Here is a 69,204-nt window from a genome sequence, read left to right on the forward strand (position 1 = left end):
GTGTGCACACCTCCTTGCCCTTTCCACTCCTTCCACTTTACAGCCCACCCCTGTCTGCCCCTCACATTCCCATGCCCCTTCCCCAGAGAAGAAGAAGCCCCGTGCAGAGCCAAGTCCAACTGGCTCCACCTGCTCGAAACAGCCCCCACCTTCAAAGGACAAACCCACACCCCCTCCACCTTCCAAGCGCAAGACCAAGTCCCACCTCCGTCGCAAGTCCCCACCACCCGCTGCCCCCTTCCGTGAGGTGCCTGGATGCCCCTTTGTTGCCCCATTAGGTGGAGTACTGTGCACTTTTGGGAGTCAGGTTGGGTCCATTGTGGCCCTTGGCACTTCTTGTGCTACGGACTAACCATTGTCCTTGTTGGAAGCAGTTGGCTCTGTGAGCTGTAATCAATATTTCTGTGTGGCCTGTGTTTTGGCAGCACACTGTTGAACCCAGGTTTTTCGTTTCATTGTTTGTGGGTGTGGTTCATTTGTATGTACTATGGTCAAGTTGGATTTGCCTTGTGTCGGGTAAGTACCTCTTGCTGTGGGGTATATGGGTTGTGCTGCTGGGAAGGGTTGGGGGGTGTTGCATGGTGGGTGGAGTGGATGGGTATGTAACTGTGCCCTTTCCTCCCTTGTTTCATAGGTTGTGGTACTTACCCTTGTCTTCTTCGTCGGCAGTCTTGTTAGTGAAGGTATATAGCAAGGAGCAGGGCTGGCATGATCTGCAGCTCTCTATCCATGTCTGATTCAACGCACTGTGTGGGCCTCCAGTGAGTGTTTCATTGGATTTGGTTCATTTCCACCTGGACTTGCGTGGCCGTGGTTCCTGCCCAGGAATTGGCGGGCAGACTAGTGGTTCATTATTTGATTGGCGGGTTGGGCCTTTCCGTCGGCCTGTGGGCGGACTCTGCTGTCGTCGTCGGCACTCCTTTACTGGGGCTGGGTGGTTTCCTGGATGCCTGTGTTTCGATTGGTTCATTATTTGGCGGTCCGGACTGCTCCTCTGTTGCTAGTTTTTACCGCCACCGCCGGAGGCGCGGTAGGGACCGCCGTGTTCATAATGAGGGCCATAATCAGAATTCTTTTCTTGAGGATAGTGGCTGCAGGCAACCCCCTCTCACTACACAACCCCCTAAGCTGGACTAATGTCATTGTGCACCGGCTAGCCAGATCAAGCACCATAGTTCCCTAGTTTTGTGTCAACAAAAACATTTTGCAAAAATTGGAAACAAATGTTTAAAAGTGGATTATCGGTAAGGGCAGGTAAGTACCTACACTTAGCAACATGCCACTAGCCTCCACTTAGGTCCAGTTAGGTCTCAATAAATTAAACCCAGCACAACCATTGGTAGGTTGGCAATGAGCAACACGGCTTAACTTAGGAGACATGTGTCTAAAGCATTTAAAAATCACAAAACAGTAAATAAGTAAAGCACAAAACACAATAAAAATCCAACACTAATTCATAAAAATAAAGTATATTGTTATCTTTAAAATGACATCAAAACAAATGAAATCAGATAAGGGGAACCGGAGACATAAATGTTCTAAAGAATTAGGTCCTCATTACAACAGTGGCTGAAAATGCCGCCTACGGCTGTGCTGACAGCTGGCAACATACCGTGACTGCGGTGGTATACCGCTATAGGTATTATGACTCACACAGAGAAATCTGCCATTATACAGACACCCACACAAGTCTGCCAGCCCAAAGGTCAGTGATAAACTAGGGGTACCAAAACCCACACGGTGACGACAACAGAAATACGCCTATAGTATCAGGACCCATGAATTACCACGGCGGTCTTTCAACCACGGTAAACCATCAGAGGTACACACTGCTGTGCTCAAAATACACACACACTAACAAAACTACACCACATTGGACAATTCAAAATACAAACACCTGACACACATATGCACACCAAACCCACACACCCAAACCAATATAAAATACACACCCACATTACCCACAACCCTTCCAACGAAAAAAAAGATTGCTAACTGAGAGAGAGACAAGCCAGGAGTACCCACTCAATCTGAGCCACAGAACATCATCACCTATACACCATCCATGCACCTCACAGCACACACCCCAACACATCACCCCATACTCCCTCACACACACCACTCACACCACACACATGGCACCCCAAAGACACCCCAGGTTTTCAGAGGAGGAGCTAAGGGTCATGGTGGAGGAAATCATCCAGGTAGAGCCACAGCTATTCGGATCACAGGTGCAGCAGACGTCCATTGCAAGGAAGATGGACCTATGGCGGAGAGTCCTCGACCGGGTCAATGCCGTGGGACAGCACCCCAAAACAAACTCCTACCCCTACCCTCACCCCCATAACTCCACCACCTCACCCACTATCACAACCCACCCATCCCAAAACCAATCCCTGCATGCCACACCAATGCATGGACACCCATCACAGACCTGCATGGACACCCATCACTAAAGCAAGCACATTAGAGATAATCACCTAGCCCACAAAATCACCACTCACACAAGGGAAGCTGACAGGGTAATCACAATCATACAGGGAAACACATCCATGCACAAGATGGCACACGCAGATACAATAACACTGCATTTACATCCCCACAGGTCCCCCACTCAACGTCACCGGAGAGGAGGTGCCAGCCACATCCAGCCCCCCCCCGGAAGAGGCCCACAGTGATGACTGCAGCTCTGCACACCTGGATCACGAGGACCAACCTGGTCCATCAGGGACCTCTGGACAGTCGGTTACCCTGCCACAGTCCCATACCACCACAGAGCCTCCCCCTCAGGAAACACCAGCACAGCACCCACCCAGCGGGCACATACCTCTGTCCCCAGGACAAACAATCAGCAGTGTGCCCACCGCTACATGTGACGGCTGCTGGTCTGGAGACCGAAGTCTCCAGCCCAGCGGCTGTTACCACCCTGGAAGTCGGTGTGTTAAAGGGGCGGTGTTGGATGGCGGTAACCTCCAGGGTCCAAATCCAATTTTCTTTTACCGCTGGCCTGTTGGCGGTATTACCGCCGCTTCAACACCGACCACCAGGGTTGTAATGAGGGCCATAGTCACTTAAAAACAAAGGTTACAGGGATGTTACAGTTAGGCTTCCATTTTAAATGTACAAAACCACAGAAATTCACCTAAAGTTACCTGAAATTACTATAACTCATGCCCTAAGGTAATATAACTTGTGCCAGCGCCATGCAGTCTTCTTGTCAAACATTTTACTGAAAATATTACATTGATATTATGAATGATATTATCAAAGATGTCACGAGTGCCGTAATTTGTGGGCTAATTAGCAGTCCATTGCGAGGGCAGACACTCTCACAAACAGAGAGACACTCTCACACCCAGACATTCTCAAAATCACTCTCAAACCTAGGTAAACACTCTCAAACCCAATCTCACACTCACATACTCACAGAAGTATTCTCACACCCAGGGCAACACTTTCACACCCAGACACTCTCACATCCATGCTCATACCCGGAGAGACACTCTCTCACACACTCTCACACCCACTTTCACACCCAGACAGACATACTCACACTCATTCTCACACCTGGACAGTCACTATAACACCCACTCTCTCACTCACAAGTATTCTCACATCCAGAGGCACTGTGACACCCACTATAACAATCAGACAGATAGTCTCACATCCTCTCGTACACCAAGAGAGACACTCCCACACCCACACTCACACATAGACAGATACTCCTACACCTACTCTCACACCCAGACACTCTCACACACACTCTCACACCCAGAGAGACACTCTCACACTCACATACTCCGATATGCATTCTCTCACCCAAAGAGACCCTATCACACCCAGAAAGACACTGGCTTGCATAAATACATTTCTGTATGACGATAGGTAGTGATTTTTTGAGAAAAGAAAATTGATGTTAGATTGGGGTTTGAGAAAATAGAAAAACTGTTGGTGTTTGTTAGGTGAATAACATGAAAAGTAATCAAGTTTACAAGGTGCTTTGAGAAACCGTTACGAACTTGTGACCTACTGTTGCAACAGAATTTTGTAAAGTACATTTCTATGGCAGCAGAGCTAGAGGAACATTGCGGATGGGGTAAAAAGACTAGACTGTGACTTTGTAGTTGCAGTTTAATTGAAATAAATAGGTAACAACAAATGTTCTATTGTAAATAAATTATTTTATTAAAAGAGAAATGTCTCTGGTAGTATTTTACTATATATTGGGAAAATGAAGTTGGTACTCCTGCGTGAATCCATGGATCCATTGGTGGAGTTACACGGCGGGTCACTGAGTGCCACGGAGAATCCACAGATCCGGCAAAAACTCTATCGGTTTGGGTTATCTTTTGAGGAGTGTTGGAAAGGGTTAAGTGTAAAATTCAATCAGGAGACATATAGCAAAACTTAGACATGAAAGAAGGATTTTATTCACTATGTGATTATGTAACCTTGAAAACAAAGTTGAAAAGGTTGCCGTTCATGGTTCCATTGCAAGAGAGTGGTTTACCATTCTTCTGCTTGATTCTTGCATACTTTCAGTGAGAAGATATTCTAATTGATACTGAGAGACACATTCACAATACCAAAGACACTTAACAGGTATGTGTTGCGGAATGTATTTTAATTTATAATGTGTTAATATGAATGGAAATGAATAAAATGTCCCTAGCAACTAAAAAAGAATATAAATAATAGCTATGTTATATCAATTAGAAAATGTAGAATACTTAGTGAAGAAAGATTGCAGTTCTATTTTAGCACATAAGACTGAACCTTTAGGTAGCTTATGGGTAATCTCTAGAGGAGAGTAGTTTGTCCTTGTAAGTTTCACTGACGGAGATGTGCAGTTACAGACTCTTAAGCTCAAACATATATCAAGTGTCCAGGCCATAATGCAAGTGCTATACCTATTCATACAATGATAAAGTCACTGACACATCTAATCAAAGAGTAATCAAGGCAATTATGTGTACATGTACATACCCAGGCAGCAGTTATATTTCAAATAGTATTGGAGTGAGTTGTGCAGACAGATACATAGCCCTGTACTCACCATATTACTTAGACCTTTGGTTAAAAAAATAATAGAGGTACTAATGCACTCACTCAGGTATGCAGACAATTACTGACACAAACTACTCTCACATGCAGAGAAGCCTGGTTCAAATATGGCTCAGGCCTACTACTATAGAAACTAGTTGTTCAGTTTGATTGTCAACTTGAGTTACCATTAGAAAGGCTACTTGTTAATACTTTAACTATTGTTTTACTAATGAATGTTCAGTACTCAGGTAGACTACCAGTAGACTGCTTTGAAGTTAAAGGGTAAAAATGGCCTTCTCAATTTCACTTGCATATTCTTCCTTCATCTATAGGCAGTTTACAGGCCATTCTACAACTTATATAGCTACTTAGAAAAGGATAGAGCCACTGACACATGCAGACTCAGAAAGCACTTATACATTTGTGTTGACATCCAGGTAGCATTTGTGTTTGCAGCAATATTGTAGCTGCTTGTACACTGAGTTACATAATCTTGCATTCATCTTGTTTACTTAAACATATGTTTGAACATTGATAGATGTACTGCTACACTCTCTCGGATATATAGCGAAATACTGAGACAGGTTTATAAATGAGTACTACTTTAAACATGGATCAGGACTACTAATGCAGAATGTAAAAGGACACTTTTACTGTGAGGTAGAGTGTCCATTAAAACCATGCTTGACAACCCTCAAAGTAACATTTTACTACACAAAATGGAGCCGTCATCTACTATATAGGTAGATGATACACTAAGGTGGTTTCTGTTTGAAACTTTTACATATCCTTCTAAGTCTCACTGACTTACAGATGCACTTGCAAAGTCCTGTGCTCACTTGTAAATGCAGCATTCAGGCTTTTGTAGTAATGATATAGCTATTATCAAAAGGCAGATCCACTGGCACTGCCAATGTGATACAACCTCACACCCACTCTCAAACCCAGACACTGTCACACCCAGACAAAGCTAGTGCCACACCCCGTTTCACACATAGAGAGAGACTGTTACAACCAGTCTTACATTGAAACACTTTCACAGCCACTGTCACACTCAGACATTATGAAACTCACTCTCACAGCCACAACTCATAGTCTCACATCCATGCTTACAGCAACTCACATAGTTTTATAGTGATTTTAGAGAGATAGTGAGATGGTTATTTATACATTCATGCACATACTTACGCAGTAGTTAAGTTGCCAGTAGTATCAGAATGAATTGTACACAGAGTTCCATACCATTGTACTTACCAACACAAAGAGTAAGCTATTCATAGAATCACTTAGAGACACATTTACATATCCATAAAGATTGATAAAAGAGAAAGTGATATAGGGCCAGATGTATGAAGAAATGGCCTTGCGAATCGCAAATCGCGATTTATAAGAAATCGCTATTTCCGAGTCGAAATAGGCCATGTATCATAATTGCGATTCGGAAATAGCGATTTCTTAAAAACCGCTAATTGTGATTTGCGAGGCCGATTTACCGAATCGCAATTTGCATTTTCGCAAATTGTGATTCGGTAACTGAAAATCGCAAATTGAGAGAAATTTCGAGAAAGCACACCTGGAGGAGCCTGATGACATCACAAGCAGGAAGTGAGTCATCCCAGGAAGTTTCAGGTGCCACACCCAAACCAGCACCCAGAGAGAGCAGCACAGCCACACTTAGAAACACACTGAAGGATGCAGCACACCTGAACAAGGATGGACACCTCAGCCCAAGGAAAGGAGAAGGGAGAAAAAAAGAGGAAGCTCAAATTCAGCGAGCATGAACTGGAGGAGCCATGACCACCTTTTTGGTAAAAGCTCACTCCAGGTGCCGGAGAGTGAGAACAGGAGACTCTGGGCAGATATACAAACCAAGATCTGCGCAATTGGAGTGGCACAGCACTCGGTCGACGAAATAAAGAAGAGGTGGCATGACATGCGGTCCCATGCAAAGGAGAGGGTGGCAAGAAGACTGCAGGAGGCCAGGGGCACAGGAGGTGGTCCACCCACAGAGGCCCCATCCACCCCATTAGAGGACCTAGTGGAGTCCACACTCCTCCCTGAAGCAGTGACTGGGGTCACAGAGATAGACACCTCCGGCACACCAAGTACCAGCCAAGGTAAGTGCAATATTGAATTGGAACCCCACATGTGTATGCACAAAAGCCCCTTAGGAATTAGCAAGTAATGTAAAACATTGTGAGAAGTAGTCCATTACACATCTTAGAAGCAGCACAACAATGCATTATGGGAGTGGCAGTCCACAACCCAGAGCAGAAAGTAGCACATACAATCTAATTAAGTAGAGCAACACCCAGAGGAACACAACACCCACAACACAGTGAAGAGAAGTACCTGTACCTTTATTACCATTGTGTGACCTTAATTGTAACAAACATAACTGACATGCTGCATATTGTCGTTGCAGGTGGGCCAGGCCTAGCAGCCACTGCATGTCCCAGCGTAGGGGAGACTGACACCCATCCAGCCTCAGACTCGAACACAAGTGGGTCTCTCACCATTGTGCCACTCCGACGCAGGCCCAGGGCACTGCCACTGCCAGAGCTCAGTCAGAACTCAGATGAGCAGCAGGAAGGGCCACATACACCATCCCCAACTGGCAGGCGCACACAGATGCAGGAGGTCAGTTTTCAGCAGACCACATCACCCCGCAGGATGGCGACAAATGCTGGTGCACAGGCGACTGAGGCAGGTGAGGGTCCCTCCTTCTTTGGTGGGCTTGAAGCAGCTATGTTGCAGCAGCAGCGCCTACAGAACAAAAGGATAACTGGCTTACAAGAACAAATGCAGAAACATAACACCAACATGGGGGGCCTGCATCGCCAGCTTGAGTGCCTGAATGCGAACATAGAACAGCTGCATGGGGGACAGGTGCAGGCTTCCCAGGACACAAGGGACCTCACTTCTGCTGTGCGTGAACTATGCCAGGAGCTGCGCCATGACAGGGTGAGCCACCGCAGACAGGAGCGACGATTTATGAACATGTTCGGGGGCTTCTGTCGCTCTGTCAACAGGCTAGCTACTTCAACCTCACTGATTGCACGTCGTGCAGTGGCTGCACAGGTGGAGGCAGCACACAGCAGCAGGGATGTGGCTAACAGACTTGTCCAAATCACTAATTTGATTGACAACATCATGGGACAGAGGTCAGCCACACCTAGTGAGCTTGGACTGTGGGACACAAAGGACACTTCCAGCCTCAGCAGTCTAGCTGTACCCGCAATGGACACCAGACGGCGCAGTACCAGGCACATCACTGCCACTGAGGCGGACAATCGAGGTGCCAGTGAGGCAACTGGGCACCCGAGTGGTGTGCGTGGCCACGAAAATTAACTGTAGCGGCCAGAGGGTAATGAGTTCACTATGAGGTAATAGTGCATTACTCTGAACTTCTATTGTTTCTAGTTTTTTTCACTCATTTCTTTTGCTATTCGTTGGACTAACATTACCTGACATTAAGGTAATAAATTTAATTCACTACAGGTGCATTTGTATTATTCATACTTACATCTGAAATGGTTGTGTGTGATGTCAGCACGCCTTTGCCTTCCATCTGCTGCATTGGTCCTGTCTGCTGGCTGTAGGGGTGGTGTGGGATCATCATCCTCATCTGATTCAGATTCACATATTTCTACAGGTATGCCCCTGGTGGTAGCTATATTGTGCAAGATTGCACAAGTAGCCACTATTCTACATGTGGTCTCAGGGCTGTACTGTAGTGCCCCTCCACTTTTGTGGAGGTACCGGAAGCGACTCTTCAGCAGTCCAAAGGTGCGCTCCACCACGTTGCGGGTCATCCTGTGTGCTGCATTGTATCGCCGTTCAGCAGGTGTTGCAGGATTGAGGTAGGGCGTCATCATGTAGGTGCGCACTGCGTAGGCACTGTCTCCTGGAAGGGACAGAGGGTATGATGAGTAACTGAGCCATCTGACATCAGCACGCCATCAATGCGCCATTGTATAGAGGGACAATACCTAGTAAATATCCTTCTCCAAACTCCCCAGCTAGCAGTCTTGTGTGAATGCCGCTATGGCGAAAGATGTACGTATTATGGGTGCTCCCTGGGTACCTGGCTACGAGATCAGTAAAGATATAGGAGGCATTGCATATCACCTGTGTATTCATTGAATGTTGGTATTTACGGTTGCGGTACACATACTCTGTGGCTGATGGTGACAGATTGCCACATGTGTCCCATCTATGGCACCTAGGACATGGGGGAACTGTGCTATCTGGTAAAAATCAATTTTTGACTGCTGTATATCCTGTGGGGTGTGGGGGAATCTGATGTACTGGTGTATCCTGCTCAGCATGGCATTAATAAATGCATTGAAAAATCTAGAGAGGGAACTCTGTAATACACTCCAGCTGCTGCTATGACTCCTTGATAGCTCCCTGAGGCGAGTAGGTGGAGGGAGCATAATACCTGCACATGGGTGGGTATGTTGTGAGTCCTTAGTGTTCTGCGCTGCAGTATGGGTTGTAGCTCAGCTATCAGATCAAGTATCATGGCTGAGTTCAACCTATACCTCTCAAATATTTCCTCCTTAGTCTGGTCAAAAATCAAAATGCGCACTCTGAAAATGCGCTCCTGTCTCCTGCTCCCTCTCCTCCAACCTGCCAAGATCCTCATCCTCCTCGCCATGACTTAGAGTGCAGCCATTGTGGAAAAGAGTCTGAGGCATTCTGGGCCTCTTTATATAGGTTGCACCTGGTTTCACTTAGTGGTATTTTGCATGTGCAAAATGCCATTCTGCGTATAATCGCAATTTGCGATTTTTTGATGCATCGAGTTGCGACTTGGATTTTGCGAATCGCAATTTGCGCCTCGCAATTTCCTGCTGGAAATACCGAATCGCAAAATGCGACTCGCAAAACCAGGTCGCAACGCAATAAATCAAAATTTTTGCGATTTCTTATTTTCCATCTGCGAATGCCTTTCATGCATCGCAGACCACGTTTTTTCACTCGCAAACGGACGAATTTTGCGATTCGCACCGTTTGCGAGTGAAAAAAAGTTTCATACATTTGGCCCATACTCTCATATACTCTCAAATACTCTCATATTTACTTAAACATCTGATGGCACACTAATGAAGGACTCATACACTCCCTTATATATCTAGCCAGGTACTGACACAGACTATTTAGCCATACAGACAAACAATTAAACATGACTTCATTCTACTACTGCAAAGGTTGACTGTGCACTTTTAATCCTATCCTGAATTTATATTTTAAATACATTTATACATTTTTTAACTCTACTTTTAGTAAAAATAGTTTATCACGGAATTAGATAATCATTAGGGCACATGTATTTAGTAGTCAACACACTGGCAGAGTTCATTGGTTTTAGTATGCACTTTTATACCATTTTCTAACATTTTCTGAAGAAGTAAATGTATTTTTCATTTGATTTACAGATGTTCATTTGTACTAGAAAATTAATGCCTAATAAGAGAGAAACTAGATGGAAACAGAAGAAACAATACTACCTAAATAAAACGGACGGTAAAAAGACAGATAAAGTGCAGAATGTGGACAAGAAAAAAGAACAGCTGGTAAGAACACTAAGGACTTTCTAAAAAAGTATATTGAAAATTGCAAACTGCATACAGTTTGTCAAATGAAAAACAAGTTGTAAATTGAATGATAAAGAGGGAGGATTACATGCTTGTAAAATTAGAAAATGTAATAAGGAACAAAAGAAGTTGACTTGGAGACAAAAACAGTTTAACCCCTTTGCTGCCAGGCCTTTTCCCCTGGGTTTGTGGTGGTAAACTCACCATCTTCCCAGCTTTCAGGAACAGGCAGACTTGAATTAGAAAACCCAATTTTTCAAAACAATTTTGACATTTTACTGGGACGTACCCTATTTTTACTATTTTGTGTGCTTTCAGGCTCCTTCCAGTTAGTGACAGAAATGGGTAAGAAACCAATGCTGGATCCCAGAAAGCTAAACATTTCTGAAAAGTAGACACAATTCTGAATTCAGCAAGGGGTCATTTGTGTATATCCTACAAGTTTTTCCTACAGAAAATAACAGCTGAAAAGAATATTGAAATTGAGGTGCAAAAACAACAATTTTTCTTTACGTTTTACTCTGTTTTGCTCTGTAACTTTTTCCTGCGATGTCAGATTTTTGAAAACAATATACTGTTACATCTGCTTCACTCTTCTGGTTGCGGGGATATATAGGACTTGCGGGTTCATCAAGAACCCTAGATACCCAGAGCCAATAAATGAGCTGCACCTTGCAATGGGTTTTCATTCCATACCGGGTATACAGCAACTCATTTGCTGGAATATAAAAAGTGAAAAATAGGTATCAAGAAAACCTTTGTATTTCCAAAATGGCCAAAAGATAAGGTATTGAGAAGAAGTGGTTATTTGCACATCTCTGAATTCCTGGGTGCCCATACTAGCATGTGAATTACAGGGCATTTCTCAAACAGACGTCTTTTTCACACACTGTCTTACCCTTGGAAGGAAAAAATGTAGAGAAAGACAAGGGGCAATAAAACTTGTTTTTCTATTCTGTGTTCCCCTAAGTCTCCTGATACAAACGGTGACTCACTTGCATGGGTAGGCCTAATGCTCGCGACACAAAATGGACACATCACATTTTCACAAAGAAAACAGAGCTGTTTTTTGCAAAGTGCCTACCTGTGGATTTTGGCCGCTAGCTCAGCCGGCACCTAGGGAAACCTACCAAACCTGCGCAGTTTTGAAAACTAGACACCTAGGGGAATTCAAGATGGGGTGACTGGTAGGGCTCTGGCCAGGTTCCATTACCCAGAATTCTTTGCAAACCTCAAAATATGGCCAAAAAAACACTTTTTCCTCTCATTTCGGTGACAGAAAGTTCTGGAATCTGAGAGGAGCACACATTTCCTTCCACCCAGCGTTCCCCTAAGTCTCCTAATAAAAATGGTACCTCACTTGTGTGGGTAGGCCTAGCGCGCACAAAAGAAAATGCCCCAAAACACAACATGGATACATCACATTTTCACAAAGAAAACAGAGCTGTTTTTTTGCAAAGTGCCTACCTGTGGATTTTGGCCTCTAGCTCAGCCGGCACATAGGGAAACCTAGCAAACCTGCACATTTTTGAAAACCGTACACCTAGGGGAATCCAGGATGGGGTGACTTGTGGGGCTCTGACCAGGTTCTGTTACACAGAATCCTTTGCAAACCTCTAAATTTGGCCAAAAAAACACCTTTTCCTCTGATTTTGGTGACAGAAAGTAATGGAACGTGAGAGGAGCCACAAACTTCTTTCCACCCAGCGTTCCCCCAAGTCTCTCAATAAAAATGGTACCTCACGTGTGTGGTTAGGCCTACCGCCCACGACAGGAAATGCCCCAAAACACAACGTGGACACATCACATTTTCACAAAGAAAACAGATCTGTTTTTTACAAAGTGCCTAGCTGTGGATTTTGTCCTCTAGCTCAGCCGGCACCTAGGGAAACCTGCAAAACCTGTGATTTTTTAAAACTAGACACCTAGGGGAATCCAAGATGGGTTTACTTGTGGGGCTCGGACCAAGTTCCGTTACCCAGAATCCTTCGCAAACCTCAAAATGTTACAAAAAAAACTTTTTCCTCTTATTTTGGTGACAGAAAGTTCTGGAATCTGAGAGGAGCCACAAGTGTCCTTCCACCCAGCATTCCCCCAAGTCTCCCGATAAAAATTATACCTCACTTGTGTGGGTGGCCCAGGTGCCTGCAACAGAAAAATGCCAACAACCTGTAGAGATAGAACAGCGAGTTGAAAAGCACATATTTTTCTTTTATACATCTTTTAGGCTGACTCTGCTTTGGGGACCCACGCAAGTGAGGTATCATTTTACTTGGGAGACTGAGGGGAACTCTGGGTGGTAGGAAATTTGTGACGCAGATTTTTTAAAGCAAATTCAGAGGTTTGCAGAGGAGTCTGGGTAAGAAAATGTTGAGGGATCCAGGCAAGCCACATCTCCTTGGAAACCTTGGGGTGTCTATTTTTAAAACATGTCTGGGTTTGGTAGGTTTCCCTAGATGAAGGCCGCACCTGGGACCAAAAACATAGGTGCCCTGCCCTCCCCCCCAAACACAGGTAGTTTTGCAATGGATCATTTTGGTGTGTCCACATACTTATGTGATGTTCCAAACACTTTCATTGTGAAAAGAAACACACTTAGGTTATGTTTAAAAAGACCCCTCACCCACCAACCAAGTTGTTGGCATGCTTCGTCACCGGGGTCCCCCCGAGACACCTAGCGTGTCACAGGTGTGCTGCGAAGCCTGATTACAGAGGAGCAGGTTTTGTCATTTTTACCACACATACTGGATTTGGCACAAGGGTGAGTGATGGTTCAGTGAATCAAATTCTATTAGCAAGAGATTTCACAAAAATTAAATGCACTGTTAACAACTGAAAGGCCAAAAAACTGAACCAATGACTCACAGCTCGTGAGCTGTGAAGCCACGACAAGGCACCAACCGCTTTACAGTCCATTCACACATCTTTCATACATGACATGCACAAGACCATTCACACTGCCAGCCACGGGCCAGAACATTACAACACTAACATCGACAGACAGCGCCACTCAAGGGCCCATCAGTTACATACGCCCACATGGCTGCTACAGAAATCACACCAGCTGATGGGAGTGTGTCGACTGGCGTTTGGCTGGCAGTGTGTTGCAGTAGCCAACAGCAAGTCAATATGTACACCGTCAGCCAAGCGCCACTCCACACACAATGGCATCACTTATTTTTGCGTTTTAAAAACAAAGAAACCACTAATTAATTAGAAATAATTACAAAACTACAAACACAAAAGCTCTAACTAATGCAGTTTACACTCATGCTAGTTCCCAGTAATTCTTCTGGGTGTGGTAATTCTTGAAACAACCACCCACACACAGTCAAGGCTTTGAAGGACAATCTGGGCAGTACATTTGAGTCTCCTTCCGGATATCTCTTCGAACACAGACTCTACATCTCTTAGGTAGGAAGTCCTTTTTGGTCATGGGAGGAATGTGCTCAGCAAAGTGGCGATCATTCAATCTAGCCACATCCTCCACCACTGCTTCTCTACGAACTCTTGCATAATAAGGCCCTCTATCACTGACTCCTGAAATTTCACAACTGTCATCTTTGACTCTAGAGACCTATCCTTAAACACAATAAAAGCATTAAAAGTTGCCAAGTGGAAGAGGTGAATTGCTAACTTCTTATACCAAACGTAAGACTTACGAATAGCAGTATAAGGTTCTAACCTCTGATCAATTCTATCTACACCTCCCATGTGCTTATTATAATTTAAAATGCACACAGGTTTGCTCACTTCAGCAACCTGGCCCCAAAACGTCACGGGGGAAGTACTCTCATCATGGATGGTACTTAGCATGAAGACATCCTTCCTGTTTGAAAATTTCAAAGCTAGCAGCTGATCATTCCACAAGGCACTGCACTGTCTCCTCTTAAGGTTTTTACAGACAAGCTCCCTTTGATAGCCTTTCTGATTACAACAAATTGTGCCACAAGCAACAGTGTCCATTCTAAACAATTCCTTGAACAACTGCACTCAAGTTATCTACATACAAATGGTGACCGTTGTTGAACAGTCGTCTACCAAGTTCTCACACAATTTTCTCAGCAACTCCAAAAGTGGGAGGACAGCCAGAGTGGTCAATACTGGAAACCCTAACAGTGTAGACACGGAAACTATACACATATCCTGTACTACTTTCAGACAGCGTCCACGGCTATTTCTTTGCCTGGAACATAGACCTCTGAAAAACGATCTACAAAAGGATCAAAGACAGGCCTAATCTTAAAAAGATGGTCAGAATCAGGGTGATCTCGTGGCAAGGCTAATGCATTGCCAATAAAATGCAGCTTCCGAAGAAGCAAATACCGATTACGACTCATGGTTGCAGGAAATATAGCTGTTGCCATCAAGGGACTAGTAGACCAATAAGAAGCCAGTCACGGCTTCCTTATCAACCCCATCAAAAGAGTCAAACCCAAAAACCTTTTAATCTCCTCAAAATTTGTGGGAATCCACTGGGTAGCTCTAAAGTGTGGCCTAAGTCTGGCAGAGTTGTCCCTCAAATACTGCTCCGCATACAAATTAGTCTGCACAACAATCTCTTCCAAAAACACATCATCCACAAATAACTCAAAGAAATTGACTGGCAAAAAGTTCTCTGTATTGACTCTACACCCCAGGAGACCAGTAAAGGCAGGCAACTCTGGCTGCTCCATGTTTGGGGCAACCCAGAGTTCAGGTCTTCTAACGAGAAACCTTTCAGCCCCAAGTTGCTGCACTAATGACACATCAGTGTCCTCCTCTAAAACAGGCCCTTCATCTGCACGGAGAGTGGTATCCTCATCAGAAGAACCCTCTCTGACAGAAACTTCACTGCCAGAATCTCTCACTTCCTCCTCTGCCTCAGATGCAGAGTCCGTCTCATAATCATGATCAGACAATGACTCAAAAGCATACTAACCACCTGCTGAGCGGTCATCCTGCGGCTAGTCATGATCTTTCCTATGAAAAGTAACTGGACAAATGCACCACCAATAACCAGCACTGTGTAAGATAAGTAATAAAATGTAGCTTTATCAGTAAGAGTTATAAACTCAAAAACTATACCGCTCACTTGCCTGAAGAAGCTTGACTCACCAGCAACTACTCTGTACAGACACAGCAATCACCAATGATATCCCACTAAAAAGAAAGAAAGAAAAGCAAATTAGAAATAAGACAACACAAATATCATTGTGCACAAATCTAAGGACAATTTCACACACAATCCTGCATTTAGTACACCACCTACAAACATCTCATTCATGCATGGCAACAATATTTCTTTGGAGTAAATTGTTTTTACTTACCTAAAACATGCAACTATGCAAACTGCAGGTCAACCACCGCCAAAACCGCAAGCAGCGCAGCAAAGAAAGCAATAGCTTTGAACTAGAACAAAAAGGAAACTTTTTTTAATCACAAATGCAAGTACTTTGCAAGTTGACAAACACCCCACCATCAAGCATTTAGAAGTTGGTGCCTAAGTGGATTCTGCCCCCCCATAGGGGCAGATGGGCCTACTAAAAAATAGGCCTATCTGTCCCAAGGGGGGCAGAAAATACTTTTAGCAGTGTGTCCCCATGGGGAGCGACCCTTGCCCAAGGGGCCACCCCCCATCCACTATACACACACTATCCCTGGTGGCTAAATGACTTCGGCTCCGCTTGGGGGCAGATGGACCTAAAAAAAAAATAGGCCGATCTGCCCCCAAGGGGGACAGAAATGGCCAACAGTTCTATGCCCCCCTTGTTGGGGGGCGACCCTTGCCCAAGGCGGCATCCCCCATAGAAATAAACAAATAAAAAAACATCTTTGGTGTTCCAGTGGTTTCTGCCCCCAAGGGGGGCAGAAATGGCCAGAGTACATATGCCCCCAAAGGGGAGCGACTCTTGCCCAAGGGGCTGCACCCCCCACCACTAAACACACCCTGGTGGCTAAGTGGCTTCTGCCCCCCTTGGGGGCAGATCGGCCTACAACAAATAGGCTGATCTGCCCCCAAGGGGGCAGAAATGGCCAACAGTTCTATGCCCCCCTTGCCCAAGGTGGCACCCCCCACATAAATAAACATAAACAAACATCCCTGGCGTACTAGTGGTTTCTGCCCCCATTGGGGGCAGATCAGCCTAAAAATAATAGGCCGATCTGCCCCCAAGGGGGGCAGAAATGTCCATAGTATACATGCCCCCACAGGGGAGTGACCCTTGCCCAAGGGGCCGCTTCCCAACACAGAAACAATGAAAATAAACATTTAAAAAAATCCCTGGCATCTAGTGGGCATTCCTGCTGCGCGAACTCAATGTGATCGGGCAGTAGGAATACTAAAGAAACATGGGGGAAAGGAAAACCCTTTCCTTTCCCCCCGATGCCTCTTTGTTTCAAACCCCCCCACCCACTGGAAGAGAAACTTACCTGTTTCTCCGATCGGGCATTAGAAGCAAATGGCTTCCAGTGCGACAGACACCCTGTAATGATGTCAGCGCGCGATTGCGTGCTGACATCATTAGGTGGGTGGGAGAGAGGGGGTGGAAGCGGAAGGGCTTCCCCTTGCATCCCTGCCTTTTTATCCCACGAGCTCCATGTCGAGCACTGTGCCGGTGGACGTAACCATTACGTCCCCGGCACAGAAGGGGTTAAGGAGATAAAAGTAAAAATGTTTTGAACTAGAGTAATACAACATTTGCAAAAAAACAAGAAGTAGTATAAGAGGAGAAGGGCTATAGTTAATCAAAAGCAGCATATTGAGATTATAGGGGACAAAGAATTTGTTCTAAAAATGAAACTTTTTGTCTTAATATTGACAGAAAGAAGACACTAGGCAAAGCAGTACTGTACATGAGGAAAAGAACATTAAGGAAAAGGCTGATTAACAAAGGTCATTTTTGTTAAGATTTTAAAGGTGAATGGATGCACACATCTAGCATAGACCTATTTCTTTATGAAAAAGCTACTTGCAAAAGAACACATTTCTGCATGCAGTTGACACAAGTGGTCATTGCTATAAAGTGAAGGATGGTACTCTTATAGAAAAAGAACAGATAGTTCCTACGAATGTAGAACAAGTGATAGATGAAGAAGTACAAACAAGGCGTAAATAATCTTCTGTGTACAAGTGGAAGTGTAGCAGTATTCGTACTGTCCTCTAGGAATCAATACCTAAACTCAAAACTTTCCTAAGAGAATTTTGATGTTGATGGAGGAGTCTGAAACAGAAAATTAAATGCTTCAAGAATTAGACCCAGATTTATAAAAATATGGGACATCAGCTCTAATGTGCCACTTTTATCTGCACCCCTCCTACCGACACCTAGCAACACCATGATTGCTCTGTATTTAATTTACGGTGATTAGAACAATAGTGTGAACATTCTTGACACTATTGTGGTGCTTTGCTACAGTAGCGTCAACATTTTTATGCTAGTGTAGCAAAGTACAGGGTGGCCCAGGCTCTGTTGCATTAAAAATTACAGAAAAAAATCATACAATGAAATCTGTTAAATTTTACTACACATTTTTTGGGCCTCCTTGTGCCAGAACTCCTCCCTTCCATACATTATGCCTGGCGCAGGCATAATTTGGCACAAGGGGTTACAAAGTGGCACATTCATGCATTGCACCACTTTGTAAATATGGTGCGGGTGAAATGCCACCTTAACATCACATTTGCGTAACAAATATGATGTAATGTGGCAGAAGGTGGCGCTTGGGGCTTCTTAAATTTGGACCTCGGTTCGGGTTCTTTGTGCCTGAAGAAGATAATAGAGAAAATGAGGAGGAGCTGTCAAGAGTTGAAGAGAAAGTGGATACAGATATATGAACTGACAAATTTACACAGGAGATAGAAATGTTCAATAATATATTCTGAGAAACCCGAGTATGTTTGTGTTTGTTGTCATCACACTCATTACAAACATCAAACTCAATGTAGTTCTATGTTCTAAAACTGAGCAAAACAGCAATGATGAGTGGAAGGAATTTGGTACAGGAGAACGCTTTAATTTAGACACAAAGGAAACAATATGTAAGTAGTGTTATAACAAATTTGAGAATTATATAATGCAAGCTAGAACAATTCATAATAGATTAGAATTAATATCAATTTCAGAAGAACTTAATAAATTAAATATGTATAAATCAATTTGAATACAAACTGTGCATGCATTTAAAGCAATCATTTGAATGGAGCCAAAAACAGGGAAACTGCCACCAACAGAATTACTGAAAGAACTTAAAGGAATAGGTGTGTATTTACCTCTTGATTTAAAAAGATGTTGATACTAGGGGTGTCATTATTGTAGTAAATGGAGTACCAACCAAAAGTAAAAAAAAAAAAGTCTGGTAAGAATTAGTGGATGTGAATAAAGTTAAAAAAGCTAAAATATATTGGAAAGAAAATGTCTTTTATAAAAGTGTTAATATTACTCGAGATTTAAGTTGTATTGATGAAAAAATAGTACAATCAAGATTCCAGATAGAAAAAGTGGATAAGCAGAAGTGAGAAGAAATATATGAACATCATAGTATTCATCCACTTCATTCTAAAAACGTTGTTGGGGATGTTATTGTTCATTCATATGAAACAAGCTAGAGGCGCTCCAATGAGTGTGTTGGAAAAAGGCTTAGAAGCTCGCAGTTTTCCACAGCTATTTCCCAAAGGAGTAGGGAAGACTCTAGGTTTCAACAATGTATTCTCTGTTTATTTCCTCTGTTATTGGAGAGTGACGTGTCAGGAATTTCATATGCTGTGAACCATATTCTTTAAACAGGAGTCAATCTCCAAAATCTTTCTGCAAGGGAGTTTGTTGATACAATACGAGGTAAGGGTGAAAACCTGGAGTACAACTTAATAACTTTATGGAATGTTGACATAGGACTAATGAATACTGGGATCGTCGTCATGGAGAACATAAATGTATGCTCCAAAACCTAGGTCCATCTACTTGATTTATAATGCTTAGCTGCACAGAGTATTCATGGGGTGAATTACAAAAATTTTTACGACTAGCAAACTCTAATATTAAGGATATCCTTTATAGGCAGCAGGAGAACTTTAAAGGTACAGAGGTAAAGGACAGTTTTATACAAGGTGTTTTGGATTTCTAAGGCCTATAAGTTCAAAAGGAAGAGTGAAAAGCTTTTTATCTGGAGTGAGGCATACACTGAAAAGCAAATCACCAAAAATACTAATAATCTGAAAAGATCGGAGGTCTCCAAATATATTAACAAATATAATCCTGTCATTCTGAAATTATGGAATGCAAATATGGAAATACAGTTTGTTGCTCACAATTCTATTGCTGTAGCTTGCTAAGGGCCAGATGTATCATCCGATTTTGCACTCGCAAACAGCGAAATCAGCCGTTTGCGAGTGCAAAATCGGGCTCTGCAATGCATCAAATGCATTCGCAGACCAAATACCGAAAATCGCAAAAATTTAGATTTTCTGCGTTGCGACCTGGATTTTGACAATCGCAATTTGCGATCTGCAAAATCCAGGTCGCAAAGCAATTCTGCAAAAAAATCAGAAATTGCTATTTTTCGCAGAATGGTATTTTGCAAGTGCAAAATACCATGTCCAGCAACCAGGTGGTAACCTGGTGCAAAATTTTAAAATGCAGTAAAACTGCATTTTAAAATTTGGAATGTAAAGCACACATGCCCTTTTTGGCATGTGTGTCCTTTACATGTCTAAAAAAAAAAAAAAATGGGGTACAGGAGAGGGGGCCTTAGGCCCCCAGCACCCTGGCCCTTTGCTTTTCTCAAATTGCGATTTCTGTTTCAGAAATCGCAATTTGCGAAAATGCAAAATATTCGCAGCTATGGGCCAACAGGCCCATAGCTGCGAATGGGGCCTGTATCGCAATTTGCGATTTGGTAATTGCATTTGCGATTTTTAAGAAATCGCAATTACCGAATCGCAAATGTGATACATGGCCCTTTGCGATTTGGTAATTGCGATTTCTTAAAAATCGAAATTACCGAATCGCACTGGGCCAGATTCATACATCTGGCCCTAAGTCACTTCACACATCACAAAGTTGGAGAAAACAGAGATGAAGGAAATGTGGGAGGAGATTTCTGCAGAAAAATCGCTATCAAAGAAATTATACAGTTTCAGCTTGATAAAGCTCTTGCATAGGGAGATGAGGTAATTTGAGTGCTGTGATAGGTTGAGTTCAGCTAACTTATTCTGAAAGTCTAAAGGAAATGTTTGGGTTAGTCTAGGCCGTGACAAAAAGTGACCTCAAGAAAAAAGTGAGAGAGGGCTCCACTATACCACTGCCTCAAGGGGACAGGGAACCATTTCCAATAATAAGTAAAAATTCCCTTGAGGACAACACACCATACATTCGTTAATTAACCTAACAATCCACAAACACACACAACAAATACTCAATTTTGATAAAGGAAGTCGGGTAAAAACATTTATTCAATAATTATTTCCTTAAAAACCATCAGTATAAAACAAACAAATAAACATTAAAATACCTGTTAAAACCACACACATAAAATCCCATAAAGATTAAGAAAGAGAGGGAAATTCATCTAACAATTATCACAACGACATGGGAGACTCAACACAGACAATTCCCTAGTCTCTTATTTTGTGCTGTCCACACTTCGGTATATCCCTTCCCATAGATTATTGCTCCAAATTTTTATGGGGTGGTTCCAGTGGATTCAGTCATCAAGCAGGTGTCGACGCGTTTCTGTGGTATATCCTATATTTATGACCACCTTCCTCAGGACAACATGATATCCTCCCAGTGTCCCAATGTCATTCACAAAAAATCTTCCAGTTCTTGTTTCAGTTTATAGGGTGGTTTGTCGATTTCACCCCATTTATCAGCTCGTTCCTTTTCGTTATTTTGTTTGTTTTTCTCATTTGGGTCGGATTCGATCTGCTCCTTGTTCTAATTCAGAGTGTTTTTCTCTCCTCTTGTTTATGGGGTGGAGGTTCTGTCCTCTGTGTCGAGTGTTCGTAATTTCGGTGAGGTGAAATATCGACATTTGTGTTTCCCTCACTGTAGTGAATGGCCTCCATAAGCTAGAATGGGTAGACTTTATTCTAATTAATAAAGTCCCCTTAAGTGTCAGATACCTTGAGTTTGGTATCAAATTAATAGTTATAATAAATCTCACAACTTACAATTGTTGGATTTAATGTAACTAGTTCAGGTAAAGAGTTTTGAAACTCTACTTGAAAATGCCAACTTCAGCTCTGTAGTGCCCTTCTCTGATTGGCCAGCCTCTGGCAGAGTGTCCAGGCTGCCTTGATGAAGTGCGAAGTGGCCTGGGTGTGAATAGAAAGGATGGAAGAGAAGTCAAACTTGTCTTCAAATGCAGGGAAGGACATTTGGAGCAGCTCAGGACCTCTCTCATTTCCTGCAACCCCAGACAATTAGGTGTCCTCTTGATTAGATTAGGAGATGGCAGGAGAGGGATGCGTTTAGGATTTTTAGCCACACCAGTGGGTGGGCTCAGCCAGGTCTAACCTCCAAAAATCATTTTCAGTCATGTTGGATTTTTTAAGAATGTTGCTCCCTGGGATTGATTTGTTCCACACTTCCCAGGAAGTGATCATCCGGAGGGGAATTGCCCTGCCTGCAATTGGACAGTATACCCCTGTGTTTCATCCCAGGAGCAGGAATCAATAGGGCAGAGCTGCACCACACCTCAGATTCCTACATGGAAGAACATCAGAAGAAGAAGGACTGCCCTGCTGGACCCGTGACCTGCACCTGGACACTGCATTCTGAAGGACTGCACCAGCTACACACTTGGGTTTCACCACACGAAGGACTTTGCCTGGCTTCAACTGGTTCAAGAAGGGACTCCCTGCTTGCTACAGGCGAAAACTAGCTAACCAGACTGTCCTGCCTCAAATCCTAAAGAAACTGACCAGCTGACCATTGTCCAGTGGTCATTTTGGAGTTTGAGCCAGGTGCATTCCGGACGTTTGAGTGCTAACCCTCAAGGAGCAATACAGAGCTTCTGGAACCTTGGGGTGAGCTGTGTCCTCCTAAAGGACCTTTAATGATCTTTGGAAGAAGATCCAGAAGTTTGGAGAAGTTTGGAGAACTTTCAGAAAAAAGCTCCATAATGGGACCGACACGCTGTCAAGAGACAAGCCGGCTTGCATCGACCACGACCCGACCTGACTTGCAGGTTCGTCCTGCTGGAAAGCTCTAGAGCCCCGGACTTCCAGAATTTCCCCAGGGACTCCTGGAAAGGCAATCCGATGACGTCAAATCAAAATCGGCTTGCTGTGGTGAGTTGTTTGATGTCGGAAAGAAAAAGCTCCAAAAATGTGACTAAGTCCGAAGGCAAAAAGTTGATAGGGACTTCCCAATCAGCGTGTCCGAGGAGGGCTCCAGGGACTTTGGATCAAGAGTCAGCTTCAGCCCGGACAAAGATTTTCATCCCCAAAAAATCATCTAAGCCTGAACTTAGAAATCTTCACCTAGGCCTCCTGCAACGCGAATCCAAAGAGAGCTCCAGGGAGGTCAGATCGAATTGGTGACTTCATCCAGCTGAAGAAAATCTTCAAAAAAACATCTAAGCCTGAAGGCAAAGTTTTGACCGAGGCCTCCCGTGTGTTGTAGCCGAGCAGGGTTCAATCGTGGTCAGCCTGAAACTTTGACTTTGCCCAGCAGAGGTGCAAATTGGCACTTTTAGTTTCTATGCGCTAGAACACTATGGGGGTTATTACAACTTTGGAGGAGGTGTTAATTCGTCCCAAATGTGACAGATATACCACCAGCCGTATTACGAGTTCCATAGGATATAATGGACTCGTAATACGGCTGGTGGTATATCCGTCACTTTACCGTTACTTTTGGGACGGATTAACACCTCCTCCAAAGTTGTAATAACCCCCTATAATTCTTTAAAGATTCATATCTCCGGTTCCCCTTACCTGATTTTATTTGTTTTGGTGTCAAATTAAGGATAAAAATATTTCCTATTTTTATAAATAGGTTTTGGATTTTTAAACTGTTTCCTGTGTTTTATTTTATTACTGTTTTGTGATACTTGATGCTTTACACACTTTGGCCCTCATTATGACATTGGCAGCAAATGGCGCTTACTGCCATTCAGACGGCCGCTGTCATACCGCCGCGGTGACGAATACCCGTTCGCCATATCATGACATACACACCAATCTGATTGCCACATACACATATCCGCCAGCCCAAAGGTCAGTGCAAAAGTGGCAGTCCCATCACCCATGCCGTTACGCTAACAGAACAACGCCCACCACATTATGACCCAAGAATCACCACGGCAGACATTCAACGGTGGTAAACCATTAGCGGTACATACCGCTGCGCTCAGAATGGACCCTCACATACAAAACAACACCACATTGGGCAATACAAAAAACACACACCTGATACCCAAACACACACCACACACACCAACCCACACCACTATAAAACATACACCCACAATACTCAAATCATTGCCACCAGACTGACATCAAGACCACTTAGACAACTAGACACACACCACTGACAAACATACATCCCTCAAGCACCCCACATTACACACCCAACCACATTACTCAACACACACTCACCAAAACACACCACACAACACCCATGTCCCTACAAAGGCACCCCCGTTTCACTGAGGAGGTGTTAAGGGTCATGGTGGAGGAAATTGTCAGTGTAGAGCCACAGATGTTTGGTACACAGGTACAGCAAGTAGCCATTGCAAGGAGGATGGAGCTATGGCGGAGAATCATGGACAGGGTGAGCGCCGTGGGACAGCACTCAAGAACAAGGGATGACATCAGGAAGAGGTGGAACGACCTATGGGGAAGGTATGTTCCATAGCAGCAAGGAGCCAGCTCGCCATACAGAGGACTGGCGGTGGACCACCACCTCCTCCCCCACAGCTCACAGCATGGACAGACCCGTGATACTTAGCATTGACGTGGGAGATGTACTGGTCCTCCAGGCACACCATGTGCACATTCATTGATTGGAAACTCTTACGATTCCTCCACACCTGTTCATTCTGGTAGGGGGGGACAAATGCAACATGTCCCCCCCTACCATCATTCGCCCCGATAATATTGAGGAAATGTCCCATTGCATAGAATCCAGCCTTCACAGGGGCCAAGTCTTCCACCTGGGGGAAAGCAATGTAGCTGCACATGTGTTTTATCAGGGCAGAAAACAGTGTTGCCAGAGTGATTGAGAACATTGGCTGTGACATTCCTGCTGCCTAGCCCACTGTCACTTGGAAAGAACCTGTTGCCAGGAAATGGAGCACTGATAGCACTTGCACAACAGTAATTGTCGATATGCCTGTTTCCCCCCCTGAAATGGCGACCGCCTGTCCTGCATGTAGGGACAGGTGGAAGTGAGGTAACTCCGCCGATGTTGGGCGTCTTGCACCACCATGCAATTCCTCATTGGATATAATGGGGCTCTATGGAGTACAGTGGCCAATGGGGATCTGTGCCGGCAGTGATGGTATACACCGCCATGGACGTGACCACCATTTTCTATCTGATCCCTCACTTGTTTCCTGATGTTCAACAGGAGAACACCTACACTGCGTGTGCTGCTGTGACCTGTGTCTAGAACATACCATGGCCCGTGTGATCGGGGAAAGGGCCCCAGCCTTCACTTTGGAGGAGTTGGAGTGAATGGTGGATGGGGTCCTACCCCAGTACGAATAGCTGTATGGGCCTCCAGACCAACAGGTGAGTAAACTTTGGGCACAACGCATGTGGGAAGGTTGCATGAGATGTGTGTGCAAGCATCGTGTCATCGGGGGTGGGGAAATGTCTTGTGGCGGTGTACATGTTTTGTGCTGGGGTATGTGTGTGCCAATGGTGATGGAAACAGGTATGGCCCCTCAGCAAGTTGCCCTTGCCCGCTCACCCAGGAGTGTAGGCATCTCCTTCAACCCAGGCACCTCAGGCCCAGCCCCAGTGAGCCCTGCTGCCCTGAGTGAGGAGGCTATTGACTTCCTGAGATTCATCTCTGTAGGGCAGTCAACCATTGTGAATGCCATCCAGGGCCTGGTATCCCAGAGCAGCAATGCAATGCATTCCTGGAGGGCATTCACGGTGGATTGGCGGGCGAACAGAGGTCGATTCAGGCTCTGGCCTCCTCTCTGATAGCAGCCATTGTCCCCGTTTCTAGCCTCCCCCTTCAACTTCCTCTCCCCAATCCCATTCCTCTCAACCCCAACCTATCCCAAGCACACAGTCAGACGGGCATGCACCCAGGACAACACACAAGAGTGGACATGGCAAACACAAGCACCACACTTCAGCCCACAGGCACTCACACAAACACCATCCAGAATCAGACATACCAACATCCACTGCCTCCACTGTGGCCCCCTCCTCCTCCTCGTCCACCTCCCTCCCAGTTGTCACCATTCACACCTGCATGCACTACATCCTCATCCACTACACCCATCACCAGCATACCTAACAGCACACGCCCCTCACTGGCAGTCACCACCCCCACTTCAATGCACACGTCCCATTCTCCTGAACCCAACCCATCCCAGGCACACACACAGATGAGCATGCACACAAAACAACACTGAAGAGTGTCACAGACAAACACAAGCACCACACTTCATCCCACAAGCACTCATGCAAACACCATACAGTTGCAGACATGCCAACATCCACTGCCTCCACTGTCTCCCCCTCCTCCTCCTCGTCCACCTCCCTCACAGTCACGTCCACACTCACACCTGCATGCACTACATCAACATCCACCACCAGCATCACCACACCAAGCAGAACACACACCTCACTGGCAGACACATCCACAACAGCCCTTCACGTGTCCCCGCTGTCTACTCCCTCCCTGTTTGTCCCCCCCAAAGGACACAAACGCAAGCACTCACTCACCCAACAGCCATTCACCTCATATCAGCATACAGGCCATGCACCTGCACTCAAATCCAGCAGACATACACCTCCTACAACCACTCCCTCAACATCCACTCCCATTACTCCTCCCACCCCAACGTCCCTAAAAAGCTGTTCCTTTCCCAACTTGACCTCTTCCCTGCCCCTCTCCCCCATCCTGCCCATATGAGCAGGGTACCAATGACCCAGCCCAGCACCTCAGCCAAACAGTGCACTGGGACAGTGGTAGAACCTCCTACTCGTGCTGGTGGTAAGGATACCACACCTCCATGGAAGAAGGGGAATGAGGCTGCACCTACAGGCAAGAAAGGGAAGGAGCCTGCACCACCAGGCAAGACGGGGAAGGAGCCTGCACCACCAGGCAAGAAGAGGAAGGAGCATGTACCTCAATCCAGGAAGGGGAATAGGCCATCCACACCTGCCAGGAAGGGGTCCACACCCCATATAATGGAGGAGACGAAGTCCTCTACTACAGCGGAGGCTGTCAGGGTGACACCTCTACCACCACCAGCTGTCAGAGGGCCCCCACCACCAGCAGATGAATTGCAGCCATCAGCAACTGCAGAGGCTGCCCAGGAGGCTCTTCTATGACACTGCGGCCATCAGCAACTGCAGAGGCTGCCTAGGAGGCTCCTCCATCCACCACGACACTACAGCCATCAGCAACTGCAGAGGCTGCCCAGAGACTGTGGCCCTGCACTCCCCAAGTCAGAGCAATGAGCAAGGTGCCCCATCCGGAACCAGTTGGCAAGTCACCCACTCCAGAGACTGTGGCCTTGCACTCCTCAGGATAGAGCAATGGGCAAGTTGCCCTCTCCAGAACCAATGGGCAAGTCACCCACTCCAGAGACTGTGCCATGCACTCCCTTGGACACAGCAATGGGCAGGTTTCCCCCTCCAGAACCAGTGGGAAAGTCACCCACTCTAGAGACTGTGGCCTTGCACTCTCCAGGACAGAGCAATGGGCAAGATGCCCCTTCCAGAACCAGTGGGAAAGTCACCCACCTGAGAGACTGTGGCCTTGCACTCTCCAGGACACAGCAATGGGCAAGTGGCCCCTTCCAGAACCAGTGGGAAAGTCACCCACCTGAGAGACTGTGGCTTGCACTCCCCAGGAAAGAGCAATGGGCAAGTTGCCCCCATCAGAACCAGTGGGTAAGTCACCCACTCCAGAGACTGTGGCCTTGCACTCCCCAGGACAGGGCAATGGGCAATTTGCCCCATCCAGAACCAATGGGAAAGTCACCCACTCCAGAGACTGTGGCCTTGCACTCCCCAGAGAGAGCTATGGGCAAGGTCCCCCCTTCAGAACCAGTGGGAAAGTCACCCACTCCAGAGACTGTGGCCCTGCACTCCTCAGGCCAAAAGCAATGGGTATAGAGTCCCATCCAGAACCATGGACTTGTTCCTGCATACGGCTGAGGTGCCCCCCCGAGGTGCCTACCCATTTGCAAACTGATGCCCCTGCAGAGTACTATCCGGATGAGGTCAGGATTCGAGTTTGGCCTTAGACTGTGGGCCCTTTGAACATTGGACTGCGCAGTGTCCCTTTCTGTACATGTCTACAATTCTATTTAATTGAAAAATCAAATTATTTATTTTGATGTTGATCAGATTACAATCACTTTCATCCATTCCCGTTGTCCTTGCATTGTTCTGTCATTTTTCGGGGACAAATTGTTTTTCGGGTGCAGCTGGTTGTGTGTATGGTGGGTGTGTGTGAGGATGGTGTGTGTCATGCATGTGTGTGTGTGTCACTCTCGTTTTCCTCCCTCCCTAACTCCCTTGTGCGCTAGGCGGCTGTAGTCACCGTCTTCATCGGCATTGCTGTTCCAGGTGGAGCATAAAGTAGAAGACCATCGGGAAAACTTGCAGTTCGGGTTCCATGGTGGCTTGGTTCTTCCCTATGTCTCCGATGGTGAGTTTTTTCTCATCTGTGATGCGTTTCCGCAAGGCTTTTGATGGCGTTGGTACCCCCTCGGAAAAGGTGGCGGATTGCAGGGTCAAAATATGGTGTGCAGTACTTTGTCTCCCACCTGGCTGTTGCCAGCTAACGCTGTTGTGAGTGTTGTTTCCACCCTGGCGGTTGGTGTTGTACATTGGCTGTCTATAGAAGTTAACACCGCAATGGTCATAATTTGTCAGTACTTACTGCCAGCCTGTTGGCGGTATTACTTTATCACTCACCGCCAGGGTCATGAGAACCTATGTCTACTAAGTTAAGGCTTGTTGCTCGTTGACAAGCTGCCAAGATTAAGCTATTGAGATCTAGCTGATCCTAGTGGGGGTTATTGGCCTATTGCTTAGTGTAGTCACTTACCTGCCCTTAAAAGTAATCCACTTTCCAACAGGCACCAAACTGACCTTACAGGGCAGCCATGAGTGGTTGCAACAGCACAATACATCACACAGGGTAAGCAGGACCACAGTGCAGCAGAACGGACCATGGAAAGCAATAGAGAGGGAACAGGGCCATGCAAATGGATAACAGAGAGCAGAGGGGAAAGAAGCAAGCTGACCATACTGGACCGGCAGGAGGGACATTTGCAACTTAATGAACCATGAAGGGCAGGAGGGAGGCGGCAGGGACATGACAATGAACAAGACGAGGCAGGAGGGAGGAAATAGGGACCCGCACATGGAAAATGGAGGGCAGTGGGCAAGGGGGCAGGGCAGGATCAGGAAGCTGACCATGGAGGGCAGACGGATGAGCACTGGAAGCACAACACTTCATGGAGGGCAACAGTGAGACTATGCACACGGACAATGGAGGAAAGGTGGGAGGGGGTCAGGGGCAGAATGTTGACTACACAGGACAGGTAGGAGGTGCTGTGGCAGCACAGAAGACCACGCTTGGCAAATGGGAGGATTAATGGCAGCACAACAGCTATGGTGGGCAGGAGGAAGGTTGCAGGTGTATGCACAAAGGACCATGGAGGACGGAAGGGAGCAATAGGGGCTGGACACAGACAAGAGAGGACAGGGGAAGGGGCTTCACAATGGACCACACAGGTCAGGCAGGAGGAGCAGTTGCCATACAACAAAGCATGAAGGGCAGGAGGGAGTGGCAGCAAAATGGACCACGGAGGACAGGAAGGAGGAGATAGGGACATGGGGCTCGGACAGGCAGGGTGGAAGTGGTAGGTACTGGTGGCAGCCACCTGACCATGCTAGGAAGGTGGGAGGGGCAGTACCAGATCAACAGAGCGCTCAAAGTAGATAGGAGGGGCAATGGCAGGTCAATGGAACATGGTGGGCAAAAAGGAGGGAGCAAGGCATTAACACAGACATCAGAGGGCAGGGGAAAGGAAAATAGGGGAAGCAAGCGAGGCACAGAGGGAGGGGGCTGGTGCATGGACCCGGACAACAGGGAGGAGGTAGATGGGCAGCAAGTTAACTGTTCAGGGTAGGTGAGAAAGGTGGTGGCAGAACAATGGCCACACTGGGCTGTAATGAGTGAGCAGGGGCATGGACTTGGACAATGGATGACAAGGAGGAGAGGGCAGGAGCAACAAGCTTGGGTGGGGAAGAACAATGTCAGGTCAGGCCCCACATCCAACCACTCCACCATGCATTGGAATGGGCATCTTACTTAACATTTAAAAAAAACTAGAAATTCACTGGAAAAAAAACAAAGGTTACCGTGGCATAATTAGAAAATAGAATTAAAAACACCTTAGGAATTCACAAAAAAAAAACAAGGTTTACAAGGATATTATAATTAGGTTCAGATTTTACATGCACAAAACAAATGAAATTCAGTTGTTATAGTTAGAGTTATTTTAAGTAACTGTAACTCTTGCCCCAAAGTAACTATAACTCACACCCTCGCCATGTACTGCTAATTACCCCAGATATTACATCATTCATGACACCTTCTATGACATTATTGATAATATCACTATAATATTTGCAGTAAAAATATTGTTGAGGAAACTGTGCATGACGCAGGCTTGAGTTATAGTTACCTTAGGGCACAAGTTATAGTTTCTTGAGAGAAGTATAACTACAACTGCTTAATTTCCATGGTTTTCTGTGTACAATGGTATACGCACATTTGGCATAATTATAATTGGCTATGACAACCTATTTCAAGTCCCTAGTATATGGTAGGGCATGTTGGTTTAAAGACACCAGTGAAGTTAGGGCACCATTGGGTGCATTGCTGTGGTTTCTACTGTAGTGTCATTGTGAAAGCTGGCCTGCCATGCTGGCTACTTTTACGTTAAGGTTAACCACAAATTCGACTTTGGAGCTATAGCTGCATTAGGGCATGAGTTATAGGTACTGGTAATAACTCCTATTATAACAGCTAAATTTATATGGTTTTGTGAGTGTAAAATCTGAACCTAACTATAATGTACCTGTAACCTTTATTTCATTTAGTGAATATGCAGTTACCACCAGGAAATAAAGTGGGTCTTTTCCAAGAAATTCTGACTGATGGTCTAAAAACTATTTAATTAACAACAAAAAAGAATCACACCTACACAAAGTAACACGTGACACAAGATTACTGGCAAACACTGAAAGAGTTACAGAATGACAAGGAGCTTGTCATTCAAGCCCCTGACAGTGATTATGGACACATGCACATATTATAATGAATTTAAAAGGCAATTGCAGAATCCAGAACACTATGGAAGGCTGAAGGAAGATCCCATGAAAAAGACCTGTTGGAAAGTGGATTATTGGTATGGGCAGGTAAGTATCTTTGCTTAGCAATAGGCCACTAACCTCCACTAGGTCCAGTCAGGTCTCAGTAAATCAATCCTCGCTCAACCCTTGGTAGCTTGGCAATAAGCGACAAGACTTAACTTAGGAGACAGGTGTGTAACGCATTTAAAAATCACAAAACAATAAATAACTTATACACAAAACAATACAAATCCAACACCAATGTATAAACATAGAGTATATTTTTATCTTTAAAATTACAAAAAAAAACACAAAACTCCAATGCAGGGAACTGAAAGTAATTTTAGTGCTTAGAAGAAAATAGCGCTCAAAGGGATCAATAAAAGGTCACACTCTACAGGGACAATGACTAGAGTTCAGGCCACCCACGAGGTAATACTGTTACACTTACTTTCAGAAGTGTTTCTTGATTCAGGAAAGAGGTCCACAGCTCCAGCAAAGGGTTCAGAGGCTCTGGTTTGCCACTTGGGGTCTGGGACTACAACAGTTTCTCCAAATGTCTCCGAACTTCTGGATCTTCTTCCAGAGGTCCTTTTTGGGCCCTTGACATGCCACAACTTGACCCACGCATCAGAAGCTCTGAGTTGCTCTTTCAGAGTTGGGACTACAGTTCCCAGAATCTATCTGGTCAGAATCCTCAAATGGCCACTGGACACTGGTCAGCTGGGCTGTTCTTGCAGGACTTGATGCAGGGGACTCTGGGCAGCTCCTTTATACCTGTACCTTACAGGGAGTCCCTCCTTGAAGGAGTTGAAGACAGGCAAAGTCATTTTAGTGGTGAAGCCCAAGTGTGCAGCCCTTCAGAGTGCAGTGTCCAGGTGCAGGTAAGGGCTCCAGCAGGGCAGTCCTTCTTCTTCTTTGTCTTGTGCCTTTTAAGGATCTGAGGTGTGGGTGCAACTCTACCACATTTATCCTTGTTCCTGGTGTGAAAAACAGGAGGGGCAACTGTCCAATCAAAGGCAGGCCACTACCCCCCTTGGATGACTACTTCCTGGGCAGTGTGGCAAAATTCAATCCGAGGAAGCAACATTAAAAATCCAAAATGGCAGAAACTGACTTTTGGAGGTTAGGTCTGGCTGATCCCACCCATTTGATGTGCTTAAAAATCCCAAACACACCCCTCTCCTGCCCTCTCGTAATCTAATCAATAGGGCACCTGGTTGTCTGGGTTTGCAGGAAATAAAGGAGGTCCTGAGGTGCTCCAAATGTCCTTCCCTCCTTTGAAGGCCAGTTTGGCTGCTCTCCGCCATCCTGTTTCACTCTGTGTTGAGGAAAATCTTCTCCCCAGGCACTTCCTTTGTCTTCACCCCAGGTCACTTCACACCTCATCAAGGCAGCGTGGCCAGGCGGCCAAGGCTGGCCAATCAGATAAGGGCAGTACTGAGCTGAAACTGGTAACTTTTAGGAAGAACTAGTTATATTAAATCCAACAATGGCAAATTGTTGCAATTATTATTACAATTGGTTTGAGACCAAACTTGCCATATCTAGCTTCTTTGGAGACTTTGTTAATTAAAATAAAGTCTCCCTATTTCAGGAGCCTATTCACTACAGTGAGGGAAAACGAAGTTGGCTATTTTTCCTCACCAGGGCTTATAAAGCATATTTTATAAGGTCCGTGCTTATAGTTACACTGCATCCAATGCGGGGTGACTTATCTGTAAAAAATAATGTAGTTTAAGACTTTTGAAGTACCTTTAATTTTAAAGTTGAATTTGCTTGTAACTTTAATTTAAAAGTAGCCACCATGGCAGACCTGCCTTTAAAATGACCCTGGGCACCTCAGCAGTGCACCTATGTGGGCAGTGCCTATGCTGGGGACCCTAAACCTAAATGCCCTACCATATATGTAGGTTGTTACTGCCAAACACCAGCAAAAAGTGAAAAATTGGGACAAAAAGTTAGAGGTTTTCAGCAATCAGTTCAGTTTTCGTGCAAGACCATGTTGGCCTTTCTTGAAAAGTTAAGAGTCTGGCATGAGAAAGGCTTGATAGATGATGAAGAGCTAGTATAACTTGCGAAAGTATCGTCCACAAACTATGTGCTTCCTAAAGTCCATAAGAGTTTTGAAAATCCTCCAGGACATCCATTAGTCAGTTCTTGTGATTTACTGTTGGAAAATGCTTCAAGATTCGTGGATGTTTTCTGGTTTCCTTATGTTGACAATTTTCCACCTTACAAAAGGGATTCTATGGATTTTTTGAATCACATCAATGGGATACTTTAGAAGAAGGAATATGCTACGACAACAATAGTGTCCTTACATACTTCCATAGCACAAGAAGATGGATTGAAAGCTTGTAGATATTTTCTACGCTCTAGACCGCTCTGTTTATTGGGACACACAGAAATGTTTATGGAGGTCATGGAATTTTATTGAACAAATAATGTGTTTATATCGATGGAAAGCTGTATATCCAAAGACAGAGCACAGTGATTGACATATATTGATGCAAAAAAGTGCCTATCTAACCATGGGATACTTGGAAGCTGAGATCATTTGGACAGAGGCAAACAGTGATAAGCTCAAGTATGTGGTTTCATGCTTTATAGATTACTTACTAATAAAATGATAAGAAGACAAAAAGGAGCTGATATCATTTTTACAATCTCTCAATAATAACTCCCTGAAAATTGCAATTCACTGATGAAACCAGTAATACCAGAATAATCTACTTGGACATCAAAGTGCTTGTAGAAAAAAAAAAACTTTGCACAAGGTTACATAGAAAACCAGCCAGCAGTAACAGCATGATGTTTGCAAATACCTCATATCCAAAAGCACTGAAATGGAGTATGACATATGGCTGATTTCTAAGGGCAAGTAGGAACTGCTTGGAGAAACACACATTTGAGATAAAAGTGCAAGTGATGTTCCAGAGATTTAAAAGATGGGGGTATCCAACTATGGTATTGCAAGATGCATTAAAACGGGCAAGGCCAAGAGATAGCGAGGCATTGTTAATTCCAAAGGTCTCCAGTAAAACAAGATAAGAACCATCATGAGATATATAATGGATTTTAATGTCAGATTAGGAAATTAAAAAAATGCTTAATAACAACCGGAACATTATCGAGAAAGATGGAGATCTGAAAGATTTGGTTCCTGATCACCCCAAAATTACGAATAAGAAAACAGCTTCACTTGGTGACATATTAGTTCATAGTTACTTTTGTGATCAAACAACTGATGTTGAAAACTGGCTAAAGAAACTGGGTTTTTATAAATGTCAGAAATGTAAAGCATGTAAAATTGGATGGAAAAGCACATCAGTTAAACTAAAGAATGGTAGAGTAAGGTAGATCAAAGAATGGATACACTGCTAAACAACAAATGTAGTGTGCATATTGGAATGTGGAAGAAAATATATAGGCAGCAAAGTGAATAAGGTGACTCTGTGTATATTCCAACACCTGAGAGCAATTTCAAATAGGAACTATACCTATGTGACTGCAAAGCATGTGTAGGAGGAAGATGGGGGAGATATGAGTATACTTTATTATTACCGAATCCAGCATGTACCAGCCAACCCGAGAGGAGTAGATCGAGAGTTGACGTTGAGGGGGCTTGAATCGAGATGGATAATCCTGGTTGGAACTGAAATTCCTTGAGGAATTAACACCATGAGGAGCTCCATGCGCATTTATAATGTTATTAATATGGTTAAAGCTGGGTGTGTCTCCTTGTGATTGTGTGGAGCACTGCAATTTATATATATAAGACAGTGTAGCTAATATACACTCCATCAAGTCTTGCTATCCTTAGGATTGTATTGCTAACAAGGGTTCAGACATATTGTTCTGTGAAAATTGTTACAAAACTATAATAGGTGTGTATTCCCCTGACTCCCACCCAGTGGACAATGAGTCTCCACTCTCTTAACATCTGAAAGGGCAGGGAAAATTATAGCTGTGTATATTCCCCTCACTGTCATTCATTGGGAGGTCAGTCTCCATTTCTCTCATCATATGTGTATACTACTGTACGCATTTTTCATCACCTTGGCTAATTTGGTTTTTACTGAACTTTCCTCCCCTTGTTTTTCCCCGCCCCCATTTTGTTCTCGTCCCCAAATCATTGGGGCATATTTAAGAACCCTTAGCACCATTTCTATGCCACATTAGTGTAATTTATTTTACTCTAATGTGGCATTAGAAGGCTGTATTTACAAAGTGATGCAATGCATGAATTGCATTACCTTGTAACCCTTTGTGCTACATTATTTCTGCGCCAGGCATAATGTATGCAAAGGGGGCGTTCACCCATTGGGGGTGGGGGGGAAAAAATGGTGCAAGGAAATTTAAGAGATTTCCTTGCAACATTTCTTTTTTTTGGGGGCACTTTTAACACATGCTCACAGCAGGCGTTAAAGAGGGGTTTCCATTGGTTACAATAGGCCTCTGGGTTCTTTGCAGGATTAGCATCAGAATTTTTAACACTAATCCTGCAAAGCGCCCTACAGAGTCAACTATTCTGATGCTAGTTCCCTAACTATTGTCATGGTATGCCGTACATTAAATAAGGCACACACGGTGACGTTAGGGGTGCGCTAAGGGGAGTAAGAAAGGTGGCGCAGCAGTGTGTGCTGACCCATCTTTCTTAAATATACCCAGTTATTTTTCTCATACTTGAATTTGGTACATGCATTAGACATGGCAGGTCAACTTGAAAAGGAAGGTATGCATTGGTGGGGAGAAATGAAGAAAAGAATAGAGCATGAATTGGGACTCTTCGGGTCAGAGAAGAATGGGGTGTTATTATTATTATTTTTTTAATCAGGGCCTTTAAAAGCATGGGGAGAGGATCATGATTTATGATGTTTTTAAACCTGAGCGTCATTCTGCGGTGCACTTTGAAGGGCATTTCCTGGAATGAGGACACTTAGCTGTCACAATGTGTTTGAATTGCACCTAAGAAGAATCTAAAGTCTTGTATAACTGCAAATGTATATTTATGCTTATTTATATTTATATATATTTATGATGTTGTGAAACCTGGGTGTCATTCTAAGATGCATTTTTAAGGGTGTCTCTGGGAAATGTCAAAAGTGAAATTGAATTGCACCCAAGAAGGTTCCAAAGTCTTGTAAAACTGCGCTTTAGCTTGAGGGCTCTTAGGAATTTGTAAGGGCACCCGTTGGGACTCTTAAACATAGCACATTATGGCTGAGCAGGTTAGATAAAAACACAGCTTTGATAATAAGCATGGCACACTCTGTGATGTGGCTAACACCTGGATCCATCTTGAGCAGCTAAGCCAAGATGAAAATATTGTGCACGGGAAGGACAGCTCAACCTGTGTGAAAAAAGCACAAGAACCAAAGGTATCAAGATTCAACACCTGAATTGTATTGGCAGCAGATAAGTTCACAATGCACTGACCACATGATGACTTCAATCACACTTACAACAAAGTGCTGGCTCTGCCTGCAAAACAGACATCTAGGCCTTAAAAGGTTCAAAGCCACATCCTGCCCAGCCACTTGTTTGCCTGCACTGGTGGCAAGATGTGCATTTATGCCTATCCTCCCAAGTGCTAATGAATGTATACATCCTGCAGCTGGTTGACTGAAATGGAATTATGTTTCACAAATGTTAGGTCACTACAATTTATATCATGTGTACCTGTCACATAAGGGAAACCTGCTAATCCAATGTGTTCACAGCCTTTGCTAAATGTTACTGCCAACCTTTGAAGGTAGATGTCAAATTACAACCTGTAACATTGTATCTCTCACATCAACAGGTCGAGCTGCCACTGGGGACACCAAGACCACTACCTCCATGGATGAAGTCCTCAGTGAGGACAACAATCCTGGATGTTTGGACATTGAGGACAATCCTGGCCCATCAGGACAACCTGGTCAGACAACGCCAGTGAGCCTCATCATGACCACATTAAATTCTCCCAGCCCAGTTGCATCAATATCGCAGGTATCCATTTGCCACCAACCTGTGTCCCGAGAACAGCGGCACCAATATTGTGCTCCCCCCCCCCCCCACAGTACGGGATCCTCAGTCACAGCAACATACCTCTGACAATAATGGTCCTGGAACCAGTGGTAGGGGGAAATATGGGGTGAGGGCGGAGGCATGTAGGGGTAGGGAGCATGGAAGGGATGTTGTCAGTCAGTGGCATGAGGCCACTTGGGTTGGTCCTGTCCAGGACACCATCAGCCAAGTCTTGGAAGCCTATCATGACTCTCAAGGCCTGATGGGCAATTTCAGGGAAAATTAGCAGCTGCAGAGGGACTTTCGTTATGAGCCACTGCAAATGTGGGAGGCCACCAACACCAGCCTGTCCTCTCTATTGGGTTTTCCGGGAGATAAGCAGTACTCTGATCAGGTAGAGTAAGCAAAATCATACTCCTACCTTTGGCCAAGTAACACAAGTCCCTTCGACATCAGTGGCAGGCACTGGAAGGGTGGCCCTTTCAGCAGAATGATCCATCACAGACATCCCTGCCTCTGTAGCAGCAGAACCCTTCTGCAAGGGGGGACGTCCAGCCAAGAATCCAAGGGCATCGGATGTCAAGACACCAACCACTTCCAGCAAGTGACCTCTTCCTGAAGGAAATCCTTTGTGTGTTGACTGTTCTTCAAGCACCTTCCATTTTCATGGTAGTAGGACACTGGACTTTGGAATTCAAATGTTGTGGCATTTACTAAAATGATGACATCCACCATGACTGATCCATTTACTTTTCTCTTGTGTTGCATGGCATTATTATTTCCTGCACCCATGTCAATAAACTCACCTATTAGAAAACCATTGCCTGCTTGCTTCAGTTCCACATTTTGAAAAGTTTCAATTTAAGCCCATGTGATGTACATGAGGAAAACACAAGATGGTAATGGAAGGAGGGATATGTCACAGGTAGTGCCATGCTGAGGATTACTAGCAACACACGGATCTAAGTGTCTGGTCACATCAAAACATTCAATTGCATTGGACAGCAAATAGGCTGAAATGTCATAGCCAAGAATAGATGAACCATAGTGAGTACGGCTAGATATATCAAGGTACAGTCCCCCAGACCACAGAAGAAAGGGCTTTGACAGACCCGGTCACATAAAGTAGGCAAACAGAATTGTGGATGTTGTCACCAGCTTGAGCCGTATCACATACCAAATCAGGTCTACCAACATAACACAAGCCATGGCACAGACAAAGGGCAGTACAACAGTCCCTGATTATAGGTCCATCCCATTATAATGGCCAAGCATCTGGTGGCATGACACAAACCTATGTCAGTGTTGTGACACAGGCACTGTGGCCTGCAATGATAAAACATATCTACAGCGACATACAGTTTATGCAAGATCATTGTCTACATAATGTGAAGGGAGAATGCATGGATTGCACTTGATGACAACAATCTCAAAGCCATGTGATCACACACATGAGACAATTGGCCCAACCCATCACATCAAACCTGTGTATTGTGCACTTCAGACTTCCCCCGAACCACTGTGCAAGCAGGTTTGGTACAGGACGCATACACCCCAAATCTGTGACCAACATTACCTGGATCAACCCATGTCCACTTCCTATTTCAGAATAGCATCAGATACCTGCAATGTCACAAATCTGAAAGGTCCACATGAGGATGTCAGGATGAAGGTACCTTCATAAAACCAATAGAAGGAGTTTAGGTTGGAAATTCACACCTATGACGAACAGCTCATATCAAACATCAGTTGATACACTTACATTGCAATGAGACTGACACAAACCCAGCAGATAATCAAGGTAGTACAATGTTCATGTGTGACTTAGCAAGTAACCCTTGGCTGTATATTGCAGAGCATGATATCCCCCTATCTATGGAAAAAAACACCCTACTCCACACATCCTGACAACTATAGTTCCTCATACAGTCACAGTAATCATACAACATTGCATATTTACACTCAGTCAAAGTAGTGATTGATGAGATCTGCCCACAAGACTTCACCTTCCTCCTCATCACTGTCATCCTCACTTGGCATTTCAGGATTCCCACCAAGTGGCATTGATAGTTCCCCCTCATCTGTGATGTATGGGATATTCCCCCGCAGGGCAATATTGTGGAGCATGCAGCAGGCCACAATGATCTTACACACTTTTTCAGGTGAGTAGAGGAGAGCTCCACCTGTCATGTCCAGACACCTAAATATTGCCTTCAGGAGCCCAACCGCCCAATCCACGACATGCTGTGTACTTCCATGGGCATAGTTGAAGCAGACTTCTCCTGGCATAGTTGGATTCCTCACTGGCATCAACAACCATATACTGTTTCGATATGCAGAGTCCCCTGTGATGGAATGGGACATATGTGCAACTATGAGTCCCTCTCATTCGATTTATTGCAGCAGACATTGCACACACAAATAGGGCAGATGTGACTTACCAACCAGCCAGGTCCTTTCTATGTACAGTTGTGACATCTACTGGGGGGTTGCGCTGTTCCACATAATGAAGGCATCATGTACTGAACCTGCAAAATGGGCACAGACCAGTGAAATGTAGAGATTTCCCCAAACACATAACTTGGACATTGATGGAACGGAAGCTCTTTCTGTTGTTGTACACTTGTTCATTGCCATGCAGTGGAACCAAGGCAACATATGTACTATCAATGACTCCACTACATTGTGGGATGTGTGCCAAACCATAGAAGTCAGCCTTCACATGGAAAAAAAAATCCTCATGTTGAGGAAACCCAATATAGCTCACCAGGTGTTTCAACATTGCTGAGAGTACATCCTTTAAAACCAGACTGAACATAGGCTGGGACATCCCAGCTGATAGGGCCACTGCATTTTGGAAGGATCCTGTGGCCAGGAAATGGAGCACTGCTGTCACTTGTGCAATGGGTGTTATGCTTGATGGATGATGAATGGCAGACATCAGATCTGGCTTCAACTGATGACATAGGTCCAGAGTGGTTTGCCTAGTCAGATGGTAGATATGGTTGATGCCGCATCTTATATGGTCTGACGGTCTGGCAATGGGCGATAGATAGGAGGTTGTTGCATCCTCCCCCTCCCTGTGTACTTATGTATGACAATTAATGGGTATTGCCTTTATCCAATGTGTTCCTTCCAACATCCAGGATGCATGTCAATGATAAAATGTGATAAGTCATGTAGTAAGGTGTGGACATGATACACAGTACACATCACAACTGGATAATCACTCAGAGGTCACGTTACCGCCTTGCTTTGATGTGTACACATCATGTATCTAGTCAGCATCATTTTCTGCATAGAATGTGTTCCTCAGACCTTGACTTGATGTACATAGCTTAGAAATGACCTTTGTCTGGGGGGGCGGGAAGCTGTACCCCAATGCAAATTGAGTAGTAGGAACGGCATCGCAAGACAAGACAAGCACTCATTACTACAAATACAAAAATTTTCAGAGGTGTGACACATAATTCGGAGCCACATAACGCATTTCTGGCCTCTAAAATGGCAGCTGCCTGATCTACTCCACTGGACAATAGGAACCGTCCATGACAGCAGGCAGAAGTACTCCACTGGACAATAGGAACCATCCAGGAACGCCGGCGGACGTCATCATGGCGGTAGTCGATTGCAACTGTGGCGGACACACCTATAGGCTAACATTGTTGCCAGTGGCGGTCCCAGGCCAATGGCTGTCTGCCAGAGGTGACAGCTGTGACCACCATGTTCTGCAAAATCCCTCACTTGACTCCTGAGACTGCTGCCAGCAAGACCTCCACTACCTGAGCTGTGTTCCGCCTCTAGGAGAAATCATGCCACATCCAGCAGATGATAGGGCCCCAGCCTTCTCACCAGAGGAGTTGGAGAAGCTGGTGTCTGAGGTCTTACCCTTTTATTGACAACTCTATGGTGCACCAGAGGAACAGGTTAAGTGCCTCATGTGCACACATTTTCTTGGTACTTCACCATATATTCCCCCCTCACAGGCTAGATTGTGCCCATGTATGCCAGAATGTCAATTCAGCACCATGTAGGTGCAGTAAGTGTGGCATCAATGGAAGAGTCAATGTGTATGTATTTGTGTTCATTGCCAGATGTTGAGTTCTAATACATTGTGATATGTATGCATTGAGTGTTCCCTTATCCACCTTGTGTTGGATTTACATGACTAGTTGAGCTGACATTCCAGCCATCCCAAGACATCTTTTACCTCATGGATGCTGTCAATGTGAGACAAAATGTATTTGCATGACAACATGAACTGTGTAGGTATGTTGCATGTATCTGTTGTGCATTAAGTGAGCAATGTGTATGTTGTCCCAGAGATTCAAACCCACATCTGCCTCTGCTAAACTGTTGTTTGGCTGGCATATTGTGAGTCACTCTGCCCTTCAGGTTGCAACACACACACAACATGCCGAAATGCTGTTGGCTACATGATGTACTGTCAAGCATTGAGGTTCATGTAGGTTCTGTCTGCTCAGCCTGCAGAAACCAGGGTCTGTCAAATGTATCTCATAGTACGGGTCTAGGCTGGTGTCAGATTACTTTTGCTATGCAACTGTGGCACTGTGTCCACTCCCTGTATCCTAGCATATACAATTATGAGGCCATATTTTGGCTATGTGGCAATATGCAGCTTAATGATGTTCTTTTCTCCGATAAGAATGTAAATGATTTTAGGGGAGAGTTAATGATCTGTGACTAAGGTGCACTTGCCATCATTGTCAATGTGTGTCTCAGACCCCTGAGAGGTCCCTTAATCCCACAGCCCTGTTGCCACCTTTACACAGGCCATATATGTCCTGTGCAGCGTCATTGCATTTCTGACATTTCAAAAGTGCAAGCTGTGTGTTGTTTCCTGAGAACCCATGATATGTGATTCAGTAGTCTTGTCAAATAACTGGAATGGACAATGAATGTCTATGTTGTTTTCTCTGCAATCTATGTAATATGGACACTTATGTCCAAACGTGTGTTATGTGTTAATGATAAGACACACAGAAGCCCACCCCCTGAATTGGAATGAGTCTGCCTTTGTATCTGCACATGTCCACACTTGCACAGGCTAGACTCTTTCTGTACCCACCATGCCAGTCTCTTCATTGTTGCCCATGTGTAATGTTTTAGTTGGAACCCTGGAGGTAGCCTGTAGGGACTGTTAGCAGAGAACTATTCTCACAGACTGTGCGTGTTTTTATGCTGATGGGTATATCTTTCAGAAGCCAGAGAGGTGTGATGTATCACATAGTGTATCAGACCTCAGTCAGATTGCTAGATCATGTTCCATTAGATGTCAGTTGACCTACCTAGTTAGTGCAGGACCTGAGCAGGGTGGTGGGTCCCTTTGCAGATTGGGAAGTGTTTATAGACATGTCCCTGTACTCAGTGGCTAGTATGTGCCACACTTGGGCAGCATGAGCAAAACCGAATTTTAACAGCTTGGTGTACTGACATGTATGTGACTCAGACATTTGGATGAGACCTGTGGACTTAAATTTGTGTCTCTTCTGTTGCATCCATGCAGGTCAATGTCCATTAGAAGAAAGGGATATGGAGAGCAATCGCCAAGAAGGTGCAGACCTTTGGGTCCACAGACCTGAGTTCCTGGGCCAGAATATCGTGGAGGCCCAGCTTGGGCTATCCCCCCCAACGTGGGTCGGGTACCTATCGGACCATGATCCCCCTAATGGCCAGCATTCTGGTGGTGGCCTATCCGGAGCTTGATAGACATTTGAGGGTAGCACAGCAGCCACAAGGGGGTGAGTACACAGCAAATGACTGCCTGTCCCATTACCAGGTGTTTGAGTGAGGTACTGACTGCTCCTCCTGATAATGAGGGAAGAGCCATGTGTCACACAGTAGATGGGAGATTGTTTGAGTTGACATGTTAAGTGCATTAAACTGGTGTGCCTCGGGTTTTTGGACCTGGGACCAAGGACAAAACGGGGGTATATCCACAAACTACTTGCTTTGCAGGGAGCACAATTAGCTGTGTACAGTGATCATTTATGCACTGTTTTTTGTTGTGGTGGGTGTAATATGTATTCAAGAGATCAATACTCCTACATTTTACAGGCCCAAATGTAAGTAGGTTATGGATCACTGTACTTTGCCATGTGTCTGTGTATTTGTGTATGTTAACATCTTCTACACAAAAGCTACTTATCTTCAGAGTGTGATGGGTGCTGGTGCTTCATTGCAGTGTTTGATGTGATGGGTGCTATAGAATCCGTTGGGTTTCTATGGAATATTTGATTCTTACACCTTCACTTGACGGACCGTTGTTTCTTTTTTTACATTCTTTGACCCATGGTCCCTAAATACTTATGGGTTTCCCTTGTCTTTCATAGTAGTATGCATCATTTGGTGGCTTGCAGTGATGTTACATAACATGTGTTTGGGTACAATCATTCATCCACAGACAGAGACCAAGGTTTCCATGTCCAGGATGTGGATAGTCAGGCGAAGAAGGTGGCGGATGCCAGAGAGTGCTTGCACATCTGCAAAGCGTATGTCAATAGTGAAATCCGAGCAAAGTCATAAAATTTAAACAATATGGTGTTGGTTGCCAGGCTAGCCCTAACACTTGCCACCACAGGTGTCGGAGGACCACACGCTGAAGAGTGGGTGGGTGCCTAAATATTGAAAGAAGAGTGGCCAGGGCACACCAATAGCATGAATCCAGATCCTGATAATGTTAAGGAATAAATAGAAAGTTCGTTCTTGGAAGATGATGTGTAGATATTTATTATAAGTGCAGGTAGAAAGTAGAAATCTCAATCAAAAGACTGCGTTGTACAAAATGACCATGTGTCCAGAGCAGCCAGATGGTGATAAATGGTCAGAGTTACAATAAGATGTTCGAATGTAACAATAAGTCCATACAGCATAACAGCCAACACGTGTTTCGTCTTCAATAGTATAGGCAAATGATGTTACACTCTGCCAAAACCCTGACGCGCACAGCACAGGTTTATTTGCTCCACAAATACTTGAGGCTTATCATGGCCATCATTTGCCTATACTATTTGATTTCTCCCAAGGACTCATGACTACCAGCAGCTTGATCTACCTTTCGTGTTTACATATAATGTTTTATATACATCTGAAGCCTTGACAAAGTCTTGAAGATGAAACACGTGTTGGCTGTTTTACTATACCTCTGACCATTTATCGCCAGGGTAGGTGGTGGTCTCCGCAGCCAGGGGTCCACAACAGACCCCCCTTCTTTATTTTAATTCAGCCCCAGTGTGGTGGCAGTACCTGGGACTGAGGGGGGGGGGCTTAATTCAAATGAATAGCCCTGGAACTGTGGTGGTCCCCTGGGCTGTAGGGGGGCTGCGTGGTCCCTCTTACTTGTCATTAATTTCCCTGAGAGGTGGTTACCCTGGGGCCATGCAGGGGCCACACAAGCCCCCCCGCAAAAATGGAATATTCAGCCCAGGGAAGGGGGGGCTACACAGCCCCTGCACACTATTGAATCAATGGGGAGGTTGCGGTCCCCGGGGCATAAGAAATCCCAGGCAGTGGGCCTGGTGCACCCCCTCCTTTACCTTTTACATGCCCCCAGAAACTGGACAAACTGCAGACTTTAAACATGCCCAGGAGATTAGTGCAGCGAATTTGCAAACTCTTTGCAAATTTACTGCAAACATATTTTTTATGTGTTTTTTTTGCCCTAACTAGTCCCTCTGTGACTACAGCACCAGAGCTAAGTGGTCAGGGTGCAGCTACCTTGGCCGCTTTTCTTTTTTTCTACTTTTTTTTAGGAACTCAGCTTAAACCTAGTCCCAAGATGGTTGCCAACACTTCCTGGTTGATCTCGGCACGAGCTCTTATTATTCACAAAGTCATCAGGGAGGATCTGCAACCCTAGATATATTTCCTTTAATTTCCCTTAAACTTCTGACCAGATTCACACCAAATAACAAAAAACATAATCTGCGGACCAAATATGGTGTAATTCCATCCAGCAGTTCGGGCTGAAGTCGTGTTCAAAACTCCTATGGGAATTAACAGGGGAAACGCATGTATTTTGATCCCACCTTTTTCTTGGCCCTCACTTAACGAATCACCCCAAAACTTTCTGTGCGCAACAATAATCACCGGCACACTTTAAAAAAAATATTCGTAAAGGTTTTTCTAATGTGCCAACGATAGAGGCAAATCCAAAAATGTGTTTTCTATGCAAACATGGTCCTAACTACCTCTGGCGACCACTGGTAGGTAAAATATATATTCAAAGAAAAAAAACTATTGTTCAAGAGAGGTCATAGTTAGGAAGAAAAATAAAAAAAAAAGCCTTAGAAATTCACTGAAAAAATTCACAGGTTACAGGAAAGTTATAGTTCGTTCCTGAATTTACTTTCACAAAACCAAAGAAATTCAGCAGTTATAGTTAGCTGAGCTAACTTTAACTTGCACGCCTGTAATGCACTGCTTATGAGGACACATATTACATCACTCATGACAGTCAGTGACATCACTAATGACATCTCAAATGACATCACTGATGACATCACTGATGATGTCATCCAGTATTTGTAAGTGATGTTATGTATGCATGACTGAAGATGTGAGTGTTTGTATTGGTGAGTTAGTGGTTGAGTTATGTTGCTGTATGAAACCGTAAGTCGATGTATTACTAGGTATATATACAAGGAAGTGGCTGTGTGATAGTCTGTATTGGTAACGGGAATGAGTGTCTGAGTAGCTGTATACCTGAGTGAACAAGTGTGTGAGTGTTTGTATAGAGTATTGCCTGCATGTTACAACAACTGTGTTAGTGTGTAACTCTCTCTGTAATTGAGAATATGGATGAGTGAATGCCTTTATAAGTGGCTGTATCCACAGGTTAGTTGGTCTGTTACTTCTTGTGTGGTACAGTGAGTGTATGTGTGAAAAGGTGTACACATAAGAAAGAAGATCCTTTAGTAGCTGTATTGGTAATTATGTATGTATGTGTGGGGTTTAAATGGGGACTGTGCAGCCATAAAAGCATCTTCATTAGTCAGTTAGTGGGTGATTTAATGAGTGTATCAGTGACTGTTCCCATAAGTGAGTGCTGTATCAGTGAGTCATTGTGAGAGTAAGTGGATGTGTGAGTAAATTTATTTGTGGGAGTATATGTGGTTGTATGGGTGAGTGTGTGGGTAAGTGAATGTATGTATGTATGTATGTATTGGTGATGGGGAGTAGGATTTTGTGTATGTGTGATTGATTGGGTGTGTAAGTCTTTATATTGGTGGGTAAGTGGTTGTGTAACTGTCTGTATGGGTGAATTAATGGGAGTGTTTTGTGTTGTATGTGTGAGTAAGTGGATGTGTCTGTAGTTCTATGTATTTTGTTGTAGATTTGTGAGTCTTGTATGGGTGGGTGCATATGTGTCTCAGTGGGACTGTGTGTGGGTGCTTCAGTGTCTCAGTGGGTCTGTCAGTGGGTGCATGAGGGTCTGAGAGGGTCTGTGTGTGGATGTGTCAGTGTCTATGTAGGTGTGTGACTCGGTGCATGGGAGTTTGAGTGGATTTGTGAGTGCGTGCATTAGGGAATGTGTGGGCCTGTGAGTGGGTATGTCATTGTCTCAGTGGGTCTGAGAGTAGATGTGTGAGGGTTTCAGTGGGTCTGTGAGTGAGTGTGTGAGTATCTCAGTGGATCTCTGTGGGAGTGCATCAGTGTCTCACTGAGTCTGTGTGTGGGTGCATGAGGGTCTGAGAGGAAGCATAAGTGTCTAGTTGGTATGCGAGTGGGCGCATGAGTCTTTGAGTGCATGTATAAGTTAATGAATAAGTGTATGAACGAGTATGTCGTTTCTCTTCCAAATTTTTTCATATTCATGAATATTTTGCAAATAACTCACAAATATTCACAAATTCTCACAAATATTACACATGGTGACGTAAAATTATTTTAAACCCATAATTTGCCCCTAAAACACATCTATCACATCTATATCACACCCCTGGGTTCAGGGTTCCTCCACCCTCTTCCTTTATGCCACTTTCAATCAGGATTTTCAACCCTGGGGAACGTGTCCTGTGAAATAAAGTGGTGACTTCCACTCTCTAGTCAGGTTATGGTCAGCTAATTACAGCACTTCTTTTTGCAAACATACACACACACATACATATATATATATATATATATATATATATATGATGTTTCTACAGCTTTTGTATAATTTGGAGGAGGATAGGGCAATCCTAATGGATGCAGGGATGTTGTTCCAGATCCTGGGTGCATATAGATAAAATACCTGAATTCTTGTTTTTTTCCTGTTTTGCACTTACTTGTCCTCAGTCTGATGGTGACTGCTTCCTCGAGTGTAGGATGATGTTAGAGGAGACTGGTGTGGAACCTGCAATGCCATGTAGCAGTGTGTTAGCATCATTCAGATGCATGAGCATGAGGGCTGAACATCAATTCAGATGTCACTTTCTGTAATGGCCACTTGCACTTCCTTCAGCAGAAGGTAATGTGTTTCTTGTGGGTGAGGTTGGTATCCAGTTTGACTATAAGTAACTTGGCACTAGGTGAAAACTGATGCTTGTAAGCATTAAGGTTTCTCTCATTATGCCAGATTTGGACAATGTTCTGTTTGCTAATTTTGGCAAGTAACAAGAATTCTCTTTATGTGGGATTGACCTAAGGTAGGTGTCAAACCCAATGGGCATGATGATGTTTGGGCAATGTTTAAAGGAATGGGAGTCTGGAGTGGAAGAGACGCTGAAGCTGTGTTTCATCATCATGTTGATAAATGTTGATGTTATTATGGGTGAGAAGAGATCAAAGGAGGAATCATGCAGTCTCCGACGTATGGAGCCCTTCTGGATCTGGACATGCCAATGTAATTAACATGTGCCATTTTGAAAGGTAGGAGGAGGATGAAGGTGAATACCATTCAATACTTCAGGGTGTGGAGAAGTGTGAGATTGTTAACAGAGTTGAAGAAGTCTGAGAATTCCAGCAATAGCAGGAGGCACGACCCCCCCCCTTCATCTATGGCTAGAACGGCACTATCCATAATGTGTAAGGTAGTGCTCTCCATGCTGGAACATGATAGGGTGTCAGATTGGCAGTCTGTCTGATGGTGGTTGGAGTTGGTGTAATCTGGGATTTGAGCGTAGACAGCATTTTCGATGTGCTTGCTAATGAGGGGCATGTAAGTGATTGGCCGGTAGTTGATATGGTCATCAGGGTCTACTTCAGGTATTTTTAGGAGTAGGAGGATCTGCCCTGTTTTGAGAGATTCTGGGATGCTGCTTTAAGCAAGAAGGTATTGAAATTTGTGGCTGGCAAAGAAAAAGCCTCTCTAAGAGATCTGTGATGAAGGACGACCGTAAGGCATCATTTCCATCGTTGGAGGCTTTGAGGGAATTAATATGTTGGCAAGATCTGCAAGAGATAGGCCTTTTACTGGGATATTACAAGAAAGGGTTGATCTAATAGGAGAAGCAGATTTGCTGTTGGTGCTGTTGGATCTTCTGTGTTTTTTCTAAAATCTAAAAAAGAGGTTGATGGCATTACACTTGTATGTAGATTATGGCATAGAAGTGTCAGGCAGAGTGTGGTTGTCTTAAAGAGCATTCTGTTTCTGTTGAAAACTTCATTGTTGGAATTGGCCTCATGTTCTGCTTTGGCTAAGGGTATGAGTAGTCCATGTGTTGTGTGAAGTACAAGTATGACATGTAGATCACTGGGAACTTTGTTTTCATTTCACTTCATTTTCTTCCTGACTGTGGAGGAGGGTTTGTTGACAGTGAGATTTTTGAAGTATTATTTTGAAGTATCAGTGTACTGCAGGTTTTGGCCTGATTTTATGGCCTGATTTAGGTCTTTAGGAAAGGAATACTCCGTCACAAATGAGATGGATATCCTGTCTGCCTTATCACGATCCAATGATATCCTCTGGAGATAATAATAAAGCAGATGGGATATCTGTAACATTTGTGATGGAGTTTTCCCTTTGCCAAGACCGAAATTAAGCCATGAGTGTTTTTATCTGATTACGAGTGCTCACATGGTTTTCCAGAAAAAGTGTTCAAGTTGTTTAGAAGGATTCCTCCAAGGGATTGTAGCTGACATTGCAAAAAGATTTTGAGGCCTAAGTGGCCATTGGTCTGTTCTATGTTCAAGAGACTGTGGACAAGAATGTCTGCTAATTGCTCTCAGCAATAGCATTGGCGCAGTGGGTTAGTCAGGGGCTGGCTTTTGTAAACAGTGGCAGAAAATGACCCTTTTTTGCATGGTCACTGTCATTTTTTGCTGAATTTTATTGTAGGATTTAGACTCTGTACAATGGGGTGCTGATATCCAGTGCCCATTGTATGTGCTATGACACATAAAACATGTAAAAATTGGCTACTCCCAGGTAGGTATATTTGAATTTCCTATAAAGCTACAGTATATGATGTGGAAACTACACATATGGCATAGAAAGTTAAATGCAGCCTTTTGACTACAGCATTTATTGTCTGATCTACTAGTGTGACAAGGAAAATACGACTTCGGACCTACTAATGTAGCCTGACTGCTGCAAGTTAACCTTGCAGTCCAACCTTTCAAAATAACCCTCTTGATGGGGAAAATGAATGTAAAGAAATGCAATGTTGGCATGTCCCTACAATGACAAGCCTCTGAAAACTATAAGGCTCTGACTGTCCTATGACAAACTATATTGCAGATTAATCTATTAATTGCATTATCTCTGGTTTGGAAAACGCTAGAGAACTGGTTTAACCACTATTTTTGATATTTATTAAAACCCACTTCAATGCTGAAGTTAGATATTTAATAACCAAAATAAAGTTACCTTTTCCTGCATTAACTTACAGGAGGCTAATTAGCATTAGTCTGCCAACAGCTGACACTGCCAGTGTTTAAACTTAATTAGGTGCATAACCTGCCCCTAAAGGAGAAATAAAGGCTTAGTCCTTTTGACAGGAAAACCTGGGAAGACAAATATGACTCCTCTCCAGGATAGCTACATAGTGCCCAGGAACTTTATGAACTTGAATGGGACCAGGGTGAGGCTTGTCCATTCATAGTTAAGAGTGAAGGGAAACCTGAAGAGAAGAAGCCTTTTGTCCCGTAGGCCCTCTGTAACCAGTTTGGCACCACCCTGGTGGAAGTGGGAGCTGGTCCCCAAACTAGGTTGGTTTAACTGAAGAGTAGGGATCTGCTTATTTCCCTAAGTACACCCCTGGCTGGCACACAAGCTAACTTTAAGGTAGAACAATGCTGCCATTTTGGATGTGTCTTTGAATGGACCACAGCAGAATAGTTTGCAGAAAGGCAAATAGGATGCCCTACACATGTGGGAAGGGTTGCCCTGGAAACCTTTTTCTCATTGGTTGGGAAGTGAACAGGCGTGATCCATACCCATTGGTAAGTATCCTACAATGCTGGCACCTCACTCCCAGTACATCAGAACACTTTCTGGGCTCAGAAGAAGGACTGTACTTGTGTGGAAAACTCGAGGAATATTACTTACAGGGTGAACTTTCCCTGCTTGCACTATGGCGATCCTTTCAAAGGTACAACAGGAACAAACAGGGAAAGTGTGCCCTCTTTAGGTGGATGTGCTCCCTTCAGGGCAGCCACAAACTTGAGCTGCCCTAGGAGGAGGATATTCAAGTGAAACAAAGGGCAGCTTTGTGTTACACTGTGCAGATGGCAACCTGTTTACAGTTTCAAAATGGTAGAGATGTACCCTTGCAGGCAGGTGCAGTGAGTGCCTTCACCTTCCTACGTGACTCCCTTTGCCCCAGATGAGAAATGCCCTGTGGGGGGCCACTAAGAGTGGTCCACCTTTTTGTGGCTAATTTTCAGTGTACCTCCTGACCGCTCTTTGCTTTTGTGCCTTCATCCATAATATGGCGCAGGTGCAGAAGCAAAGAGATCAACTTATTTGCATAGGGCCATGCTCCTATGCAAATGAGGGAGTGTCCTCTCATGATAGCTTGGGTGCACATGCCACAGATGCTTGTGCAGCCCCTTCTGTAATACCAAATACCCAAATGCCTTGGGGACACAGAAAGTGGATGCACATGCCTGTTATGCCCCCAGGGGGCACTCTGTGTAATATGGCCCAAGCAGGGGACTTGTAGAGTGAGTTAGCTTACTTCCTGAGTGACTACAGGCACATAAGCTGCAAGATGCCTTTTTCTGAAATAATCAATTGACTCATTACAACTGGGCCAGTATTGCATCCTGATGGCGGCCTCGGTTGGACTGAGTCTTGACCCGTTAGTGCTGTCCCTGAGCTCCTCAGGGCCTTATCTGTGTCTGATAGACATTTCAACTTCCAAAACTTCCAGAGAACCACACCCATAGACGTTGGTAGTATGGGTGTAAGGTGTACTGTTGTACCTCCTAAAATAAATTTGCTGATGTTCACAAGGTGAATGAGCATTAAAGATACCGTTAGATTTTGTTTGTATCATGTCACATTTGCTGCACGTCCAAAGATAAAGATCAAATGTAAGGCCATGTCTTCTTAAAATCCTTGCTTAATTGGAACCTGATGTTTACTTCTATTCCTCTGACTACAGAGTGAGTGGATTTTCTAAAATTGACCTAGCTGACAATCTTGCTGGGGTACAGAAAGTGAAAAGAACATATGTAGGATGCCAGTTGTTTTTTAATACAGAACAAAATTTAAATATCTGTAAATGAAGTATACAAGTATTTGCAAAATATATCAGCAATCAGGAAAGAACAGAGGAACCATATTTCATGCAATTCAGAAGTTTGATGGAAACAACGATTTTCAAAAGAATAAATCCAGACACGTTACTTTGTGCAAATGATGAATATTCACTTAAATCCGATTTCCAGATGCCCACCCTCCTTGGAACTCCCAAGCTTCAAGCGCAGGCTGCGTTCCATGCGGACGCCAGCGGGCACTCGGAGAAGGGTTGCTGCAGAGGGTAGCTGCCACTTGTGGCCTGATCAAGTTGGCGGTGGCTGTGGTTAAGGCATTCTGGAGTCCATAGGGGACCGTGCCTTAGTCTCTGCCTGGCAGTGCAGAGCTCCCTGGAACCTCCCAGCACTCTTTCTGTTAACAAAATCGACATGAGGCTTTGTGAAGAGAATGCCGGGAGAGCGTTGAACGCCAAGCAGCCTCGAGTTCAAGCTCCTGACCACAAGCCACATAGCTGAGTGGCAGGGATTCAGTTGGAGTTCAGGTGGCAGTGGGGCTGAGGAGGTAAGGAGACCATTGAGGGCTGCCGGACCGGGGAAGGGGGTTGTTCCTCCCCCAGGCTGGTGCTTTCTCTGTAGTGTTACCTGCCAAGCCTTGAGTCCAGCACATTCCTGCTCCTTGCCGCGTCTCAACATCCAATTGGCCTGAAGCAGAGTCAGAGCAGAGCCAGTCGATCACGTCGTGGACTGGCAGTCGTTTGGGGTCCAGTTGACTGAGTTTCTGGGCTCCCTTCTGTTTCTCCCACCTGCTGCCCACTGTGAGCCCCAAAAGAAAGGAAGCGAGTGCAGAGGTTGCAGCTGACCTCTGCAGAGTGCGTGCCCAGGGCTCCTGCAGAAGCAGCCTCGTTAGTCAGAGTGCAGCGTGTGCATGTTCTGTTGTGCCCCGCTCGCTATTTTCCTCCAGTTAAACCACTGTTCAGGTGTCACCTGCGTTCTCAGGGGCATGCTTGTGCCATCCACCTTAGGTAAAAGATAGAGTGTTGAAGCGCCTGCAAAAACTCGGGGCACTCTTGCCCTCCACCTTAGGTGAAAGGTGGGGTGCGGTGGCACTTGTAACAATCTTTGGGGTGCACTTGTGCCCCCCACCAAAGGTGTAAGGTGGAGTGTGGCAAAGCCTTCATCGGCCACTAGTGACAATATCCTTCTGTCGCTTGGCAAATCAGAGTGGCTCGATAGCCAAGTTACATTAATCATACAATTACTTACGATTGGCTTACCTGTCACAGGTTTGAGTGTTCAGAGAGGCAAGTTACATCATTCATTCTTTCACTCACGACCAGCCCACCAGTAAAACATCAAGGCCCCTTGCACCAGGCCACACAAATTCATCGTTAATTCACCATTATTTGCGCCAGACCACATACATTCATCATTAATTGACCACTACTTGTTGCTTTTACGTGATGAGGTCCGGCAAGATGCATGGTGAGTCCAAAGCCACAAAGAGACGAGGGCCAAAAGTAAAAGTCACTTCCATAGTCACAAAAGTACAGCAAGTTACCATCTGCCACACCAAGTCCCGTTAATAAGAGATTGAGGAAGGAAAACATTACGGACTTTGTAAAACCCTCTATGTCAAACTCTGACCCTGTTCATGGCCATATGTCAGTTAGCACCGGAGTTAGGGCCTCATTCCAACCCTGGCGGTCTATGACCGCCAGGGTGGAGGTCGCCGGAAGCACCGCCAACAGGCTGGCGGTGCTTCCTTTGGCATACAGCCGCGGTCTCCCAGCCGGGTCCGGCGGTTTCCCGCCGGATTACCCCCGGCTGGGAGAATCCTCCATGGCGGCGCTGTAAGCAGCGCCGCCATGGGTATTCCGACCCCCTTCCCGCCAGCCTGTTTCTGGCGGTTTTCGCCGCCAGAAACAGGATTGCGGGAACGGGTGTCGTGGGGCCCCTGGGGGTCCCTGCACTGCCCATGCCACTGGCATGGGCAGTGCAGGGGCCCCCTAAAAGGGGCCCCAGCATGGTTTTCACTGTCTGCATAGCAGACAGTAAAAAAATCGCGACGGGTGCAACAGCACCCGTCGCACCCCTGCAACACCGCCGGCTCCATTCGGAGCCGGCTTCTGTGTTGCAGGGCCTTTCCCGCTGGGCCGGCGGGTGCTTCCTTGGCGGGTGCCAGCCGGCCCAGCGGGAAAGTGTGAATGGCCTCCGTGGTCTTTTGACCGCGGAACGGCCAATTGGCGGTTTCCGCTTGGCGGGTGGCGCCCGCCAATATTGGAATGACCCCCTTAGTGTTTTCCCCAATCTTATGCAGAGAAGGAGTCTCCTAATCTAAATAGGCCAATACCATAACAAAATAACAGCCGATGTGCATGCATCTGACAAAGATTCATGTTCAATGGAGCTGACCTCTAGTGTCATTGTGGAGAACGATATCCTGTCTAAGGATGTCACCTCAAGGAGGTCCCCTTTCCTCCTGTGTGAACTGAGCCAAGTCAACTCACCTTTAGAAAAATATCCCAAAGCTTCTGTTTTATGGCAAGAGCTCTTATTGAGTCCATTCGAAGACAGCCAAGACAGTCTTATTGAGCAGCAGGACGTAACAACAATTTCAGGGCCCAAACATGATTACAACGTCCTGCTTTCCCCATTAAGGATCCAACGGTCTAATGAATCAGCTCAAACGGATTCCTGCCTGCCAGTAAGAACAAACCTTGGGGACAGCTTAGAGCTTGACACAGATTCACCTCACTCCAAGGGCCACAGCAATGAGGCAATCGTCCTTGAGCTTAGTAACACGTTGGGGAACAATGCACAAGCCTCATCCCCTCAGCAGGATATTTATAAGCACACAGGGATGAAGGCCTATGATCAGGAGCCCACAAACAACATGTTCCACAATGCACTTATGCCGCTGCCCCTGCGGGCCCTGTTCTTAAATGCAATGGAGGTAATTTCCTCTGATCTTTCTTTTCACTTGAAAAAACTCACCCTTCAAGTTGACATTCTAAACTCGCTGGCAGTCCACATACTTGGCATTGACCAAAACTTGCAAGATCTAAGCACTCTTATCAAGCGAGTGCAGAAAGATCCTGATACGGTTTATCACTCGTGCCAATGCTCTTCATTTGTGGATCATTTAAAAAAAAATTCCATCTATTTTGGCAGAAGTCTTGGCAGCCATCAAGCTTTCCAAATCTTCCCAGGCACCCGAGCCTGCTCCAAAATTTGATAGCAACAACTCTGAGCAGGCTACCCATGAAGTAAGCCAGCCAGGGAGAGTGCAGGAGGTCCTTGACCAGAAACCACTACCCGAGCCCAATCATGGTGCTCTGTCAGATACTGAAAAAGACATTGAGGTGACCTATGAGAAAATAAATATGGAGGTACCACTGGAGCCCCTGGACCACAGTCCATCACAGAGTTCTTCCATGAGGTCTCAGTATGGAGCTCTTCAAAAAGCAAAGCCATCCATGACTAAAAGAGAGAATAAACATCTCAGAAAGGCCAGGGACAACAAGCTTAATAAAGAAACCAACTCTCAAAGGAGGACAAAGATCAGCAGAGGTTACAGCCACTGTACCCACTTTTCCAACAAAAGAACCACACCATCTCTTACAATATAAAGAGTTAATATCACCAGAGCCTATTCAATTGGAAAAGACAGATACTGTTCAAGCAGCCCAATATAGCATAGCCTGGCCAGAAGACAGAGTGCCCTTAGCACCCAATGACTCAAACTTGAAGGACCATGAGCAAGGCGACTCTTTATAACACCTCAAAGGGATTTCAAGGCAAACAGCAAATTGAACTTAGCCCAAGGAAGGCTTCCCTTGCTCAGGTTCAAGCAACAGCTCAGCCCTCTGCCACGGTCAATAACCGACTTAATAACTTTAGTCAAGTCCAGCACCAGCTAAACCTTCTCTGCCCTGCAGGTTTGGTTGGTCATTCAATCCAGGCAGCCACACCTGAACATACATGAGACACACTAGCCAACAATGGCATGGAACAGTCATCTCAATGCTCACTTCAGTCCACACAGAGCTTTGCCCATGACTGCCATGAGGATCTACAACTGCATGGAGGCACTGTGGAAGCAGAATCAGTAAGGATTGAAATGACTCCACAATACAGTCTAGAGGAAGACACAATATTTTAAATAGGGTATCTGTTAGACCGGGCATCCTTGGCATGGTCTCCCCTGTCTTTTTTGCCTCTGCTTCCCATGTTGTGACTGTGTGCTGGACTCTGTTTTTACTGTTTTTGGTACTCTGGGCACTTTACCACTGTTGACCAGTGCAAGTGCTCCCTACGTGAATTGTATGTGTAATTAGATTTTCTTTGATTGGCATATCTGATTTACTAGGCCCTGTAAAGTGCACTAGAGGTGCCTAGGGTGTGAAAATTAAATGCTACTAGTCGGCCTGCAGCACTGTACGTACATACCGTGGCACCCGTTGACCTAAAGTAAACTTCCTTAACTATCAGATGAGTACATCATAAACATGTCGAGAATCTTGATTTACTATTATTATAATTATCTCATTTAATATACAGTCTAAATCATTTACACAAATCCAATTTCATGAGTCCGTCTGAGTCCAAGTGAACTGCATACAAAAAAGCTTGTTATATTAATTTCTAAAGTCCATTTAGTTCCAAACAAATGTTCTTGAAATCCTTATCATCACCTCTAATTTGGGTGGAAATCCATAGAAAAACAAAAATGTCCACATTTCTTACAACGACATCTCAGCCAACACGTGTTTCGTCGTTTGACTTCCTCAGGGCTGGAATATAGTCGTTCCTCTTAGAAGGTTTTTCTAGAACCCAAGAGTCATCAAGAGAGCATAACATTAACTCATTTCAGTTACAATAAATCATTTAGCTGATGTGTCCAATGCAAGTGCCAACGTGAAGCCCAGTATCCACAAAAGGAATTTTGTGACATAAGTCTGTGTCCCAAAGAGATCTTCAGATGTTAAATCATACAAACACCAAAAAGTGACTTGCCACTATCATGCACTCACCGTCACAATATCAAAAAGTGAAAAGATAGGAACCATATGCAAATATTGTGTGATTGTATTAAATTAAGAAACCATGAGAGAAAAGAAAGGTGTTAGAGTTGTAGTTAGCAGTATATTCTATTTGTTGTCACATTATACACGAACAGCTGAATATGCCCAAAATAATCTGAATTCACCCAAAAGAAGAAAAGCAGTCCAAAGTTACCTTGCGATAATCCAAACGATATGTAAACTATACAAAGTTCCAAAAGATTAACATCTCCGTAGTCAGAATTAATATACTCATGTTATTTCCACTCAATCAGTATGTAGCTGTACCCAAGAAGAATATAAATAAATCTACTTTAGCAATCCATTCTGTAATCCGTCATAATATAATGCATGCCCTTAGCAAAAAGAACTAATTACATTATCGCCTGCCCAATTTTAGTGCCCAGTAACCATTTGTTAACAGAATTAAGCCTGCATAGTTTCAATGCTTATTTGGTATTTGCGTACCTTCTCGTACTTCTCCAGTAAATTAACACGGAGAGCGTGGCCCGCCTGCACACCGCCCGTGTGAAATTCTCTGCGTGTCTTTTGGTCTACAAAGACCAAACGCCAGGTAAATGCGGGTAATAGCTCGTAAGCTGTTACCGGAACCGCCTGAAGACGCCGTGTACGGCGTGGCTTTCGGTCACAAATGAAAGCTCGACCGACAATGAAATAAAAAAAGGACCACTTGCCTAATTTCTTTTATAAACATAAATGCAGGACTAACGCTATAAATCAGCTGGAAAAACGGTGGACAATTAACCCCTTCGCTGCCAGGCCTTTTCCCCCTCCTGTGCCAGGCCTTTTTTTGCCTATTTGGGGCAGTTCGCGCTTAGGCCCTCATAACTTTTTGTCCACATAAGCTAACCAAGCCAAATTTGCGTCCTTTTTTTCCAACATCCTAGGGATTCTACAGGTACCCAGACTTTGTGGGTTCCCCTGAAGGAGGCCAAGAAATTGGCCAAAATACAGTGAAAATTTCGTTTTTTTCAAAAAAATTGGAAAAAGTGGCTGCAGAAGAAGGCTTGTGGTTTTTCCCCTGAAAATGGCATCAACAAAGGGTTTGCGGTGCTAAACTCAGCAGCTTCCCAGCTTTCAGGAACAGGCAGACTTGAATCAGAAAACCCAATTTTTCAACACACTTTTGGCATTTTACTGGGGCATACCCCATTTGTGCAATTTTTTGTGCTTTCAGCCTCCTTTCAGTCAGTGACAGGAATGGTCATGAAACCAATGCTGGATCCCAGATACCTAAACATTTCTGAAAAGTAGACAAAATTCTGAATTCAGCAAGGGGTCATTTGTGTAGATCCTACAAGGGTTTCCTGCAGAAAATAACAGCTGAAAAAGAAAAATATTGAAATTGAGGTGAAAAAACCATCAATTTTTCTCTACGTTTTACTCTGTAACTTTTCCCTGCAATGTCAGATTATCGAAAGCAATATACCGTTACGTCTGCTGGACTCCTCTGGTTGCGGGGATATATAGGGTTTGTAGGTTCATCAAGAACCCGAGGAACCCAGAGCCAATAAATGAGCTGCACCCTGCAGTGCGTTTTCATTCTATACCGGGTACAGCAATTCATTTGCTGAAATATAAGGAGTAAAAAATTGCTATCAAGAAAACCTTTGCATTTCCAAAAAGGGCACAAGATAAGGTGTTGAGGAGCAGTGGTTATTTGCACATCTCTGAATTCCGGGGTGACCATAGTAGCACATGAATTACAGGGAATTTCTCAAATAGATGTCTTTTTTACACACACTCCTATATTTGGAAGGAAAAAATGTAGAGAAAGACAAGGGGCAATAGTACTTGTTTTGCTAATCTATGTTCCCCCAAGTCTCCCGATAAAAATGGTACCTCACTTGTGTGGGTAGGCCTAGCGCCCGCGACAGGATATGCCCCAAAACACAACGTGGACACATCACAGAAAACAGAGCTGTTTTTAGCAAAGTGACTACCTGTAGATTTTGGCCTCTAGCTCAGCCGCCACCTAGGGAAACCTACCAAACCTGTGCATTTCTGAAAACTAGAGACCTAGGGGAATCCAAGGAGGGGTGACTTGTGTGGCTCGGACCAGGTTCTGTTACCCAGAATCCTTTGCAAACCTCAAAATTTGGCTAAAAAAACACATGTTCCTCACATTTCTGTGGCAGAAAGTTCTGGAATCTGAGAGGAGCCACAAATTTCCTTCCACCCAGCGTTCCCCCACGTCTCCCGATAAAAATGATACCTCACTTGTGTGGGTAGGCCTAGCGGCCGCGACAGGAGACACCCCAAAACACAACGTGGACCCATCACATATTTTCATTGAAAACAGTGCCTACCTGTAGATTTTGGCCTCTAGCTCAGCCGGCACCTAGGGAAACCTACCAAACCTGTGCATTTTTGAAAACAAGAGACCTAGGGGAATCCAAGATGGGGTGACTTGCGGGGCTCTGACCAGGTTCTGTTACCCAGATTCCTTTGCAAACCTCAAATTTTGGCTAAAAAAATGCATTTTCCACACATTTTGGTGACAGAAAGTTATAGAATCTGAGTGGAGCCACAAATTTCCTTCCACCCAGCGTTCCCCGAAGTCTCCCGATAAAAATGATACCTCACTTGTGTGGGTGGGCCAGGTGCCTGCAACAGAATAAGGCCCAAAACTTGTAGAGATAGAGGGGATAGCACAGCGAGTTTATAAGGACATATTCTTTTATACATCTTTAGACTGACTCTGCTTTGGGGACCCACATAAGTGAGGTGTCATTTTACTTGGGAGACTGAGGGGAACACTGGGGAGTAGGGATTTTTTGCTGGAGTGGTGATCCTATGAAGAAAAGTCAGGAAAATATGCTTTTTTAAGCAAATTTTGAGGTTTACAGAGGAGTCTGGGTAAGAAAATATTGGGGGATCCACGCAAGCCACACCTCCCTGGACTCCTTGGGGTGTCTAGTTTTAGAAAATGTCTGGGTTTGGTAGGTTTCCCTAGATGAAGGCCACACACAGGACCAAAAACATAGGTGCCCTCTCCCCCCCAAACACAGGTAGTTTTGTAATATATCATTTTGATGTGTCCACATACGTCCGTGATGTGCCAAACACTAAAATTTTGAAAAGAAACACACTTAGGTTATGTGAAAAAGACCCCTCACCACCAACCAGGTTGGTGGCATGCTTCATCATCGGGGTCCCACCTGAGGCACCTAGCGTGTCACAGGTGTGCTGCAACGCCTGATTACAGCGGAGCAGGTTTTGTCATTTTTACCACACATACTGGTTGGATTTGGCACGAGGGTGAGTGATGGTACAGTGGATCAAATTTGACTAACAAGAGCTTTCACAAAAATGAAATGCACTGTTAATAACTGAAAGGCAAAAAACTGAACCAATGACTCACAGCTCGTGAGCTGTAAAGCCGCGACAAGGCACCAACCGCTTTACAGTCCATTTACACAACTTTCATACATGACACACACAAGACCATTCACACCGCCAGCCACGGGCCCAGCACATTACAACACTCACATCGACAGACAGCGCCACTCAAGGGCCCATCACTTACATACGCCCACATGCCTGATACAACAATCAAACCAGCTGATGGGAGTGTGTGGACTGGTGTTTGGCTGGAAGTGTGTTGCAGTAGCCAACAGCAAGTCAATATGTACACTCTCAGCCAAGCCCCACTCCACACACAATGGCATCACTTTTTTATTTTTTTTAAACAGAGGAACCCCTTACTAAGTAGAAAGAATTACAAAACTACAAACACAAAAGCTCTAACTAAGAACATGACAGAAATGCTAACCATGAAACTGAACACATGAAAATACAAAACAGACATGAGTTTACACTCATGGTTGTTCCCAGAAATTCTTCTGGGTGTGGTCATTCTTAAAACAACCACCAACACACAAACCAGGCTTTGAAGGACAATCTGGGCAGTACATTCGAGTCTCCCTCCGGATACCTCTTCGAAAACACACTCTACATTTCTTAGCTGGAAAGTCTTTTTTGGGTGTGGGAGGAATGTGCTCAGCAAAGTGGCGATCTTTCAATCTAGCCACATCCTCCACCACTGCTTCTCTAGGAACTCTGGCCTGTTCCACCACAATAAGGCTCTCTATCACTGACTCCTGAAATTTCACAAATGTCATCTTTGACTCTGGAGACCTATCCCTAAACACAATAAAAGCATTGAAGGTTGCTAAGTGGAAGAGGTGAAGTGCTAACTTCTTATACCCAACGTAAGACTTATGAATAGCAGTATAAGGTTCCAACCTCTCGTCAACTCTATCTACACCTCCCATGTGCTTATTATAATCTAAAATGCACACAGGTTTGCGCACTTCAGCAACCTAGCCCCAAACAGTCACGGGGGAAGTACTCTCATCATGGATGGTACTTAGCATGTAGACATCCCTCTTGTCTGAAAATTTCAAAGCTAGGAGCTCCTCGTTCCGCAAGGCACAGCACTGTCCCCTCTCAAGTTTTTTACAGACAAGCTCCCTTGGATAGCCTTTCCGGTTAGAACGGATTGTGCCACAAGCAACTGTGTCCACTCTAAACAATTCCTTGAACAACTGCACACCAGTGTAGAAGTTATCTACATACAAATGATGACCTTTGTTGAACAGTCGTCTACCAAGATCCCACACAATTTTCTCAGTAACTCCAAAAGTCGGAGGACAACCAGGGGGGTCAATATTGGAATCCCTACCAGTGTACACACGGAACTATACAAATGTCCTGTCCTACTTTCAGACAGCATATACAATTTAATTCCATATCGTGCCCTTTTGCTAGGAATATACTGCCTAAAAACCAAACGACCCTTGAAGAGGACCAAAGACTCGTCCACACTTAACTCTTTGCCTGGAACATAGACCTCCGAAAACCGATCTACAAAATGATCAAGGACAGGCCTAATCTTAAAAAGACGGTCAGAATCTGGGTGATCTCGTTGCAAGGCTAATGCATTGTCAACAAAATGCAGCATCCTAAGAAGAAGCAAATACCGATTACGACTCATGGTCGCAGGAAATATAGCTGTTGCCATCAAGGGACTAGTAGACCAATAAGAAGCCAGTGACGGCTTCCTTATCAACCCCATCAAAAAAGTCAAACCCAAAAACTTTTTTATCTCCTCCAAATTTGTGGGAATCCACTGGGCAGCTCTAGAGTGTGGCCTAAGTCTAGCAGCGTTGTCCCTCAAATGCTGCTCCGCATACAAATTAGTCTGCTCAACAATCTCTTCCAAAAACATATCATCCATGAATAACTCAAAGAAATTGATAGGCAAAAAGTTCTCTGTATTGGCGTTACACCCCGGGAGACCAGTAAAGGCAGGCAACTCTGGCTGCTCCATGTTTGGGGCAACCCAGACATCAGGTCTTATAACGGGAAACCTTTCAGCCCCAGATTGCTGCACTATTGGCACATCAATGTCCTCCTCTAAAACAGGCCCTTCATCTGCACTGAGTGTGGCTTCATCATCAGAAGATTCCCCTCCAACAGAAACATCACTGCCAGAATCGCTGACTTCCTCCTCTGCCTCAGATGCAGAGTCCGTCTCATAGTCATGATCAGACTGTGACCCAAAAAGCATACCAACCACCTGCTGAGCGGTCATCCTGCGGCTAGCTATGATCTCTCCTGCTAAAATTAACTGGACAAATCACCACCATCAACCAGCACTGTGTAAGACAAGTAACAAAGTGTAGCTTTGTTAGTAAGAGTTATAACCTCAAAAACTATACTGCTCAGTTGCCTGAAAAAGCTTGATTCACCAGCAACTACACAGCAATCACCAATGATATCCCACTAAAAAGAAAGAAAGAAAGGCAAATTAGAAATAAGACAAAACAAATATCATTGTGCACAAACCTAAGGCCAATTTCACACACAATCCTGCATTTAGTACACCCCCTACAAACATGTCATTCATGCATGGCAACAATACTCCTTTGGAGTAAATTGTTTTTACTTACCTAAAACATGCAACTGTGCAAACTGCAGGTCAACCACCGCCAAAACCGCAAGGAGCCACAGCAAATAAAGCAAAAGCTTTGAACTAGAACAAAAAGGAGGAAAACATTTTTTTATCACAAATGCAAAGACTTCTTCAGTTGACTAACACCCCACCATCAAACATTTAGAAATTGGTGCCTAAGTGGATTCTGCCATAGGGGCAGATGGGCCTACAAAAAAATTAGGCCTGTCTGCCCCAAGGAAGCTAGAAAATACCTTTAGTAGTGTGTCCCCATGGAGAGCGACCCTTGCCAAAGGGGACAGCCCTCAAACAAAAAAAACACACAGAACACTATCCCTGGTGCCTAAGTGGCTTCTGCCCCCCCTGGGGGCAGGTGGGCCTAAAAAAATAGGGCCATCTGCCCCCAGGGGGTGCAGAAATGGCCAACAGGTCAATGCCCCCCTTGGGGGGGCCCCGTGACCAAGGGGACGCACCCCCACACAAATAAACAAATACAAAAAATCCCTGTAGATCTAGTGGTTTCTGCCCCCCTTGGGGGCAGATCAGCCTAAAAATAATAGGCTGATCTGTCTCCAAGGGGTGCAGAAATGGCCTGGGTACATGTGGCCCCAAAGTGGGGGGAGACCCTTGCCCAAGGCCCCCCCCATCCACTAACACACACACTATCCCTGGTGTCTAAGTGGCTTCTGCCCCCCTTGGGGGCAGGTGGGCCTAAAAAAATAGGCCCATCTGCCCCCAGGGGGTGCAGAAATGGCCAACAGGTCAATGCCCCCCTTGGGGGGGCGCCCCGTGACCAAGGGGACGCGCCCCCCCCACAAAAATAAACAAATTAAAAAAATCCCTGGCGTTCTAGTGGTTTCTGCCCCCCCTTGGGGACAGATCAGCCTAAAAATAATAGGCTGATCTGTCCCCAAGGGGTGCAGAAATGGCATGGGTACATGTGCCCCCAAAGTGGGGGGCGACCCTTGCCCAAGGCCCCCCCCATCCACTAACAAACACACACACACACACACACTATCCCTGGTGTCTAAGTGGCTTCTGCCCCCCTGGGGGGCAGGTGGGCATAAAAAAATAGGCCCATCTTCCCCCAGGGGGTGCAGAAATGGCCAACAGGTCAATGCCCCCCTTGGGGGGGGCGCCCCGTGACCAAGGGGACGCGCCCCCCCCCACAAAAATAAACAAATAAACAAAAATCCCTGGCGTTCTAGTGGTTTCTGACCCCCTTGGGGACAGATCAGCCTAAAAATAATAGGCTGATCTGTCTCCAAGGGGTGCAGAAATGGCCTGGGTACATGTGCCCCCAAAGTGGGGGGCGACCCTTGCCCAAGGCCCCCCCCATCCACTAACAAACACACACACACACACACACTATCCCTGGTGTCTAAGTGGCTTCTGCCCCCCTGGGGGGCAGGTGGGCCTAAAAAAATAGGCCCATCTGCCCCCAGGGGGTGCAGAAATGGCCAAAAGGTCAATGCCCCCTTGGGGGGGCGCCCCGTGACCAAGGGGACGCCGCCCCCCCTCAAAAATAAACAAATAAAAAAAATCCCTGGCGTTCTAGTGGTTTCTGCCTCCCTTGGGGACAGATCAGCCTAAAAATAATAGGCTGATCTGTCTCCAAGGGGTGCAGAAATGGCCTGGGTACATGTGCCTCCAAAGTGGGGGGCGACCCTTGCCCATGCCCCCCCCAATCCACTAACACACACACACACACACACTATCCCTGGTGTCTAAGTGGCTTCTGCCCCCCCTTGGGGGCAGGTGGGCCTAAAAAAATAGGCCCATCTGCCCTGGCCAACAGGTCAATGCCCCCCTTGGGGGGGCGCCCCGTGACCAAGGGGACGCCCCCCCACAAAAATAAACAAATAAAAAAAATCCCTGGCGTTCTAGTGGTTTCTGCCCCCCTTGGGGGCAGATCAGCCTAAAAATAATAGGCTGATCTGTCTCCAAGGGGTGCAGAAATGGCCTGGGTACATGTGCCCCCAAAGTGGGGGGCGACCCTTGCCCAAGGTCCCCCCCATCCACTAACACACACACACACACACACACTATCCCTGGTGTCTAAGTGGCTTCTGCCCCCTTTGGGGGCAGGTGGGCCTAAAAAAATAGGCCCATCTGCCCCCAGGGGGTGCAGAAATGGCCAACAGGTCAATGCCCCCCTTGGGGGGGCGCCCCGTGACCAAGGGGACGCCGCCCCCCGCAAAAATAAACAAATAAAAAAAATCCCTGGCGTTCTAGTGGTTTTTGCCCCCCTTGAGGGCAGATCAGCCTAAAAATAATAGGCTGATCTGTCCCCAAGGGGTGCAGAAATGGCCTGGGTACATGTGCCCCAAAAGTGGGGGGAGACCCTTGCCCAAGGCCCCCCCATCCACTAACACACACACACACACACTATCCCTGGTGTCTAAGTGGCTTCTGCCCCCCTTGGGGGCAGGTGGGCCTAATAAAATAGGCCCATCTGCCCCCAGGGGGTGCAGAAATGGCCAACAGGTCAATGCTCCCCTTGGGGGGGCGCCCCGTGACCATGGGGACGCCGCCCCCCCACAAAAATAAACAAATAAAAAAAATCCCTGGCGTTCCAGTGGTTTCTGCCCCCCTTGGGGACAGATCAGCCTAAAAATAATAGGCTGATCTGTCTCCAAGGGGTGCAGAAATGGCCTGGGTACATGTGCCTCCAAAGTGGGGGGCGACCCTTGCCCATGCCCCCCCCCATCCACTAACACACAAACACACAGACACTATCCCTGGTGTCTAAGTGGCTTCTGCCCCCCCTTGGGGGCAGGTGGGCCTAATAAAATAGGCCCATCTGCCCCCGGGGGGGGCAGAAATGGCCAACAGGTCAATGCCCCCCTTGGGGGGGCGCCCCGTGACCAAGGGGACGCCCCCCCACAAAAATAAACAAATAAAAAAAATCCCTGGCGTTCTAGTGGTTTGATCTGTCTTCAAGGGGTGCAGAAATGGCCTGGGTACATGTGCCCCCAAAGTGGGGGGCGACCCTTGCCCAAGGTCCCCCCCATCCACTAACACACACACACACACACACTATCCCTGGTGTCTAAGTGGCTTCTGCCCCTTTGGGGGCAGGTGGGCCTAAAAAAATAGGCCCATCTGCCCCCAGGGGGTGCAGAAATGGCCAACAGGTCAATGCCCCCCTTGGGGGGGCGCCCCGTGACCAAGGGACGCCGCCCCCCCCGCAAAAATAAACAAATAAAAAAAATCCCTGGCGTTCTAGTGGTATCTGCCCCCCTTGGGGGCAGATCACCATAAAAATAATAGGCTGATCTGTCTCCAAGGGGTGCAGAAATGGCCTGGGTACATGTGCCCCCAAAGTGGGGGGCGACCCTTGCCCATGCCCCACCACATCCACTAACACACACACACACACACACACTATCCCTGGTGTCTAAGTGGCTTCTGCCCCCCTTGGGGGCAGGTGGGCCTAAAAAAATAGGCCCATCTGCCCCAAGGGGGTGCAGAAATGGCCAACAGGTCAATGCTCCCCTTGGGGAGGCGCCCCGTGACCAAAGGGACGCCCCCCCCCACAAAAAGAAACAAATAAAAAAAATCCCTGCCGTTCTAGTGGTTTTTGCCCCCCTTGGGGGCAGATCAGCCTAAAAATAATAGGCTGATCTGTCCCCAAGGGGTGCAGAAATGGCCTGGGTACATGTGCCCCCAAAGTGGGGGAGACCCTTGCCCAAGGCCCCCCCCCATCCACTAACACACACACACACACACTATCCCTGGTGTCTAAGTGGCTTCTGCCCCCCTTGGGGGCAGGTGGGCCTAATAAAATAGGCCCATCTGCCCCCAGGGGGTGCAGAAATGGCCAACAGGTCAATGCCCCCCTTGGGGGGGGGCACCCCGTGACCAAGGGGACGCCCCCCCACAAAAGTAAACAAATTTAAAAAATCCCTGGCGTTCTAGGGGTTTCTGCCCCCCTTGGGGGCAGATCAGCCTAAAAATAATAGGCTGATCTGTCTCCAAGGGGTGCAGAAATAGCCTCGGTACATGTGCCCCCAAAGTGGGGGGCGACCCTTGCCCAAGGCCCCCCCATCCACTAACACACACACACTATCCCTGGTGTCTAAGTGGCTTCTGCCCCCCTTTCGGGCAGGTGGGCCTAAAAAAATAGGCCCATCTGCCCCCATTGGGGGCAGAAATGGCCAACAGGTCAATGCCCCCCTTGGGGGGGGGGGGCGACCCGTGACCAAGGGGACGCCCCCCCACAAAAATAAACAAATAAAAAAAAATCCCTGGCGTTCTAGTGGTTTTTGCCCCCCTTGGGGGCAGATCAGCCTAAAAATAATAGGCTGATCTGTCTCCAAGGGGTGCAGAAATGGCCTGGGTACATGTGCCCCCAAAGTGGGGGGCGACCCTTGCCCAAGGCCCCCCCCATCCACTAACACACACACACACACTATCCCTGGTGTCTAATTGGCTTCTGCCCCCCTGGGGGGCAGGTGGGCCTAAAAGAATAGGTCCATCTGCCCCCAGGGGGTGCAGAAATGGCCAACAGGTCAAAGCCCCCCTTGGGGGGGCGCCCCGTGACCAAGGGGACGCAACCCCACAAAAATAAACAAATACAAAAAATCCCTGCAGATCTAGTGGTTTCTGCCCCCCTTGGGGGCAGATCAGCCTAAAAATAATAGGCTGATCTGTCTCCAAGGGGTGCAGAAATGGCCTGGGTACATGTGCCCCCAAAGTGGGGGGCGACCCTTGCCCAAGGTCCCCCCCATCCACTAACACACACACACACACACACACACTATCCCTGGTGTCTAAGTGGCTTCTGCCCCCTTTGGGGGCAGGTGGGCCTAAAAAAATAGGCCCATCTGCCCCCAGGGGGTGCAGAAATGGCCAACAGGTCAATGCCCCCCTTGGGGGGGCGCCCCGTGACCAAGGGGACGCCGCCCCCCCTCAAAAATAAACAAATAAAAAAAATCCCTGGCGTTCTAGTGGTTTCTGCCTCCCTTGGGACAGATCAGCCTAAAAATAATAGGCTGATCTGTCTCCAAGGGGTGCAGAAATGGCCTGGGTACATGTGCCTCCAAAGTGGGGGGCGACCCTTGCCCATGCCCCCCCCCATCCACTAACACACACACACACACACACTATCCCTGGTGTCTAAGTGGCTTCTGCCCCCCCTTGGGGGCAGGTGGGCCTAAAAAAATAGGCCCATCTGCCCTGGCCAACAGGTCAATGCCCCCCTTGGGGGGGCGCCCCGTGACCAAGGGGACGCCCCCCCACAAAAATAAACAAATAAAAAAAATCCCTGGCGTTCTAGTGGTTTCTGCCCCCCTTGGGGGCAGATCAGCCTAAAAATAATAGGCTGATCTGTCTCCAAGGGGTGCAGAAATGGCCTGGGTACATGTGCCCCCAAAGTGGGGGGCGACCCTTGCCCAAGGTCCCCCCCATCCACTAACACACACACACACACACACACTATCCCTGGTGTCTAAGTGGCTTCTGCCCCCTTTGGGGGCAGGTGGGCCTATAAAAATAGGCCCATCTGCCCCCAGGGGGTGCAGAAATGGCCAACAGGTCAATGCCCCCCTTGGGGGGGCGCCCCGTGACCAAGGGGACGCCGCCCCCCGCAAAAATAAACAAATAAAAAAAATCCCTGGCGTTCTAGTGGTTTTTGCCCCCCTTGAGGGCAGATCAGCCTAAAAATAATAGGCTGATCTGTCCCCAAGGGGTGCAGAAATGGCCTGGGTACATGTGCCCCAAAAGTGGGGGGAGACCCTTGCCCAAGGCCCCCCCATCCACTAACACACACACACACACACTATCCCTGGTGTCTAAGTGGCTTCTGCCCCCCTTGGGGGCAGGTGGGCCTAATAAAATAGGCCCATCTGCCCCCAGGGGGTGCAGAAATGGCCAACAGGTCAATGCTCCCCTTGGGGGGGCGCCCCGTGACCATGGGGACGCCGCCCCCCCACAAAAATAAACAATAAAAAAAATCCCTGGCGTTCCAGTGGTTTCTGCCCCCCTTGGGGACAGATCAGCCTAAAAATAATAGGCTGATCTGTCTCCAAGGGGTGCAGAAATGGCCTGGGTACATGTGCCTCCAAAGTGGGGGGCGACCCTTGCCCATGCCCCCCCCCATCCACTAACACACTAACACACAGACACTATCCCTGGTGTCTAAGTGGCTTCTGCCCCCCCTTGGGGGCAGGTGGGCCTAAAAAATAGGCCCATCTGCCCCCGGGGGGGGCAGAAATGGCCAACAGGTCAATGCCCCCCTTGGGGGGGCGCCCCGTGACCAAGGGGACGCCCCCCACAAAAATAAACAAATAAAAAAAATCC

General features: G+C 45.7%; 1 long non-coding RNA gene across 2 annotated transcripts; it reads right to left on the bottom strand.

The window, feature by feature from the left end:
• Positions 1-7,404: 7,404 nt before the first annotated feature.
• On the bottom strand, positions 7,405-57,578 carry LOC138274299 (uncharacterized). Of its 2 annotated transcripts, XR_011200371.1 has the most exons (5): positions 57,390-57,578; positions 15,959-16,040; positions 15,747-15,791; positions 8,573-8,953; positions 7,405-7,812 (listed from the first exon to the last, which is right to left on the bottom strand). It is a non-coding gene; the product is annotated as an uncharacterized lncRNA (long non-coding RNA). The 2 variants fall into 2 exon arrangements; XR_011200370.1 differs by lacking the exons at positions 15,747-15,791; positions 15,959-16,040.
• Positions 57,579-69,204: the final 11,626 nt, after the last annotated feature.

This window comes from Pleurodeles waltl, chromosome 2_2 (assembly GCF_031143425.1).
Source record: "Pleurodeles waltl isolate 20211129_DDA chromosome 2_2, aPleWal1.hap1.20221129, whole genome shotgun sequence".
NCBI lineage: Eukaryota > Metazoa > Chordata > Amphibia > Caudata > Salamandridae > Pleurodeles > Pleurodeles waltl.